At 45.4% G+C, this 72,089-nt stretch overlaps 1 pseudogene; it reads left to right on the top strand.

Annotated features, from left to right (window-relative positions):
* The first annotated feature begins 36,601 nt into the window (after positions 1 to 36,601).
* LOC147976222 (uncharacterized) lies at positions 36,602 to 53,255 on the top strand (annotated as a pseudogene).
* The last annotated feature ends 18,834 nt before the right edge of the window (positions 53,256 to 72,089 follow it).

Raw genomic sequence — 72,089 nt, 5'->3', positions numbered from 1 at the left:
TGGCGTGGAAGACAAGCTAGGCAGTACGGATACGGATATCTCCTCCTTTGTAACTGACCTTGTGTAACCCTAGCCCCCTCCGGTGCCTATATAAACCGGAGGGCTTTAGTCCGTAGGACAACATACAATCATACCATAGGCTAGCTTCTAGGGTTTAGCCTCTCCGATCTCGTGGTAGATCAACTCTTGTAATACTCATATCATCAAGAATAAATCAAGCAGGACGTAGGGTTTTACCTCCATCAAGAGGGCCCGAGCCTGGGTAAAACATCGTGTCCCCTGCCTCTTGTTACCATCCGCCTTAGACGCACAGTTCGGGACCCGCTACCCGAGATCCGTCGGTTTTGACACCAACATTGGTGCTTTCATTGAGAGTTCCTCTGTGTCGTCGCCGTTAGGCTTGATGGCTCCTACGATCATCGATAGCGATGCAGTCCAAGGGGAGATTTTTCTCCCCAGACAGATCTTTGTGTTCGGCGGCTTCGCACTGCAGGCCAACTCGCTTGGCCATCTGGAGCAGATCGAAAGTTACGCCCCTGGCCACCAGGTCAGGTTTGGAAGCTTAAACTACACGGTTGATATCCGCGGAGACTTGATCTTTGACGGATTCGAGCCCGTGCCTTGTGCGCCACGCGGTCACGATGAGTATGATTTAGCTCTACCATCGGACCGTATTCAGGAGATCGCACCGGTAGCCGCTCCGAGCCTCAATTCGGAGCCAGTTGCGCCATCCATGGACGGGTGCATAGACCCCGTCACAGAGGCCGTATCCTCAGCGGGGATCGAGCCGAATATCGACCTTACCCTTCACGAGAGCCGTGTTGCCAAACTGTCGGATCCTTCCCCGGCCACGGACTCCGAACCACCTGCGCCCGTGCCTATCAAATCCGACTGGGCGCCAATCATGGAGTTCACCTCCGCGGATATCTTTCAGCACCCGCCCTTCAGCGACATACTGAATTCATTAAAGTCTCTCTCCTTGTCAGGAGAGTCCTGGCCGAACTATGTCCGGCAGGATTGGGATGCGGATGACGAAGAAATTCGCCGCCCACCCACCACCCACTTAGTCGCCACTGTCGATGACTTAACCGACATGCTCGACTTCGACTCCGAAGACATCAACGGTATGGATGACGATGCAGGAGACGAACAGGAACCACTGCCCATAGGGCACTGGACGCCCACTTCATCACATGACGTATACATGGTGGACACACGAAAAGAAAACGATGACAAGGAACGGAAGGACGCAACGAAGGGTTGTCCCCTCGAGAAGCAGTCAAAGCGACGGCGTAAGCGCCGCTCCAAATCCCGCCTCGGCAGAAACAACGATCATATAGACCCAGCGTTAGAGCAGGGTGAACCATCGCCGGACCACGGCAACATGGAGAATCAAACCAAACAACCCGACTGTGTCAAAGATAATAGTCCAGACGACATCACACCAGACAGACACCCGGAGCAACAGAATACTCATCAAAGGCTTGTTGCCACCGCGAGGAGTCTAAAAAAGCGGAAGCAAAGGCTCAAGGCTGCGCAAGACACACTCAGAATCAGATGGAGTAAAGTACTCAACACAACAGCGAAGTACGGCGGTAATCGCCACACCAAGAGCTACCCGAAGCGGAAGTTGCTACCTGAATTCGATGAGGAGGCCTTAGATCCCCTGCAACCAAAAATTAAAATGGCCATCTGGCCGGATAGTCAACCTCACGGCCAACATAGAGCGGCAAACAACGCCGCACATAAGCCAATACACGATCCACGCGAGGGCTCGCATCAAAAGGACGGCGCAACCAGATCCATCTATGGACCACGCAAGCGCGCTCCAGCATATGATGCAACACAACAAACATCCGAACAACGCGGTACACCCAGATACAGGGGTGCCGCACACCCCATATGTTTCACCGACGAGGTGCTGGACCATGAATTTCCAGAGGGATTCAAACCCGTAAACATAGAGGCATACGACGGAACAACAGACCTGGGGTCTGGATTGAGGCCTATATCCTCCATATCCATATGGCTCGAGGAGATGATCTCCACGCCATTAAGTATTTACCCCTCAAACTCAAAGGGCCAGCTCGGCACTGGCTTAAAAGCCTCCCCGAAAGCTCCATTGCAAACTGGGAAGTGCTCGAAGACGCTTTTTGGGCAAATTTTCAAGGGACTTATGTCCGACCTCCGGATGCGGACGATTTAAGTCATATAACTCAACAGCCCGGAGAGTCATTCCTGAAAGCTTTGGAACAGGTTTCTTACTAAAAAGAACCAAATAGTCGACTGTCCGGACGCCGAAGCCTTGGCAGCTTTTAAACACAGCGTCCGAGACGAATGGCTTGCCAGACACCTTGGCCAAGAAAAGCCGAGAACAATGGCAGCATTAATAAGCCTCATGACCCGCTTTTGCGCGGGCGAGGACAGCTGGCTAGCCCGATGCAGCACCAGCGACCCAAGTACATCCGAAGTTAGAGATGGAAACGAGAAATCACGACGCAGCAAAAATAATAAGCGCCGGAATAAAGAAGACAACCCGAAGAGCACGGCGGTAAATGCCGGATTCAGAATCTCTCGGCCAGGTCAGCAAAAGCCGCCCTCTAAAGGTGCCAGAGATGAACTGTCCAGCCTAAACAAAATTCTGGACCAAATATGTCAGATCCATAGCACCCCCGGGAAGCAAGCAAATCATACCCATAGAGAATGTTGGGTCTTCAAGCAATCCAGCAAACTCAACGCCGAACACAAGGGGCTGGATACACCAAGCGAAGACGAGGATGAGCCTCGCACGCAAAACACTGAGGAACAGAAGAAATTTCCACCAGAAGTCAAAACAGTAAACGTGTTACACGTGATAAAGGGGAGAAGCAAAGCGGCACTCCCAGATAAACATGCCCAAGGGCCTATCACCGCTGAGTTCTGCCACTGGCCGTCTCAACCAATCACCTTCGACCATCAGGATTACTCAGCAAGTATCCAGAGCGCAGGATGGGCTGCCTTGATATTAGATCCAATAATTGATGGATGCCACTTCACACGAGTCCTGATGGACGGTGGCAGCAGCTTAAACCTGATATATCAGGACACAATCCGCAAAATGGGGATAGACCCAACGAAAATTTTTCATAGCAATACTACCTTTAAAGGAGTAACGCCAGGCCCAGGGGCTCATTGCACGGGCTCCCTACTACTAGAGGTTATATTCGGCTTCCCCGATAACTTCCGTATCGAAAATTTAACCTTCCACATTGCGCCATTCCAAAGTGGCTATGAAGCACTACTTGGACGCGAAGCTTTTGCTCGCTTCAATGCAATACCGCATTACACTTCCCTCACTCTTAAGATGCCCGGTCCATGTGGCATCATTACAGTAAATGGAAATATTGAGCAATCCCTGCGCGCCGAAAAGAATGCGGCTGCCATGGCAGCCGCACACTAAAGCGGCCTCACCAACTAAAACATTCGATAGGTCGTCAAGACCACGGACATGGTTAGACGATTCTGGCGCAGCTATATGTAATTCATACAGGTTTGATGACCACACCCCTATTACAAATACAAGGGGCTCAACGCGCGCAGACAAGTGGCAATTTTTACTCATCTTGATCTATACATGGTTTCTTTAAAACCTACCTTTTTGCATGACAACTTTTCACCTAAGTTCCTCTCTTTTACAGATGACCATCGTGCTACACCCGTCCAGGATACGTTACAACAGAGACACAAGCGCAGACGTGCAGCAGGGACCCGTTCTAAGGATTCTTTTTAGATTAAGACCCTGCGTCAACCTTTTTTACTGTCTCTTGTTGATACACATCCCTCAGATTCTCAGTACCATTGAGAAGGATGTTGACGTCTTGGCATGTAGCCACGTCAGAACAATGCACGTACCTGGACACCAGGGGCTTCTTACAAAGGGCACTGTTTAGGCCCGGTTTACACCATAAAGACCGAATACCTTAGGGAGTGTTCGGCGTCGCGAGTTTGGCCTTATATGCATCAGCTTCGAATCATGTCTTTGGTCAAATGTTGGGTTTGCCTGGCTCCTGTGTTTTTCTGCCTTACGATCCGCTCTATCGGCTGAGGCGGCACCGGGAGAACTACTGTGATTGTGCCCTGGTTCATCCGGACGAGCACCTCAGTAGAGAAAGCCGAAAACTGACTGTCATGATATAGCGTGAGACTGGTCAACCACTCGATGACCTATCAGAATCTTAGAATTCCTACGCCTTAACGAAGGGCCGTTTCCCGGCCAGGCATGTACGCACCCCGAATTCGGGTGAGCGCGGAGCCACTAGGGGCTATATAGTAGCCCCACTGTCAAACTCCTATGGTTAAGTGAAAGTGTTAAAGCATTATAGTCCGGTTGCCTAGTTCGCTGCGCTATCACCTCCTTAATAGGACCAAGACGTTGGATTAAGTGTGAAAACGCGTCTTCTACGAACACCCCCGCATTATATGCGTGGGGGCTGAAGCCGACGACTGCAATCTTTCAGGTTATATACATATATATGTAAATGGCCGCATAGGAGGCATCATATTACTTTTGGGCAAAAGTATAAATACAGCCTTGATAAATTCAATAAAACATTGTTTTTACAATGGGAATACATGTCACTCAAACATAATATTCTTCGAGCACTGGGCCTCTATCGAACGAGCGCCTTCAAGAACTTCTTCAAAATAGCGCTCGGCAGCCACTCGGCCTATGGCGGAACCTTGCGCCGCAACAGTGGTGGCATCCATCTCCGCCCAGTATGTCTTGACACGGGCAAGGGCCATTCGCGAGCCTTCTATGCATGCCGATCTCTTCATCGCATTAATGTGCGGCACCGCATCAAGGAACTGCTGCACCAACCTAAAATAACTGTTCGGCTTTGTCCTTTCCGGCCACAGATGATCTACAACAGACCTCATGGCGAGTCCGGACAATCTATTTAGCTTGGCCCATTCGGCAAGCTGATCAGTCAATGGAAGCGGACGCTCTGGAACGTTAAATTGCGACCAGAATAGTTTATCCACTTCACGATCTGTTTGATCTCGGAAGTATTCGGCCGCGTCGACAGTGCTCGCCGCCAAGTCCAGATATGCGTCTGCCGAACTCCAAGCTGATCCAGAGGGGCATACCGCGGATCTCCAAACTTCCTCCACAGCATAAAGGGCTTCCCAGCCACAATATCCCCGGCTTCACGCAGTTCCTCCTTCTTTGCTCTCATTGTAGAGCGGGTGTCTTTAGTCGCCATGGTGGCCTTTTCCAGGTCCATCGCCTTCGCCCGGTTTTCTTCTTGAAGAAGCTGGCAGCGGTTGGCAGTGTCTTTCAACTTTACAGTCATCTTGGCCATTTTTTCTTTGGTCTCGCTATGCGCGGCCTTCTCGGCTCTTAACTCTTCGGCCGCCTTCAATGCGGCCGCATTATTACTCCTTGCTTGCTCCTTGGCTCGGGCAAGCTCCGCCCGAAGGGTCTCCACGGTGGCAGCTCCATCTGCAGTCACAACATATTAAATATACTGGCATCACGCTGCTCTTACTATGTGACATTCACCAGAAAAATCACCTACCCTGTGCCTCGTTGAGCCTCTTGTTAACAAGCTCGATGTCCGCATCCGCCGCATCCAGTTGTCGCTTTAGTTTGGCAAACCCATAAGTTTGGCTAGCCACCGGAGCTTCAACCACCTGCACATGAAGGCGGTCCTGTTATTACCTGGGACTATGATCCTCTGTTTGCCGCCGTTCTCGACGACAACCAGAGTCTCAGGGGCTACTATCTACACAGGGCACACCTAAAATGTGCGGTACTATCACAAATGTATATCATTTCACGTACCTCAAAACCCGTTAGTAGACTCATAAAGGCTTCATGCAAACCGCTTTCGGTGGACGAAATCCTTTCAATCACCGTACCCATCAATGTACGGTGTTCTTCTGAGATAGTTGCTCGCTCTAGCAGATCCCTCAGTGCGTCCGACCGCATACCAGATGGTGCCGGATTCTTTTGGTTGCTCTCTTCAAGAGCCGGATACTGGGGACTTCGGGCGACCATAGGATTATCTTCTGGCCTCACCCGATCCGGCGAGGCCCTCCGTGACGACACTTCAAGGTCGCCCGCTTCTTGAGCGGGGGAGTCCGGGGGAGGCGTTTTGCTCTCCATCATCTCGGGAAGAAGATCCCCCGAAGACGAGCTCTGCTGAGAAGGGCTAAGATCCGAACTGCAAGATAAATGCTTCGGTTATTTTCCTCAGAGGTAAGGTAGTATATCTTCACTATTAAAGTACTTTTTGATTACGTACAGCTCGTTAGATGGCTGATCTCCGCGCGGATTTTGTGCGGCAAGAGCACCCTCCAAGGCAGGACCCTCTGGTGGAGATTTCTTCTCCCGTTTGGAAACCTTGGTTTCCGGATCTTCAGAGGTAGTCCTCTTCCTTTCCCGGGGTGAGAGAATGTCAGATTCCTCCCCTTAGTTATCCTCCCTCATGGAGGTGCTCGTTCCCTCGGTCGGAATAGGTAGCAGTGGAGGCCCGCTTTCGCCCTCTTTATTCCCCCCTTCATCTTCCTTTGAGGGCACCGAGAAAGGTGCTGGCTCGAGCATCTTCTCCAGCACCGGATTGTCCAAGCCTTCAGGAAGGGGGGCCGAACACCGGATCATCTTCGCCTTTGTTATCCAGTCCTAGTCAAAAAGCGGTTTCTCAGAATGACGTCATGATAAATGAAAGACAGTGTGTTCGGCTAGAGAATTACTTACTTGGGACGCGGGGCGGTTGCTGCTCGGGCCCACGTCCTTAGTAGTGTCCGGACACTCTATTTGAGGTCCGAGGAATGATTTATACATCTCCTCGTGCGTCAGGCCGAGGAAATTCTGAATAGTACGTAGTCCTTCTGGGTTGAACTCCCACATGCGGAGGGGCCGGCGTTTGCATGGCTGGACTTGACAAACCAGCATGACTTGCACTACCATAACCAGACTCAAATCTCCTTTGAAGAGATCTTGAATGCGGCTCTGCAATATAGGCACGTCCTTGGCTGGACCCCAGCTCAGCCCTCTGCTAATCCATGACATCAGTTGTGGTGGAGGGCCCGAGCGGAAAGCAGGGGCAGCCACCCACTTGTCACTTCTGGGAGCTGTGATGTAAAACCACTCCCGTTGCCATAATCTGGACACCTCTGGAAAGGAACCCTTTGGCCATGGAGCTCCAGCCATCTTGCTTATTAATGCGCCACCGCACGCTACATGCTGCCCCTCGACCATCTTTGGCTTCACGTCAAAGGTCTTGAGCCATAGGCCGAAGTGAGGGGTAATGCGGAGGAAGGCCTCACATACGACAATAAATGCCGGGATGTGGAGAAAGGAGTCCGGGGCTAGATCATGGAAATCTAGCCCATAATAGAACATCAAACCCCTAACGAAGGGATCCAGAGTGAGGCCTAGACCTCGGAGGAAGTGGGAGATGAACACAACGTTCTCGTTGGGTTCGGGAGTAGGGACGACCTGCCCTCGGGCAGGCAGCCGATGCGAAACCTCGGCGGTCAGGTATCTGGCCTCCCTCAACTTCTTGATATCCTCTTCCGTAACGGAGGAGGGCATCCACCGGCCTTCAAGGCTAGATCCGGACATGATTGAAGGTCCGAAGCACCTGACCTGGACTTTGGGTGTTAGAACTCGAGGCGGGGGACGGATTCGATTGAGCACGGGAGGGAAAAAAGTAAAAACCTTGTCCCTTTATAAAGAGGATGCATATCAAGCGTCCTCCTAGTGGCCGTTTGGGACTTGCCTAAAATCTAGGAGTCCTAGGCACGGTTGGGTTACCCACGACCGTATTGATGAGAATCCCATAATTAGGGGAACACGATCTCTGCTTTGACAAGACGTGTCCAGAAACCGCCTCGCGTTATGTGTGGAGCTGGTTGAAGAAAAACGGTTTGAATAATCACCGAGCCATGGTCTGATATCATGTTGCCAAAGCGTGTCAGCAGATTAAGGTTTGTGGAAATATTATTCTCTCTACGGTGGTATGTGGAATTTATTTTGCAGGGTCAGGCACTATCCTGGTATTCAAACTCTTCTGTGATGTGTTCCGAGGAGGAACCCACCTTGCAATGCCGAAGACAACACCGCACACCGGACTCATCGTCATTGAAGCCTGGTTCAGGGGCTACTGAGGGAGTCCTGGATTAGGGGGTCTCCGGACAGCCGGACTATATCCTTTGGCCGGACTGTTGGACTATGAAGATACAAGATTGAAGACTTTGTCCCGTGTCCGGATAATACTCTACTTGGCGTGGAAGACAAGCTAGGCAGTACGGATATGGATATCTCCTCCTTTGTAACCGACCTTGTGTAACACTAGCCCCCTCCGGTGCCTATATAAACCGGAGGGTTTTAGTCCGTAGGACAACATACAATCATACCATAGGCTAGCTTCTAGGGTTTAGCCTCTCCGATCTCATGGTAGATCCACTCTTGTACTACCCATATCATCAATATTAATCAAGCACGACATAGGGTTTTACCTCCATCAAGAGGGCCCGAACCTGGGTAAAACATCGTGTCCCCTGCCTCCTGTTACCATCCGCCTAGATGCACAGTTCGGGACCCCCTACCCGAGATCCGCTGGTTTTGACACCGACAGCTATTATGGACTGATTTACTTCATCTAACGGCTACATCAATTTTGATGACGTGGCTCAAGGAGAGGATAGAGAATTCCTAGTAGTGGGGGCTAGCTATTACTAGTAGATATAAGTCTTTGTAGAGATTCCACTACATACGGAACAAAATGAATGAATCTACACTTAAAATGCATCTATATACATCCGCATGTGGTTCATGGTGAAATCTCTACAAATACTTATATTTAGGAACGGAGGAAGTACTAATATAGTACGTACTGTAATTTATCAGCGAGATAAATTTGTACAATGCTATGAAGCTTCCAGCTTCTGTTACATGTATCTTGCGTCCAAGTTTGCCCGTTGCAACATTTCATCAAATACAAAGGAGACTAACATGCATGCTATTGCATCTCAATGATTGACAGATCATAGCAAATATGTACTCCCTCCGTTCCAAAATAAGTGTCTCAACTTTGTGCAAACTTTAGTACAAAGTTGTACTACTACTAAAGTTGACACTTATTTTGGAACAGAGGCAGCTAAAGAAAAAAAAGATCCATGCAGTCCCTAGCCCTTGAACCGTGAACCCTGACCAGGCTTCAATTTGCTGGCAACGTTCGAGCTTCCTAATAAATGAAGTTTGCAACCTTTTGACCATCGGATCATTTTGTGCAGTTTCACCAGAATCGAGATGAGCATCCCTGTGGCAAAGAAATTGAACAAGCGTGATTAGAATAAGATTATTGGGACTAGTTGATGAGACATAAACTCATCACAAATACAGTACGTAGAAGCTTGTAGAGGTATGTGCGGGGCAAAGAAGTAGAGAAATATCCACAGGGAGTGATGTGGGCAGCTGGAGTAGTGGTGCAAGCCGGCTGTAAAGGGAGTTGTACCTGAGGGACGTAGCTCAACCTTGAGGAGGGCGGCGGGAGGCAGCAAATTCCCACATCGTGGTAGTGAGCAAGGGACGAAGGCAACCTCACCGGCTTTGTGAGAGAGAACGGCGGGGACCCCTGATCGGGACGTTCCGACAGTGGGTTTTCGCCGTCGGCGACGGCCACCGCATCTACACTAAGTATCCAGCCCTTCCCCAAGCGGACGTGATCCGCCGGGATGTTAGAGATGTGGCCACAGTCGTGTTGTGCGAGAGAGTGTGAGGAGAGCAACCCCAGCAAGCAACCGTGTAGGATGGCCCGTCCTGACTATGTACTCATTTTCTCTCCATATGAACCTATCATATTGCATACATGCCACTGAAGAAAAAAAACTTTATTTATAAATGACGCGGCACCTACTACTCGTTCTCCTATAACCTTGCGCTTGGCATCTCCAAAATATTGACCTTGCGATTGGCTCTTCGCCTCTTCGGGAAGTCGAGCAATAATGGTAGTGCAGTATATATCATTCTGGCTATATGAGACCGAATGAATTGCTGCACGTCCACCACGTGGGCGAGGGAGAGTGCTACATACGGAGCAAAATGAGTGAATCTACACTCTAAAATACGTCTATATACATCAGTGTTTGGAGTGTGTACTAGTAGTTCATATTGAAATCTACTAAAGGACATATATATTCCAAACAATATGATATAATCTCTATAACCAAGGTAGTAGGGACGAGGAGTAAACGGGGGGAGTAGTAAATTTTTCTCCTCGTCCTGCGAGCCACCGTGCGCATGGGCGAGGGAGCGGGCGTAAGGCATAGTAAGCAAGCTTCACCTCATCCTGCGAGCCACCGCGCCCGTGGGTGGGGGAGACGGCGTACTAAGCAAGCTTCTCCTCTTTCTGCGAGTTGACGGGACACATCAAAAGTACTCCAGTGTATAGAGCCTTGCCTCTAAGGTAGGCCCCACATGGTTTGCCTCTTTTTTTAACACAAGACGTCAAGTCGCAATTTATTTGTTCACCCATGGTAGACAATCCTCCATCCACCAAGTGGACAACCAGTACACGTGCCAAATTACCACGTGGGCTGCCTTTTTCGTACAGAAATGAGCTCCACTGTGTACCCGCGTGGGTGTGGTTGGGAAAGAGACGGGAGTACGTGCGCTGTGCATGCACCTCTTCTCTTCGTGCACGTTCCCCACCTATGTGGGTGTGTGTGAGAGATACAAACCGCGTTCGTGAGTGTTTTTTGTTTTGGGGTGGGGGTGGGGTGGGGGTTGATTTCGTGAATTATTTGTGGGAATATGTGTCGATGACATCTCAAACAAAATTTTGCATGCAATGTGTGTGAAATGGAGGCCTATCCATATCATACATAGAGGGTCGGGCAATCCACAAGAAGAGAGGGAGGGGTCATAGCTATCGATAGAGTCGAAGAGAGGATCAAGTGGGTGGGTGCGAGATCGATGAAGAGAGCCATCGAAATTGTGTGTGTGTACAAGTCAAAGATATAGGGTGACTAGCCTACCAGAACGTTAGAGGGCACATGTCAAGTTTGTGTGTGGCAGGGAGACATGACTAGAGCGCTCGATGTATCGGTGTGTGTGGGGGGGAGGGGTGGTGGGAGGGGTAGGCAGAGGCCTAACTATAGAGGTAGAACGACTCGTATATGTGTTGAGAAGGAGAGACCCAGCTATGTCTTAAGGGAGATCGGTCGACATCCATACATAACTGAAGGACGGGAAATATGATGGGAGAGAGATAGAGGAGAGAGAGAGGGGGAGGGAGAGGGAGGGAGAGGGGTAGAGTGCTGGATGGGTGATGGAGTTGCTTCTCGAAGATGGTGGGAGATGCCTACTAGACAAACTGAGGGTGGAACTGCAATGTTATCAATAAGAGTGGGGATGTGTTTCTGTGTGTGCCTGTGCGTGATAGATCTGTCGGGACGCATCCATGGATGATGAAGGGGAACCATGTGTTTGGTAAGCAAACCTAACTAGATCGGTAGATCAATTGTAGTTTGTCGGAGGAAGGGGGAGACACAACTAATGAGGTAGATCGATTGACGTGTGGATAAAAACGAGTTATAAGGACCTAGCTAGCTATATGTATAGCGAGAGATCGGTCGGTGTACGTCCATTTGTTAGCGGCTAATAAGGCCCAGCGAGACGGATAGACAGAGAGAATGGAGCTAGGAGGTGGTGCGAGAGGCCCAACTACTAGCTAGATAGGGGGAGGAGTGTGCAGTTGTGAGAGAGCGATGAAAAGAGGGGCGAGAGTTTACATGTGTGTCTGACCGTATGAGAAACACAAGGCAAGGACACATAAAGGAGGAGATTGAAGGTGTGTTTGTATGTTGTAGGCACGCATCACTGGAGAGGTTTATCGATCGGTGTGTGTCGGAAAGGAGTTGTGGACACTCTGGGAGAACGACCTAAAGAAAAAATGAATGTGCCCGGTGGATAGAATGCCGAGGGAGGGGGAGGGCGAGGAGGGCGTGTGCATGCACGAGAGAAAGTTAGTGGTAGCTACAAAGGTTAGAGGATTGTGTGGGTGTAAGAGACTAACAAAGATCATAATTTGATATGAAAGCAGATTCATATATTTGAATAGGAGATCATAGTGTTTTAAACATTGCATGCATGAATATAGCGGTGATACACGTGCTGTGCACATGTTATACCATAATGTGATAATGCATGGTGTTTGCAACTCACAGCTAAATGCCGAACAATCTAAACCATACTATACATCAAACAATCTCACATTTTATTTGAATTTGTGATAATGTGTGGCAATGTATTTGAATTTGTGTATACATCTAAACAATACTATATATCAAACATTCTCACATTTTATTTGAATTTGTGGTAATGTGTGGTGTTTGCAACTCACATGTAAATACTTGTAGGCGTAGGGGGTGGAGCACCATACATAATGTGATAAACACATTATACATATGAGACATGGTTTAGATTATGAAGATCTAGCTAGAGCTAGAAATGTAATGTGATTTGAAATCAAAATAAAGTGGATTCAAAAAATCTAGTTCGAGTTCATATAGTACACATAGTTCATATGCAACTCGAGACTAATCATGTGGTTTAACTTGACAATAATACACAAACAATCTGTGAAGATAATACACAAACGATGGTTTAACTTGACAATAATGATGATTGTAGATCTTATTAAAATAGAGAAACGAATTCAAATGCTTTGACTTCACAACAATCATTATTGTAGATCTTATTCAAATAGAGAAACGAATTCAAATTTAGTTCATATTGAAGCGGTAGTATATACGTTTGGAATGCACTAAAACGTTCATTTGAGTAGTAGGTTGCATGCATTATACACGTAGCGAAATATTTTAATTAAACATAACATGAATTCAAAGTTTTGAATGACATTTGTAGGGCGCATTGATTTGGTACAGTACATGTTAGGCTTGTCCGGAAATTTCAACCCGCGCATTGTTAGCCCGAAATATTTAAGATATATCCTTGTCTCGTTGTGCTCCGACAACTCCCTCCATCTCAACCCGCGCCTTGCTATTCCGAAATTACAAGGCGTGTGAAAACTCCCACCTCCTGTGAAATCCCGACACGCAAAATGCCCGTGGTACCCTTGAACCGAAAGAACCGCCTCAAATCGGTGGGGGTACTTTCGTAACTTACCCCATATTTCGGACAAGCGCGTCTCTAAGCCATGGTTCCCCACTGCCATCCCATCCGCCCACCCATTCATACACCGAGGCCGGAAAACCCACAACGAAACCCCACACCCTGCTCCGTCCGCCACCCAGCCGTAGCCTCTTCCCCGATGACGTCGTCCACAGCAACACCTCGACGTCCCTCATCCACCATACCGGATGAGGATCCGTCATCTATCTCATCGTCCCACCGGTTCAGCCACCCCGTCCTTCACCTCCAAGGAGCTGCCCCGACGTTCCCCTCGTCTTTCGCGCCACCTCCATTCCCACACCTCTGTCTTCACCTGCACCACCGGAAGAGCATCATCATCACCGTTTCCTCGGATGAAGCTGCAGCCTAATCGGAGCCACCAAAGAGGTTGTACACTAATCGCCACATTTTCTTCTTGATTCGATCTCACGGTGCTGCCAGCACTCGGTCCCGAGCCGACACGGCACGGCTCCATCCACGGCGGCGTCGCCGGCCACTTCCTCCACGGCGTCGCTCCCTCGGCGGCGAGGTCCACATCAGTAGGACCTGCTGCTGCTTTAGCTCTCGCTCGCGTTGCTGCTCTGCTCTTGCTCTCGGTCCCCTGCCTGGTCTGCTCTTGCTATTGCTCTTGCTCGCGCTGCTGCTCTCGCTCTTGCTCTTGCTTGCGACGCTGCTCCGATTTAGCTACACTTCACTCCGATGCCGCCGGGGTGAAGGAAGAACCAGCCGCAGCGGGGAGGGGGGCTCGCCGGAGAGGTACCCCACTATCTATCTTAGGGTTCAGGATGGGGGCAGTGGTCGCCGGCGGTGGCGGGGAATTGGCGGGGCGATGGCGTGGGGATCGCCGGAGAAAAAGCTTGGCACGGGGGGGGGGGGGCTAGAGGGATGGCCGGGGCGGCGGCGGGCCGGCAGTGGGGAGTGTTTTTGGGGCGGGCGAGGCGGCGCACCACGGGCAGCGGGGGGCTGCTGTTTGGCCGGCTTAGGGGGGTGGAGGTTGAAGATGAACCACAGGCCCTCGATTTCGTATCCAACGGCTGCAAAATCGACTGACCAGAGATGAAAAATTCAGTCGACCGACGTGTAGCCTCACCTTGCTAGTGCGTCCAGTTTCGACAGCAAAATTCAGTTTCGACAGCAAAATTCAGTTTCGATAGTTAAGTTCAGTTTCGACAGTTAAGTTCAGTTTCGACAGTTAAATTCAGTTTCGACAGTTAAGTTCAGAGATGAATGGCTGATGTATTTTACATGTAGCACTTTGTGGTTATGTATTTTACGTCATGTATTGGAGATGCTATTAGAATTCCACTCAGGTTAACGTTGTTCGTTGTCTCTCTTGTCCTGCTTCAGCCTCGGTGTCGTACAACTACCCGGAGCTGCTCCAACGACGAAACCCTCCATCACAGTGGAGCAGTACCTCAGGCTCCATCTCCAGACGCCTAAGATCTTCTTCCCCTCCTCCGACAGCCAAGTCAGCCGGAGCATCCTCACCGGCCAACCCAATCACGCTGAGATCGACATGGCTTCGCCAAAGAGGTTGTACACTTGTTGCATCTCTTTTTTACTCTACATGTTATATATATTGTCCACTGAGCACACGAATATGTTCCTTTAGTGTCTCCTTGAAAGAAAAAACGTAGGAATTTTAATTTTCACTTGTCCTCCTTTTCAAATTCCTATTCATGAAGCACAAGACTAAGAGATAGTAGCATAATAGCATTATAACCGTACATTTTCTTGTGGTTTGACTTAATCTCACCATGCTTCTTTGCATCCTGTGATCTTCCAATTGTTGTGAATCAAACACCCAGATTGGCAGAAATCCTGTGTTTTTAAATTCTCTGTTTTGCACGTGCATTCCTATCCTATTCATGTCTATTTCCTATCCCTGCATTGTTGTAATCCTCCAATTCAAACGAGCCCTTACAGAATTACTTCTCTTACAGATAGTTGTCAAAGAAAACCTTGCGTGGTTTGTCCCGCTCCTGCTGCGCTGTCGTCCACCCCAGCTCAGCTGCTCCAACGACAGAAGGGTCTAGCACAGCAGGGATCCGGCCTCCAGACTATCTTTCGCCGCCTCAGATCTTCTTCCCCGCTGCTGGCAGCCATGAAAACTGCACTACCATCATCAACCGAGCAGATGACCTCGGGGACTACACAGGTCCGCAAGAGAGGTCGCACTCTTTCGTGTTTGCTTACGTTATGCATCGCTTAATATTACATGCTACTTTATCGTCCTGTTCACTGATTAGACTCTGAGTCAGCTCCAAACTAATGGTCAAACTTGAGTTTTTAAATGGTTGTGGGGTACATATCGGGGCCGCTATCAATAGTATCTATCTACTATCTGGTTAATCTCCGGTGTCTACTATGAGTTTCATGTTGGGTGGGAAACAAACAGTAAAGAAGCCATTATTTGTATTTTTTAACTGAAGCCATTATCTTCCTGCTATTATTGGTTTTGGGTCTATCCACAGGTTGCTACCATCACTCTGGATTTTTGCATGCACTCCTTACATAATCTCACTATGTTTTATTCCTATGCATGACAGTTATTGTAAACAATGGAACTGAACATGTAGAGCAAAAGAGACGAGCCTTGTGTGGCAATAAAATTTCATGCAGACGTTGCTCCATGGTAGGCGCAAAGGCAGCCCCCCTCCACGCATTTCGGATTGTAATCGAGAGGAAGATATCTGTTCTGAGGGGGATTCAGAAGGAGAAGACAACTCCTATTTACCCCCTGAGGTCTTCGCTCTAACTTGGCATGCTGATGTTGGTTATATCATGCATATGGTATCTTGCATTGCTTACTTCATACATCAAATATGTCATCTGCTTAGTTTAGACATCCTTTGTGCGAATGCCATCTGTTTAGTTTATTCATCGTTTATGTGAATTATGCAACACCATCTTGTTTAGCCAGGCATCATATATGTGAATTTTGCACTGCCATCCTGCTTAGCCGGTCATCTTATATGTAAATTATATCAGGCCATCCTTTTTTTCATTACATATTACATTTGTCAACAATGTTATTACATTCAACTGCTCTTTGTGTGCATCAGCCATTTGACACGGTGATGGCAAATTCTGGAGTGAAAACAAGGTCTTTAGAGCAGACTATGCTATCTGACAAAGCGCATATCTCGCTGGTTACGGATAGCTCCTCAGAGGAGGATTCAGAGACAGATGACCGGTCCTATTCCCCCCCGAGGTGTATGCTCTAACTTGGCAGGGTTATGTTGCTCATATCGTGCGTATGGTGTCTCGCATTGCTATGTCATTTGATTAGTTTAGACATGCTTTGTGTGAATGCCACCTGTTCAGTGTCTAATTACCATATATGTGAATTATGCATTGCCATCTTGTTGCAAGACATTATATATGTGAATTATACAATGCTATCTTGTTGCAAAGGCATTATATATGTGAATTATGCAATGCCATGCTGTTTAGCCAATCATCATGTATGTGAATTATATCATGTTATCATTTTTTGTATTACGTGTTCCATTTGGCGACAATGTTTGTATATTCAACTACTCTTCCTGTGCATCAGCCATTTGAAGCGGTGATGGAAGTATCTGGAGTGAAAACAAGGTATTCAGAGCAGACAATGCTACCTGCTGAAGCAGACATCTTGCTGGTTACAGAGAGCTCCTCAGAGGAGGATTCAGAGACTGATGACCAGTCCTATTTTCCCCCTGAGGTCTATGCTCAAACTTGGCAGGGTTATATTACCCATGTCATGCATGTTGTCTTGCATTGCTTAGTTTTTACATCATATATGGATTGCCATCTGCTTACTTGCTTACTATATAAATCATATATTTGAATTATATCATGCCATCATGTTTACATAGTACATACACATCATCTATCTAAATTATGGCATGGCAACCCATTTAATAAAGACATCATATAGTTATATCATCTCATCCTGTTTAGTGTTTACAGTCATCATATTTTGAATTATGGCATTCTATCCATGAATGTATGTGAATTATGGCATGCCAACCTATTTAATAAACACATTATATAGTTATGTCATGTCATCCTGTTTACAGTCTCATATTTTGAACTATGTCTTTCCATATTTTTTAGTTAGCCATCATAATGTGAAATTGTGTCATGCTATCCTGTTTAGTTAGCCATCATATATGTGAAATTGTGTCATGCTATCATGTTTGGTTAGACAACATAAATATGAATTATTTCATGCCCTCTTTTATTCCCCACTATCCATTGCACTTGTCTATCATACAATGTCTATACTATCAATTACTTTTCTTGTTTATCAGCCATTTGAATTGGAGAGCGTGATGGTAGTATCTAAGGGAGTAACAACACGGTCTTCAAAAAAGATAGTGCTACCAGTTGATGCAGATAGAACCACGGTTGTACTTGCCCAAGGACTAGATCCACCACACATAACCCAGACTCTCGTAGATTGTACCCCTACCCAGTTGGACAGAGAACCAACTACACCCCTTCTAACCCCAACCCCGGCAGATAGTAACCCAGTTCCAGTTGACACAACACCGTCTCCACCACAGAGCACCCAAACACGAGCAGTTAGTAAGGGAACTGCAGTGCCCAAAGCACGAGGACCACCACTTCGAATCCCAACTCAATGCTTAAAGGAGAAGAAGATTTGTTCTCAGGTCAGGTTCTGTAGCTATGGTTCATACTCCTTTGCTCTTGCATGACTGTATTTACTCATACCAACTATTTTCAAATTTGAAGGATGGAATTGAAACTCCAATGGCGCAACAGGTATGTTTTAAACTTGTTTCTTTAACTGGTTTGCTGTTGTAACCTGCTCTATGTTGATTTCAGTTTCAATTGAATAAACAGTTATGTTCTCATGTAATGCATATTACAAGTGTTGTTATTGCTCTATAGTTACCCACACTTATATTCTGTCTATTCTGCTTTGTCTTGAACAAATATTATTTGAACTGCGTCTCTATCTTGATTTGGCAACAAAAACTAGAATGGTATAGACCATAAAGTGACCATGGTACATAGATATATGTTTGTTTCATGCTGTTACCTGTCCACTTTACTACTGAAACCATTTACCAAAATGAGTTTCATATACAACATGGTAAACATGTGATGTGTCTGCTTGTTTCTCTTTTAGAATGCGGACAAAATATTGGAGAACGGTACCGCGTTATCCAATGGTAAAGGAAGTAATGTAGATAAGGTTCAAGATAGTGAGACATCCCTGTTGGTCTCCAAGAAAGCTGATACAAACTATTGACGACAGTGAGGGAACCCAAAAGTCCTGTCTTGATGTAGTGTTCGAGTTACTGGCCACTACTGCTGGCACAAGCTCTTCGAACTCGCTGCCTGAATCAGTTCGTCTTTTTGAGTCTCAACTTCAAGTTGAAAGACATCGATCAGATGTGCTGTGATAGGAAGCTGAAGGAATGAGGAAGTCCCTGCAGAATTCAGATGCATATTTTCTGGTGCAATAGCAAGCGCTGGAGGATTTAAGCGCCAAACAAGAGAAAGTTAATAAGCTTGCTAAGCATCTTGCCAGCATTATGGGTACCCAGGATATTGTTTCTTGAGATCTTCTGAAGTGGTTTCAGTTTTGGATTTGTTTTGCTGCGGCATTTATTTGCGCTGGTCGCCAACTTTGACAACCAGTGTATATGATATGCTGCTTTGTTCCCTATATTTGCACTGGTGGCGAACTTTGATGCCCAGTGGATGTAATATGTGTAATAGTCGTGATAGCCTAGCGTTAGTTGCTTGCTTATTTATTTCCTTGTTGTCTTGTTTATTTGTTTGCTTGTAGTCATTGCAGTTCTTTTTCCGCGGTTAGCTAGTGGCTGCAATAACCTATTTTTTAAAACTAGGCCACAATAACCATGGGTAATATTTACTGTAGTGACACTGGGCCTCCTACTGGCCGTAGAAACAGTGGGCCTTCTACGGGCCGTAGAAACAATGGGCCTTCTACGGGTCGTAGAAACAATGGGCCTTCTGCGGGCCGTATTATCAATCGGCCTTATACGGGCCGTATAATCGATTGGCCAAACATGGGCCAAACAGACCGCATTATGGCCGTAAATGGGCTAGAGTTGGAATCGTCCGTTCATGGGCCGACCATAATGGGCCATCGTTAATAGGTCGTATTTGATGATGCTATGAAATCGGCCCAACGTATTAACGGACCACAAACGGGCCGACTGTAACCACGGGCTGAATTTGACCCACAAGCAGAAAATGACAGTAACGGGCCGTAAGTAAACGAATGCTGGAAATGAGCCCAAGAATAAATGGGCTCTGAGAAGGCCGAAAGATAACATGGGCTGGAAACGGCCCAATGGAATAACGGGCCGTTAATGGGTATAATGTGATACACTGTTCATTACGGGCCAGTTTCACCACGGGCTAGTTTCACCACGGGTCGTTAATGGGTGTAAAGTGATACACTGTTCATTACGGCCCAGTTTCTCCATGGGCCGTTAGTAGGCCAAGAGATACATAGGGCCTCATATGGGTCGAAAGACGTCATGGGCCATACATGGCCCAGAAGTGAAAACGGGCTGGAATCATATTGGATGGCCCAGATGACGCTACTGGGCCTAATTCGGATAGGGTGTAACGGGCCTTGGGTTAGCGGGCTGTAAATGGGCTATATTCGAATAGGCCGTTAACAGGCTTTCCATGGGCCAGCCCACCAGCTTTTGACCAAGTCAAACGGTCCGTCCTTTTCACAGGAATGGGCCTCTGTTGGGCCGTGCCACGTGTCGACGTATCATAGGCGCCTTCCGTCCAATGAGTGGTTGACATCTGTCCCAACGATGAGCCGACACGTGTTTCCTCCAGCCAATGATGATTTTACACGTGGAAAATCCCCATTGGTCGGGGCTGTTAACGGGTTATCGGATCCAAAAGCTGACCCGATAGCTTAACGGCGTTCCGTTACGGTGGATGCCACGTGTCTATCACCCTTGACGAAAGCACTTCTGTGACGCACGATTTATCGTCATGGAAGTGGACACTTCCGTGATGATAATTTTGGTAATGTCATGGAACACTTCTACGACAGCACAGGTATGACTATCTTGATTCTGTCATAAATTTGTCATGGATGTACATGCATGACAAAAAAGCGACCTACTGTGACAAACACGTATCATCACGGAAGTGTATTTTTTTGGTAGTGTATGATGCAGCCCGAGGCTTAGTGCAGGGGCATCTCTCCGAACTGTTATCGATGTCCCATGCGGAGTTATCCGCGAGGGAGCCCTTCCCCTTCTTGGGCGCCTCCGCCTCCAGAATTGTGGAGGCTGCCCTCTTTTTCCTCCCCCCGTCAGGGGGAGAGTCGCTTTCCTCCTCCTCATCCTCGTCGTCTTCGACGGCGGAGGAGCGGGTCTTGTCTTCGGACGTCACGTCCGAAGCGCCCTTGCGGCGGGGGCCACTCCGAACCCCTTGGCCTTTCCTATGGCCTTCTTCTCTGGTGCCTTATAGGGCGCCGGCTCCAGCATCTTCGCTAAACGCGGGATGACTGGTTCTTCATGCAGGGGAGCCAGACACCGGATCTCCTTCGCCCTCTTCAACCAGTTCTGAAGAAGCAAAAGCTTAGATATCGTCCTTGAAACGAGCAAGTAGGGGATGTGTTGAAAATAATCTACCTCTTTGGGGAGGTGGTTAATGTCGTGACCGCGGTCCGAATCTGTGGCCGGCGGTATCTTGTTGCCCTTGAAGAGCAACTTCCAGGCATCTTCGTGAGTTATTTCGAAGAGCCTCTCCAGGGTTGGTGTTTCTTCGGGTTGAAATCCCATAGAGGGCGTCTTCGGCTCTGGCAGGGGAGGATCCGGCGCACTAGCATCACTTGGATTACGTCAAAGAGCTTGATGTCTTTATCCATCATGCTTTGAATGCGCGTTTGCAGCACAGTTAGCTCGTCTGACGAACACCAGTTCGGGTCTTCTCGACCCAAGAGGTGAGTTGCACGGGGCGCCGGAGTTGAATTTGGCAGCTGCGGCCCAGGTGGCATCACGGGGTTCTGTGATGTAGAACCAATGCTTCTGCCACTCTTTTACAGTCTCCACAAAAGTGCCTTTTGGCCAAGAGATATTGGCGAGCTTTCTCACCATGGCGCCTCCGCACTTTGCGTGCTGGCCATCCACCACCTTTGGCTTCACATTGAAGATTTTGAGACATAGCCCAAAGTGGGGTTGGATGCGGAGGAAGGCCTCGCACACGACGATGAATGCCGAGATATTGAGGATGGAGTTCGGGGATAGGTCGTGGAAGTCTATCCCGTACTAGAACATTAGCCCTTGAATGAAGGGGTGGAGTGGAAACCCTAGCCCGCGGAGGAAATGAGGGATGAATACTACCCTCTCGTTGGGCTTCGGCATGGGGACGATTTCTTAGGCTGGAAGACGGTGGGCGATTTCCTTCGCCAGGTACCCGGCCGCCCGAAGCTCGGCGATGTCCTCCTCCTTGACAGAGGAAGCCATCCACTTGCCTTGACCTCCGGATCCGGACATGGTTGAGTGCTTTCTCGAGTGGGAAACAGATGAAAACCTGGGCGCTGGAGCTCAAGAGTGGAAAGGCAGAAGAAGAGAGAAGGCGTGGGAGAAGAAAGGGGAATCTTATCTCCTTATAAGGGCAGTGAATATCGAATGCCTCCCCACTCGCCTTAAAATTCGCCAACTCCCAAGGGCTGTGTAAACGGCATGGTTGGGTTACCCATACCCGTATTGATGAGAATCCCGCAATAAGGGGACACAATCTCTGCTTCGACAGGATGTGCCAATGGAAACCGCGTCTCGAAACGTGGAACGGCAGACACAAAATGGTTCAAAATTATGACCGGGTGGACGTGATGTCATGTTGTAAAAATCTGTCAGCGAATTGGACTCGTGGAGTATTATATTCTCTCTGCGGTTGTGTATGGTGTGTGTGACAGGTCCAGATACAATCATCGTGTTAAGAGACTATCTTGGAGTTTGGAAAGAAGGGAACCCGCCTTGCAATGCCGAAGACAAATCTGCGCGCCGGACTCCTCGTCATTGAAGCCAGGTTCAGGGGCTACTGAGGGAGTCCTGAACTAAGGGGTCCTCGGACGTCTGGCCTGTTAGCCATGGGCCAAACTGATGGGTTGTGAAGATACGAAGACTGAAGACTGCACCCGTGTCCGGATGGGACTCTCCTTGGTGTGGAAGGCAAGCTTGGCGACTGAATATGTAGATTCCTTTCTTTGTAACCGACCTTGTGTAACCCTAGATCCTCCCGGTGTCTATATAAACCGAAGGGCTTAGTCCGGATAGGACGAATACTCATTACCATAGTCATACAGGCTAGACTTCTAGGGTTTAGCCATTACGATCTCGTGGTAGATCAACTCTTGTAATACTCATATTCATCAAGATCAATCAAGCAGGAAGTAGGGTATTACCTCCGTAGAGAGGGCCCGGACCTGGGTAAACATCATGTCCCCTATCTCCTGTTACCATCGACCTTAGACGCACAGTTCTGGACCCCCTACCCGAGATCCGTCGGGTCTAACACCGACAAGGGGAAAACACCATATGATCCGACTAAATTAACAAAGACCGCGATACATCAAGACCATGACATCTCAAGAACACGAGAGAGAGAGAGAGAGAGATTAAACACATAGCAACTGGTACAAACTCTCAGCCCCGAGGGTGGAGTACTCCCTCCTCATCGTGGTGGCTGCCGGGATGATGAAGATGGCCACCGGAGATGATTCCCCCCTCCGGCAGGGTGCCGGAACGGGTCTAGATTGGTTTTCAGTGGCTACGGAGCCCTGTGGCGGCGGAACTTCTGATCTAGGTTAACCCCCAAGGGTTTCGTAATATTTGGGAATTTATAGTGCAAAGAAGGGGTACAGGAGGCCACCGACGTGGGCACAACCCACCTGGGCACGCCAGGGGGCCCTGGCGCACCCTCGTGGGTTGTGACCCCCTCGGGGCACCCCCAGGTGCTGCTTTGTCCCATCGGGAGTCTTCTGGCCCATAAAAAATCCACAAAAAGTTTCGCGGTGTTTGGACTCCGTTTAATATTGATTTTCTGTGATGTAAAAAATAAGCTGATGAGGACATCAATACCATTGTTACACCCACAGCCCCTGCTGCTATACATACCGGACCAATTACTAGAGCTCGCGCACGCCAATTAAATTACCAGGTACTTTCGTTTCTTGGTAATGATTCTAATGTTCATGAGAATATGATGTTGCCTAAATTGGATACATTTGTTTTGCTTACAAATGAAGGGCCTGGCATGGATAAGAGGGATAAACACTGGAGCAAGACCAAGCATGGAGATGATGGCATGCGCAAGGGGAACAAGAACGGACTTACAAGTGATGATTCCAGGACTTTGAAGCCACCATAATGAGTGCATGAAGCCTTGGACGAAATATACAAGATGCCACTTCATAAATTTCGTCCAGAAGCTATCCTAGGTGCTGCGTCACCTTATTTTTGGGCCAGGCCCATGTAATTTCGAAATACTTGATTATAGGCTGTTTTTAGAGTCCATATGTGTGGGGAAACAAGAGATAGGGTTGGTTTTGGACCCCTCCTCCAAGGGCCACGAACCCCCCCCCCCTTTCCTCCATATATACAACCCTTAGGGCATCGTTTAGACTTTGGGTTTTGTTTAGATTAAAGTTCGCCGTAGCTGCAACTTTGCGTACTTCGTTTGTGTTCAACGACCAGACAAAGGCATCACAGAACCCCACCTTTGATCAATAAAGCTTTCCTCTTATATTCGCAATATCCAGATTGCAATCTCGGTTTCTTGCTTGTTCTTTGTTTGCCTACAGGAAACAGACCTTCGTGGTCAGGTTGATCATGCTCCAGCGTGGTCAATAACCTCTCGGAGTTGGTTTAGCAATTGCTAAGGCGCGACGTCCTCGCATGTTCGTAGTCGGATCATCAAAGTCGACTTCCTCCAAAAAGATGGCCACCATCTCATTGAAAGACGAGACACCTTTTCCTCTATCAAGTGGTATCAGATTTCCAGGTTGCTCGATGAGATTTTACAGTTTTTCGTAGTTTAGGTCGAGTCTGTTCTTCATACATATAGTCCACGAAAAAGCCAAAAAAATAGGGTTAGTTCACCATATCCGAACCAATCTGAAACTTTGCATAGTCTTTTTAGAGTTTTGTGTTGTTGAATTTGCGGTTGCATCGTCATGTCGAGTTGCTGGTCTTAGTCCCTTAGAGTTTCGAGTTCTATTCACAGGTTGTCACGCCGCCGCCGCACCATCGTCATCATCATTGCCATATACCGCCACCCCACCATCGCCGCTGCCATATACAACCACCAATGCGAGTCCACATATACCATCGCCATATACAACCACCAATCCGAGTCCACATATACCATTGCCATATACCACCACCAATCCGAGTCCAGATATACCATCGCCATATACAACCACCAGTCCGAGTTCCACCAGATTCATCTCCGCCACCACTCCTAGTCCAAGTCCAGTATTTCTTGCTTTGTTTTCGAGTTCCAGATCACACGATACTTTGAGTCATGACCAAGTCGGACTCCCAAACTTTCATGCTATCTGCAGAAGAAAAATAGTTCCAAACTAAAAAAACTAAGTCTGGAAAATTCTGGCTAGGCAATTTTTAGACCATTTGTAGACTTCTTCGGGAAAAAATTGTTGCGGGGCAAAAAATGGGAAAAATGCAAAAAAAAGTGCAATAAAGTGAAAAAAGGGAAAAATTCAGAGAGTGCTCCTCCCTTGTTTACGTGCCGCGCCGTGATTTTGTTCGTGTTCTAGGTTCGTGTTCTAGGACCAGCACAGTACCGTCGTTGAGTGTTTATTCAACTTTGCATCTCTAAATTGATCATTGCTGACCCTTTTTGCTACCATATTATAAGCCTTCCCAACTCCACATACATCTACGTCATGCGTTTGACTCTCCCTGGTAATCGCTCTGTCCAAGCTTTGAGCGTTTTGACTACGACGGTTGCCGATCACCGCCTGCTGCTGGGTAAGAACTGGTAAGAATTTGAGATTTGCTTGACGGATTTGTGACACCCACCACCACCTCTTGTTAGTAGTCTGTAGGATCATATTCTTGTGTGTTTCTATTGCTGCTAACCATGGCAGGATCACAAGCTGACGAGACTGACTGGGAGAACATGACGAATAAGGAGTTGCATGATAAATTTCAGCAAATGATGAGTGGACAGGTGCAAGATGTGCTAAACAGATTTGAAGAGGCCATGGAGAAGATAGATGGCATGGAGAAGACGTTTGAAACAAAGCTCGATAACAAGTTTAATGAATTGCTTGCACGTCTTCCACCACCACCATCGGCTGCACCTACAACAACAACAACGACAATGACTACGACTACCTCCACGTCGTGAAACAGCCCTCCGCCGAGCGAGCCGTGTCCCTCTTGCGCCTGGCCAACCTGTTGGCGCTGCTGTTAATACTTTTGTTGCTCCTGCTGCTGATGCGGAGCAGAATGATTATGCGGGAGATTACGAGGATGAGGTTGATCAAAATCAGAACTACGTGCAACCACCAGCACCACAACCACCAGGTCGTCCACATGCAAATAATGGCAATGGTAGGGCTCCTGAGGGAGTCCTGTATTAGGGGGTCTCCGGACAGCCGGACTATATCCTTTGGCTGGACTGTTGGACTATGAAGATACAAGATTGAAGACTTCGTCCCGTGTCCGGGTGGGACTCTCCTTGGCGTGGAAGGCAAGCTAGGCAATACGGATATGTATATCTCCTCCTTTGTAACCGACCTTGTGTAACCCTAGCCCCCTCCGGTGTCTATATAAACCGGAGGGTTGTAGTCCGTAGGACAACATACAATCATACCATAGGCTAGCTTTTAGGGTTTAGCCTCTCCGATCTCGTGGTAGATCAACTCCTGTACTACTCATATTATCAAGAATAATCAAGCAGGACGTAGGGTTTTACCTCCATCAAGAGGGCCCGGACCTGGGTAAAACATCGTGTCCCCTGCCTCCTGTTACCATCCACCTTAGACGCATAGTTCGGGACCCCCTACCCAAGATCCGCCAGTTTTGACACCGACATTGGTGCTTTCATTGAGAGTTCCACTGTGCCGTCGCCGTAAGGAAGGATGCCTCGTCTCGTTGTTAAAAACAACATTACCGCCGGGGGAGCCCTGGCTGTCGGCCAAACTCTCCGGCTAGGCAGTTTCATCATGACCGCCCGTTCGGCTGCTGCACCGACGATGACTTCTTGGGTCATCGAAAACAACCTCCACGTCGGCTCGGAATTCGCAGAGCATATGAATCCAATGGAGCTCTCTTTCCTAAACGAGCTCTTGGATCGCATCACCGCCTTGGGAGTCACTACGGACTATGATTAGATTGGGCTTAAACCCGATCAAAGGGAGATTAACTCTCCACCGGTCACCCATCATATTGCGGTGGTGGAGGAACAATGCGGCGGTTCTTCCTCTATCTTGAGGACTAACTATGTCCGGATTCCTGAGCTCTCCGAGCCGGATACCCTCGTTTACAGGAGGACATCACCCAAGCCCTGAACCTAGAGTCAGGCAGCGGGCCAGACTCATCGGGCAACATCCTGGAATCCAAACTTCCAAGATTGGAAACACCTCGGCGCCTGGGTCTCGGATCGGGTAAGGGTTCGGACTCAAAAACACCCACCCACCCATACATAAACGATCTTTCCCACATTAGGCAAGCATGAAACAGTACATCATTATTGGGCCAGATTCCTCCTTGTGATGAACAAGGTTAAGGACTGCTGCGAGGAAGACGCAGTCTCACTTTTCTGCAAAAACTGCACGGACAAGGGAATCCTTAACACCATAAGTCGCCGTGACATATCACGCTTCGCCGACTTGGCATCCATAGTACGAAAGTACTGTGCGATGGAAAGTGCCTGGAAAACCGAAATGAAATTTGGGATAATCCGACTCCGAATATACACCCAGTCCGAAGTAAAAGGGTGCACTATTATAAGACACCCGAGTTAATTACAAAAAAGCAAAAACCCTCTACAGGGCGTGGAACCGTATTGGAGGGATGGCTCAACGGACCCTGCAAAATTCATAGTATAACGGATACCATACCAATACACAGCCTTCGAGCATGTTGGATACTCCGGCATGTGGCCAAAAGCAGCGAGGATCTTCTCATCCCAAATGCCACAGAGCACCATCCCAGGGATACCAATACGGTATTAACAGTCTTTGAGACCTTCGCATCAAATAATAGGCGCAAGCGAACACTCCGCAGCATTGCCTAAATCTGCCACGTGGCATCAATAAATCCATGGAGTGACACGGCTATTACCTTCAATGCCAGTGACGAACCTAAATTTCGAACAACCCGAGCACCAGCTGCACTGGTCCTCGGTCCAATTGTGGACGGCTTTCGACTCACCAAAGTACTCATGGACGGCGGCAGTGGATTAAACCTCATCTATGAGGAAACTCTTCAAAAAATGGAAATAGACTGGAACTGCATTGAGCAAAGCAGCACAACCTTCAGAGGAGTCATCCCCAGTCGGGAAGCACGCTGTGCTGGGAAAATCACACTAGATGTGGTATTCGGCACGCGGAGAACTATAGGTCCGAAGAAATTACATTCCAAGTGGCCCCGTTCAGTAGTGGATACCACGCCCTTTTAGGACGGGAGGCGTTCACGATCTTCCAAGCCATACCCCATTATGGGTACATGAAGCTCAAAATGCCCGGGCCCAACGGAATCATCACTCTCGCTAGTGATCCGGACACAGCACTCCGCGCCGAAAACAAAACAGCCGCATTGGCCCTCGAGGCATTATCCGAAGCCCTTTCGGCCGAGGAATTAACTGCGCTACGCTCCACAATGGACATGGACGACGTGATACTTGAAAAGAGATCCAAGTCCACCTCTTTTAAACCAGCGGATGAAATAGTCAAATTCCAAGTCCACCCAACGGACCCTACAAAAACATCCTCCATCGGGGCATAGTTAAACCCCGCCGTGGATGCCGCACTATGAGAGTTCCTGCGCGAGAATTGGGAATATTCGCCTGGCACCCCTCAGACATGCGAGGAATCCCACGCAGGCTGGCCGAGCACAGCCTCAATATCCTAAAGCGATTCAAGCCGGTCAAGCAGGCTCTTCGGTGTTTCTCTGAACCTAAGAGACAAGCTATGGGAGAGGAACTAGCCAAGTTATTGGAGGCCGGATTCATTAGAGAAATAAAATGCCCGGACTGGCTAGCAAACCTGGTGATGGTACCAAAGAAGGAAAAATCCTGGCGCCTATGTGTCGACTTCAAGGACCTCAACAAGGCTTGCCCAAAGGATCCCTCCCCCCTCCCCCGCATTGTTCAAATTATCAATGCTACCGCAGGACACGAGTCATTGTGTTTTCTCGAAGCATACTCCGGCTACCACCAAATCAAGATGGCGGAGTCCGACCAAGCCGCAACGGCATTTATCACACCATACGGCCCCTTCTGTTTCAACACAATGCCTTTTGGGATCAAAAACGCCGGCGTAACATATCAGCGCATGATCCAAACATGTCTGGAGAAACAGATCGACAAAACAGTAGAGGTATACGTAGATGATGTGGTCGTTAAAACCAAACACGTCGACTCTCTAATAGACGACTTGAGGCTCACATTCAACAACCTCCGAACATACGACATCAAGCTCAATCCGGAAAAATGCGTTTTCGGCATACCAGCCGGAAAGCTCTTGGGCTTCATTGTCTCCAGTAGAGGAATTGAAGCTAATCCGGCCAAAATCCGAGCTCTGTCACAGTTGGCTATCCCAACAGACCTCAAAAAATCCAAAAATTAACTGGATGTGTGGCCGCTCTAAGCCGCTTTATCTCCCGCTTGGGAGAAAAGGCATCGCTCTTTTATCACCTCCTTCGGCGCACCAAACACTTCGAGTGGACGAACGCTGCCACAGCCGGATTGGAAGAAATAAAAGCCATACTGGCAACCAACCCAATCCTGGCCGCGCCAAACATCGGCGAACGAATGTTGTTGTACATTGCGGCAACTCATTAGGTTGTAAGCGCAGTGCTCGTCGTCGAACGAGAAGCGGACGGACATAAATTCCCTCTTCAAAAGCCGGTATATTGTGTATCCAGTGTCCTCACTCCATGCAAATCACGGTGCCCACATTATCAAAAGATAGCCTATGCGGTATTCATGGCATCCCGGAAGCTGCGACACTACTTTCAAGAGTGTTCGATTACAGTAGCCTCGGAAGTGCCACTTAATGATATTATAAACAACCGCGACGCCACGGGCCAGATTGCAAAATGGGCCATTGAGCTCCTCCTGTTCGACATAACATACAAACCTCGGCGAGCCATTAACTCGCAAGTATTGGCCGACTTTGTCGCCGAATGGACGGAAGCCGAACTCCCTAAAGAGTATGGCGCATACTCCAATTGGATCATGCACTTCGATGGCTCCAAAATGCTGGCTGGTCTGGGGGCTGGCGTCATCCTGACATCCCCAACCGGAAATACAGTGCAATACGTACTGCAGATACTGTATACAGACTCCAACAATGCAGCCGAATACGAAGCCCTGTTACATGGTCTTCGGATGGCAGTTTCCATGGGCATTCAACGCCTGGAGGTGCGTGGGGATTCAAACCTCGCAATATCCCAAATAAATGGAGACTTCGATGCCAAGGATTCGAAGATGGCGGCCTATCGAAACTTCGTCCTAAAGATGTCAGCTCGGTTCGAGCGGCTCGAATTTCACCATGTGACTCGGGAAAACAATCAGGCGGCGGATATCCTCGCCCGCATCGGCGCAAAATGCGATGCGGTCCCCCCCAACATCTTTTTGGAGAGGTTGTTTTAGCCATCCGTGGTATGGGAAGGGGACACCGGTAACAATAGTCCGAACCCGGCCAAAATACTCGATACCGAACACTCTGACATAATCGGAGGCTCTGCCACCGAAATAACACCTTCAGCCCACGTCATAATGGCCATCATTGCCCCATGGATAGAACCATTCTTGGCCTACCTAACTAGGCAGGAACTTCCCGAGGACCAAAATGAGGCACGCTGCATAGTACGGCAATCTAAAGCCTACAGTGTCCACGAGGGAGAGCTGTATAAAAAAAAAGCACTACCGAAGTCCTTCAAAGGTGCATCTCCGAAGAGGAAGGGCGGAAGCTTTTGGCAGAAATTCACGCCGGACTCGGTGGCCACCACGCTGCAGCCCGGGCCCTTGTAAGCAAGGCCTTCCGTACAAGTTTTTATTAGTTGACGGCCCGGGCAGACGCACAGGACTTGGTCCAACGCTGCGCCGGTTGCCAGCTTTTTGCAAACCAAAGCCACATGCCACCCACCGCCCTCCAAACAATCCCCATTACCTGGCCCTTCACGGTCTGGGGGCTTGACATGGTTGGACCCCTTAAAGGGGGAACCCATAAGAAAAAAATACTTACTGGTCATGGTGGATAAATTCACCAAATGGATAGAAGCCAAACCTATTAAAACAGCCGAATCCGGACCGGTGATAGACTTCATATCCGGGGTTGTACACTATTATGGCGTCCCCCACAGCATCATCACTGACAACAGCACGAACTTCATGGCCGATGAGGTAAAACTCTGGTGCAGCAACATGGGCATCAAGCTTGATTATGCTTCCGTCTATCACCCACAAACCAACGGCCAAGTTGAGCGAGCAAATGGTCTTATCATGAGCGACATTAAACCCAGATTAGTGCGGTCCTTAAAGGAGTCTAACACGCACTGGGTAGAGGAGCTCGACTCCGTACTCTGGGGGCTGCGGACCACTCCGAAGCGTACTACCGGATATACACCCTTCTTTATGGTGTATGGCGCAGAGGCAGTTCTGCCCTGCGACATAATTCATGACTCACCTCTAGTGCGCATGTACGAAGAAAGAGAAGCCGAGCTCGATCGGTAGGACAGTATGGACACCCTGGAGGAGGAGCGCAACGTGGCAAAAGCCCGTTCCGCATTCTATCAGCAATAGGCTCGCAGATACCAACGCAGAGAAGTACGGGCCAAAACTTATAACGTTGGCGAGTTAGTTCTACGCCTGCCGGAGAAGAAAAAGACCAAGCTCGAGCCCAAATGGGAAGGTCCCTTCATTATTGACCAAGTTCTGACCGGTGGAGCGTACCGTCTGCGGGATGCATCGAATAATCGACTTGAGTCGAACCCATGGAACGCAGCCAGGCTCCGAAGATTCTACGCCTAGCGCCGAACTCCGTGTTCATCTCCCTCCTCTGTCCATTTTTTGCATATACATTATCTGTCTTTTTTCTCTTTCTTTCTTTTATTCTTTCTCAAGGCCTTCAAGGGCCAACTTGTGCCTCGCTTGCACACTATAGATTCGCTAACCGCGCTCATTATACTTGGGGGCTTCTTACACAGAAGCTTAACTATCTATCTGGGCTTCATGCCCCGCACATGTGTTATTCTTCCGCATGTACCTTTTCTTCGCCATTATATGCATCGATATGACTTAATTTTCGGCCAAGCTAGGTTGCCTGGCTCTTGTATTTATGCCCTACGTTCCCATTAATTCGGCTAGGGCATAAGGGGAGCACCTCTGCGATTGTCACTGCCGGGTTAGCCGGATGTGTACCTCAGACTGGGTGAAGCCGAAGCTAGCGTTCTTAAGGGAATATTTTGTCGGCGAACAAAAGATGATTTTTATTTATTTTCCATATATGCGCCCAGATGTTTTTGCCTGCGTCTCCGCTCGCAGTCCGGACATGCACTTTAGGGCATGCGTACCCAGGGAAAGGAACCCCTAACGGAACTATTCTCCCTGGAAGATGTTTCTTACTACCCATGTAATATAACATAACTAGTTGGGTACTTGTCTGTTCAAGCACTAATGACTCCTACGCCTGGTTTCCACCAATACCCCGGTTCTTATATAACTGAGCGGGTATTCGGACACACTCCGGACTATCGGGTCCCGAGGTTGAAGCGAAAAGGTCCGCCATGACAAATGATTTACAATCCGGCTAGAAGGCATTATACATGTCACTTTAATTACATAGTCATATAGACTGACTAAATTCCTCTTCTATACCGTCCAACAGGCGGTCTAGCCTACAATCCTGTTGGGAATACTTTGCGGCTAATTCTACTTGCCCATAGACTAAGCTAACGGGGATCTCTTTCCCGTCGGGCCCCACAGGTCCGACCTCGGCCATGTGGTTTGGGTCAGCCTTGGTATACCGCGTCTTCACCATGGCCCAGGCTTCCCTGGCACCTTGACGGCAGGCCGATATCTTCCATAATCGCAAGCGCCGCCGTGCTCCCTTGAGCTTCTCCGCAAGCTGTCCAATGCCTTCTGGCAGGGAGACTGATGGCCACAAGGCCTGGGCAACACCTTGCATCACCTGCCGAACTTGTTTGTGTAGTTGTGAGAGCTCGGATAGAAGACCACCCGCAGACCCAGGCATCTCCTCCGCGGGACGACCCGTCAGCATACCTGCAGACATAACTCTGTTAGCCGGCTTATCCGCCGTCCCCTTTTTAAGGGTTCGTTCAAGCACTTATTGAAAATGCCGCGTCGAAACCGCTTATTCTCCTTCTCGGAGTCCGCAAGCTGGGCTCAAACATCTTTCAGTTCCATGCTCAGCTTGGTATTGGTGTTTTGGAGATTGTTTTTCTCCCGCCTGACCTCAGTCAGCATGCGTTCGCCAGCCTTTAGCTGTCGTACGGCATGCTGGTCCTCCGGATTCATCTGCAATATCTATTGTGAGATCTGCAGACACGCCGCACGCTATATGGTACCTATCATTCTTTGAAACAAATGTTACCAGCTGGGGACTTTTTAGGTTCCTTCAATGCGGCAACGGCGGCCTGAAGTTGGGTCTTGCATTCCTCCAGCTCCTATGACAGTCGAGTATTCTTCTCTATAAGAACCTGCACAATAGATGATCCTTAAATCAGTTCTGCTAACTGTTTCAAGTCTCAAGGGCTACTGATACATATAATCGTCAGATTTTCTTACCTGTACATCCCTTACATACTGGTTCGTGGCTCTGGCTAGACCATTTTGAGTAGCACGGAGGTACGCGTCTCCAGAATTGAAGGCATCAAATGCCTCTGGGGAGAAGCAAGCGTCATGGAGTACGGCTCAGCGACGCCTATGATTCATGGCGCTCTACACTTCTGAATTTGTAGCGGATAGTCTATCCGCATCCTCTGTAGGAGGAGTATCCGGCGTCCGCTCCATGTCGGCTTCCGCCTCTATGTCCGGTCCTGGAGCCCGACTAGTGGAAGCATGATCGGCAGCCTCACCGGACATATTCCGGCGAGCGTTTTTTCTGTTAAAGAAACATGGACGTCATTACATTTTGAGAAACACGACAACCACGGAGCGGGGTTTTTGTCATACCTCTGCGCCGGCGTCTCCGCCCTGAACGCTTTCCTTTTTGGCCTGCCTGGCCTCGGTGCCTCTTGTTGGCGAGTTGCTGCGGGATCGGCACGGCGTCCCGAAGGCCTTCCCTGTAAAACACCATATGTATATGGTAGGTGAAGTGTCTAAAAGGGGATCCTAGTTTTTGGAGTTGGGATTTTTGGTTTTTCTTACGTGCGACGCAGGAAGCAGTCCGGGATAGTCGACCGTAATGGCCACCATGGCTTTACCATAGCCTAATTGATAGAACTGCCGGTCTATCAGCTCCACGAATATGGCCGGATCATCTTCGAGTCCGGGACCGAGGGCCCGGTCAGGGTCCTCTGGTTGTGGGGATGGGCCGTTGACCTCCCTTATGGCTTTTCGCAGTTCCTGCCGCACAATGGCAAGTTTAATACCTATGACAAAGAATGCGGGAAGAATGGGAGTAGGGAGATATAACTCACCCAGCTTGGAGGGTTGTAATGGAGAATCCATCCCGTGGCTTGATGCGGATGAACTCCTCTTCCTCTCCCTTGAACAATTCGGACAGAATCTTTGCTAAAGCGGCAGCGTTGTCCGGACCCTTGCGCCCGCAACGGGTGGCATCATCTTCCCCGTTAAAATACCATAGGGGGTGCCCTCGATATTGAAGTGGCTGCACTCCCCGCATTATGCATATTGACATAACCTCGATTACTGTCAATCCTGATTGAGCCAGCACTTTAATCCGGTTCATCAGGTAAAGAACTTCTCCGTTGTCTTCCTCCTGGGGGCTCCGTGGGCACCAACTTCGGCGTTTCTTCAGAGGAGCATTGTTGAACTTAGGAAGACCCCGCCGAACAGGGTCCGGAAGGGGGACGTCCTCCATATAAAACCATTCCGAAGGCCAGTCTTCGGACGTCTTCTTCGGAGTACCGGACAGGTATCCGGTTTCAGCGATGCGCCATATTTCGGCTCCACCCACTTGATAAAGTGACCCCTTCTGTGTGCGGGGGACGATGCAAAATAACCTTTTCCACAGCTCGAAATGAGCCTCGCAGCCCAGGAATAACTCGCAAAGGGCAACATAGCCGGCAATGTGTAATATGGAAGCAGGGGTGAAATTATGCAATTTGAGGCCGTAAAACTCCAGGAGCCCGCGGAGGAATGGATGAATTGGAAATCCGAGTCCCCTTAATAAGTAAGGATCAAGGCATACCCGCTCCCCCGTAGAGGGACTGGGGAAGCTCTCCGCTTGCTCCCCGCCATTATAGGTGGCAAGCCCGGCTCGGACGGGAACCATATACGCTGGAGGGAGAAATCCCTTAGTCTGCAGTTTGACTAATCGACTGTGTGGGACAGAACACCTCTCCCAATCACCGGGCTTGGGGCTACGGGGGCGGGAGGAGGAGCTGCGGTTGTCGGCCATGCTGGAGTGGATTTTTTCTGAAGCGCGCTCCGATGGATTCTCGCTGGGGGAGGATGATATGGATTGGATCTAAGAATCCCCATCCCTTTAATAGAAAATTTATTTATCTGGCTAGGGGGCGAATGTAAAAATGCCCTGGCTCCTCGTATTCATTCAACGCGTGGAAGATAGCCCTTATTGGGCACAAAAGCCAAGAGGTCCCACATTTATGGGGCCGGACACTGCTTAACAAACATTCGAAATTTGGAGAAGAACCCGCCTTGCAATGCCGAAGACAATACTGCGTGTCAGACTTGACGTCATTGAAGCCTAGTTCGGGGGCTATTGAGGGAGTCCTGGATTAGGGGGTCTCCGGACAGCCGGACTGTTGGACTATGAAGATACAAAATTGAAGACTTCGTCCCGTGTCCGGGTGGGACTCTCCTTGGCGTGGAAGGCAAGCTAGGCAATACGGATATGTATATCTCCTCCTTTGTAACCGACCTTGTGTAACCCTAGCCCCCTCTGGTGTCTATATAAGCTGGAGGGTTGTAGTCCGTAGGACAACATACAATCATACCATAGGCTAGCTTTTAGGGTTTAGCCTCTCCGATCTCATGGTAGATCAACTCTTGTACTACTCATATTATCAAGAATAATCAAGCAGGACGTAGGGTTTTACCTCCATCAAGAGGGCCCGAAACTGGGTAAAACATCGTGTCCCCTGCCTCCTGTTACCATCCGCCTTAGACGCACAGTTCGGGACCCCCTACCCGAGATCCGCCGGTTTTGACACCGACAGCTCCCCTCAGGTATGAGATCATGACCATCTCCCTAAACTGAAATTGAATATTCCACCATTTTAGGGTAGATATGTTCCTGACATATATCTTACTTAGGAGTTAGAAACTGAACAATGTTTTACATGTTTACAATATCCTGAGGAGAGACGTGTTCCTGCTGTTGTTTGTGCTTTCACTAGTTTTGCATGTGTTTGGTGGTCTGAACATTGTAGATTATATCCTATTCCAGCTACTTGGGCTGCTTTGAAAACTGTTATGCGTACTCGTTGGGTTCCACCATATTATCAACATGAATTACTTCAAAAATGCAGTGTTTAAGACAAGGAAAAAAATATGTAGAAGAATATTATCAGGAATTACAAACTGGCATGATTAGATGTGGTATTGTTAAGGAGAATGAAGCTATGCTTGCACATTTTATGGGTGGATTAAATAGAGAGATTCATACCATTCTAGAGTATAAGGAGTATAGTAATATCACTCGTTCATTCCATCTTGCTTGTAAAGCTGAACGTGAAGTGCAGGATCGACAGGCATTGGCGTGACCTAACTTTTCCGCAGGTCGATCTTCATCATGGACACCACGTGCATCCTCTACTTCCACTGCACCAGCACCTCCATCAGGTGCCACCTCTAGCCGTGATACAAGAAAGAAGGCACAACCACCACTATCTGCCAAGAGCACACCCGCCGGGCCTGTGCAGAGCTCTTGCAACAAGTTCATTCTTAACGATGGATTTATGTTTCGTGCTAACAAGCTATGCATTCCAGCTAGCTCCGTTCGTCTTTTGTTGTTGCAGGAGGCACATGGAGAGGATTAATGGGACACTTTGGTGTCAAGAAGACGGGGGATATACTTGCTACACATTTATTTTGGCCAAAGATGAGACGGGATGTTGAGCGTTTTGTTGCTCCCTGCACTACATGTCAAAAAGCTAAGTCACGACTCAATCCTCACGGTTTATATATGCCTTTGCCTATACCTAGTGTTCCTTGGGAGGATATATCTATGGACTTTGTTTTAGGTTTACCTCGAACAAATAAGGGGAGGGATAGCATATTTGTTGTCGTGGATAGATTTTCAAAAATGGCACACTTTCTACCATGTCATAAAAGCGATGATGTTGTTAATGTTGCTGATTTGTTATTTTGTGAAATTATTCGCTTGCATGGTGTGCCGAATACTATTGTTTCAGATCGTGATACTAAATTTCTTAGCCACTTTTGGAGATGTTTATGGGCTAAGTTGGGGACTAAACTGCTTTTTAGTACTACTTGTCACCCCCAAACTGATGGACAAACTGAAGTAGTCAATAGAACATTGTCTACTATGCTTAGGGCTGTTTTGAAGAATAATAAGAAAATGTGGAAAGAATGCTTGCCTCATATTGAATTTTCTTATAATCGTTCATTTCATTCTACTACTAAGATGTGCCCTTTTGAAATTGTGTATGGTTTCCTACCTCGTGCACCTATTGATTTGTTGCCTCTTCCATCTTCGGAGAAGGTTAATTTTGATGCTAAAGAATGTGCTGAATTGATTTTAAAAATGAAAACATTGAGCGTATGAATGCTAAATATAAACTTGCTGGAGATAAGGGTAGAAAATATGTTGTGTTTGCACCTGGAGATCTTGTTTGGTTACATTTGCGTAAGGATAGATTTCCTAATTTGCGCAAATCAAAGCTAATGCCACGTATTGATGGTCCTTTTAAGGTGTTAGAAAAAATAAATGATAATGCATTTAAACTTGAGCTGCCAGCAGATTTTGGGGTTAGTCCCACTTTTAACATTGCATATTTGAAGCCTTATTTGGGTGAGGAAGATGAGCTTCCGTCGAGGACGACTTCATTTCAAGAAGGGGAGGATGATGAGGACATCAATACCATTGTTACACCCACAGCCCCTGCTGCTATACATACTGGACCAATTACTAGAGCTCGCGCACGCCAATTAAATTATCAGGTACTTTCGTTTCTTGGTAATGATTCTAATGTTCATGAGAATATGATGCTGCCTAAATTGGATACATTTGTTTTGCTTACAAATGAAGGGCCTAGCATGGATAAGAGGGATAAACACTGGAGCAAGACCAAGCATGGAGATGATGGCATGCGCAAGGGGAACAAGAACGGAGTTACGAGTGATGATTCCAGGACTTTGAAGCCACCATGATGAGTGCATGAAGCCTTGGATGAAATATACAAGATGCCACTTCATAAATTTCATCTAGAGGCCTAGGTGCTGCGTCACCTTATTTTTGGGCCAGGCCCATGTAATTTTGAAATACTTGATTATAGGTTGTTTTTAGAGTCCATATGTGTGGGGAAACAAGAGTTAGGATTGGTTTCGGACCCCTCCTCCAAGGGCCACGAAATCCCCCCCCCCTCTCCTCCATATATACAACCCTTAGGGCATCGTTTAGACTTTGGGTTTTGTTTAGATTAAAGTTCGCCATAGCTGCAACTTTGCGTACTTCGTTTGTGTTCAACGACCAGACAAAGGCGTCACAGAACCCCACCTTTGATCAATAAAGCTTTCCTCTTATATTCGCAATATCCAGATTGCAATCTCAGTTTCTTGCTTGTTCTTCATTTGCCTGCAGGAAACAGACCTTCGTGGTCAGGTTGATCGTGCTCCGGCGTGGTCAATAACCTCTCGGAGTTGGTTTAGCGATTGGTAAGGCGCGACGTCCTCACACGTTCGTAGTCGGATCATCAAAGTCGACCTCCTCCAAAACGGTAGCCACCATCTCATCGAAAGACGGGACACCTTTGCCTCTATCACAAGCAAAAAATAGCAACTGGCACTGGGCACTGGGTCAATAGATTAGTCCCAAAAATGATATAAAGTTGCTAAAAATGATTGTAAAACACCCAAGAATGATAAAATAACAGCATGAATACTTCATAAATTATAGATACGTTGGAGACATATCAGTGACCAACACTCAAAGGGTTTACTAGAGTCAATAATCTAGTTCACATCTCTATATGATTAACACCCAAAGAGTACTAAGGTGTGATCATATTTTGCTTGTGAGAGAAGTTTTATTCAACGGGTCTGCCACATTCAGATCCATATGTATTTTGCAAATTTCTATGTCTACAATGCTCTGCATGGAGCTACTCTAGCTAATTGCTCCCACGTTCAATATGTATCTAGATTGAGACTTAGAGTCATCTAGATCAGCATCAAAGCTTGCATCGACGTAACTCTTTACGATGAACTCTTTATCACCTCCATAACCGAGAAACATTTCCTTAGTCCTCTGAGGTAACTAAGGATAATTTTGACCGCTGTTCAGTGATCTACTACTGGATCACTATTGTACCCCTTGCCAAACTCTTGGTAAGGTACACAATATGCCTGGTACACAGCATGGCATACTTTATAAAACCTATGGCTGAGGCATAGGAAATGACTTTCATTCTCTCTCTATCTTCTGCCGTGGTCGGGTTTTGAGTCTTACTCAACTTCACACCTTGCAACACAGGCAAGAACCCTTTCTTTGACTGATTCATTTTGAACTTCTTCAAAATCTTGTAAAGGTATGTGCTTTTGAAAGTCCTATTAAGCATCTCAATCTATCTCTACAGATCTTGATGCCCAAAATATTAGTAGCTTCACCGAGGTCTTTTATTGAAAAACTCTTATTCAAGTATCCTTTTATGCTATCTAGAAATTCTACATCATTTCCAATCAACAATATGTCATCCACATATAATGTTAGAAGTGCTACAGAGCTCCCACTCACTTTCCTGTAAATACAGGCTTCACCATAAGTCTGTATAGAACCATATGCTATGATCACCACATCAAAGCGTATATTCCAACTCTGAGATGCTTGCACCAGTCCATAGATAAATCGCTGGAGTTTGCACACTTTGTTAGCACCTTTAGGATCTACAAAACCTTCTGGTTGCATCATATACAACTCTTCTTTGAGACATCCATTAAGGAATGCAGTTTTGACATCCATTTGTCAGATTTCATAAAATGCGGCAATTGCTAACATGATTCGGACAGACTTAAGCATCGCTACGGGTGAGAAAGTCTCATCGTAGTCAAATCCTTGAACTTGTCAAAAAACCTTTTTGCAACAAGTCAAGCTTTGTAGATAGTAACCCTACCATCAGCGTTCGTCTTCCTCTTGAAGATCCATTTATTCTCAATGGCTTGCCGATCATCGGGCAAGTCCACCAAAGTCCACACTTTGTTATCATACATGGATCCTATCTCAGATTTCATGGCCTCAAGCCATTTATCGAAATCTGGGCTCATCATCACTTCCTCATAGTTCGTAGGTTTGTCATGGTCTAGTAACATGACTTCCAGAACAGGATTACCGTACCACTCTGGTGCGGAACATGCTCTGATTGACCTACGAGGTTCAGTAGTAACTTGATCTGAAGTTTTCATGATCATTATAATTAGTTTTTCTCTAGTTGGTGTAGGCATCACTGGAACTGATTTCTGTGATGGACTACATTCCAATTCGAGACAAGGTACAATTTCCACATCAAGTTCTACTTTCCTCCCACTCACTTCTTTCGAGAGAAACTCCTTTTCTAGAAAGGATCCATTCTTAGCAACAAAGATCTTGCCTTCGGATCTATGATAGAAGGTATACCCAACAGTTTCTTTTGGGTATCCTATGAAGACGCACTTCTCCAATTTGGGTTCGAGCTTATCAGGCTGAACCTTTTTCACATAAGCATCGCAAACCCAAACTTTAAGAAACGACAGCTTAGGTTTCTTGCCAACCCATAGTTCGTACGGTGTCGTCTCAATAGATTTAATTAGATGGTGCCCTCTTTAACATGAATGCAGCTGTCTCTAATGCATAACCCCAAAACAATATTGGTAAATCGGTAAGAGACATCATAGATCGCACCATATATCTAATAAAGTACGGTTATGATGTTCGGACACACCATTACACTGTGGTGTTCCAGGTGGCGTGAGTTGTGAAATGATTCCACGTTGTTTTAAATGAAGGCCAAACACATAACTCAAATATTCGCCTCTGCGATAAGGTCGTAGAAACTTTATTTTCTTGTTACGATGATTCTCCACTTCACTCTAAAATTCTTTGAACTTTTTCAAATGTTTCAGACTTGTGTTTCATTAAGTAGATATACCCATATCTGCTCAAATCATCTGTGAAGGTTAGAAAATAACGATACCTGCCACGAGCCTCAACACTCATCGGACCGCATACATCGCTATGTATTATTTCCAATAAGTCAGTGGCTCGCTCCATTGTTCCGTAGAACGGAGTCTTAGTCATCTTGCCCACGAGGCATGGTTCACAAGCATCAAATGATTCATAATCAAGTGATTCCAAAAGTCCATCCGCATGGAGTTTCTTCATGCGCTTTACACCAATATGACCTAAACGGCAGTGCCACAAGTATGTTGCACTATCATTATCAACTTTGCATCTTTTGGCATCAATATTATGAATATGTGTATCACTACGATCGAGATTCAATAAACCATTTATAGTAAGTGTATGACCATAGAAGGTTTTATTCAAGTAAACAGAACAACAATTATTCTTTGACTTAAATGAATAACGGTATTGCAATAAAAATGGTGCAATCATATTCATGCTCAACACAAACACCAGATAACATTTATTTTAGGTTCAACACTAATCCCGAAGGTAAAAGGAGTGTGCGATGGTGATCTTATCAACCTTGGAATCATTTCCAACACACATCGTCACCTTGCCCTTAACTAGTCTCTGTTCATTTTGCAACTCCTGTTTCGAGTTACTAATCTTAGCAACTGAACCGGTATCAAATACCCTGGGGTTACTATGAACACTAGTAAAGTACACATCAATAACATGTATATCAAATATACTTTTGTTCACTTTGCCATCCTTCTTATCTGCCAAGTATTTGGGGTAGTTCCGCTTTCAGTGACCATTCCCTTTGCAGTAGAGCACTCAGTTTTAGGCTTAGGTATAGCTTTGTGCTTCTTCACGGGAGTGGCAACTTGCTTGCCATTCTTCTTGAATTTCCCTTTCTTTCCCTTGCCCTTTTACTTGAAACTAGTGGTCTTGTCAACCATCAACACTTGATGCTTTTTCTTGATTTCTACCTTCGCTGATTTCAGCATCGCGAAGAGCTTGGGAATTGTTTCCGTTATCCCTTGCATATTATAGTTCATCACGAAGTTCTAGTAACTTGGTGATAGTGACTAGAGAACTCTGTCAATCACTATATTATCTAGAAGATTAACTACCACTTGATTCAAGTGATTGTAGTACTCAGACATTCTGAGCACATGCTCACTAGCTGAGCTATTCTCCTCCATCTTGTAGGCAAAGTAATTGTCAGAGGTCTCATACCTCTTAACACGGGCATGAGTCTGAAATACCAATTTCAGCTCTTGGAACATCTCATATGCTCTATGGCGTTCAAAACATTTTTGAAGTCCCGGTTCTAAGCCGTAAAGTATGGCGCACTAAACTATCAAGTAGTCATCATTCCTGAAGGAAATATGCCCTAGAGGCAATAATAAAGTTGTTATTTATATTTCCTTATATCATGATAATTGTTTATTATTCATGCTAGAATTGTATTAACCGGAAACTTAGTACATGTGTGAATACATAGACAAACAAATTGTCCCTAGTATGCCTCTACTTGACTAGCTCGTTAATCAAAGATGGTTAAGTTTCCTAGCCATAGACATGTGTTGTCATTTGTTGAACGGGATCACATCATTAGAGAATGATGTGATGGACTAAACCCATCTGTTAGCTTAGCACTATGATCGTTTAGTTTATTGCTATTGCTTTCTTCATAGCTTATACATGTTTCTATGACTATGAGATTATCCAACTCCCGAATACCGGAGGAACACCTTGTGTGCTATCAAACGTCACAACGTAACTGGGTGATTATAAAGATGCTCTACAGGTGTCTCCGTTGGTATTTGTTGAGTTGGCATAGATCGAGATTAGGATTTGTCACTCCGTGTATCGGAGAGGTATCTCTGGGCCCTCTCGGTAATGCACATCACTATGAGCCTTGCAAGCAATGTGACTAATGAGTTAGTCCCGGGATGATGCATTACAGAACGAGTAAAGAGACTTGCCGGTAACGAGATTTGACTAGGTATGATGATACCGACGATCGAATCTCAGGCAAGTAACATACCGATGACAAAGGGAACAACGTATGTTGTTGTGCAGTTTGACCGATAAAGATCTTCATAGAATATGTAGGAACCAATATAAGCATCTAGGTTCCGCTATTGGTTATTGACCGGAGATGTGTCTCGATCATTTCTACATAGTTCTCGAACCCGTAAGGTCCGCACGCTTAACGTTCGATGATGATATGTATTATGAGTTATGCGATTTGATGTACCGAAGGTTGTTCCGAGTCCCGGATGTGATCACGGACATGAAGATGAGTCTCAAAATGGTCGAGACATAAAGATTGATATATTGGACCATGTTATTCGGACACCGGAAGTGTTCTCGATAGTTTCGGGTAAAAACTGGAGTGCCGGAGGGGTTACCGGAACCCCGGGGGAACTAATGGGCCACCATGGGCCTTATTGGAGAGAGAGGAGGGGAACCAGGGCAGGCCGTGCCCCGCTTGCAGTCCGAATTGAACAAGGGAAGGGGCGGGCGGCCCCCTTTCCTTCTCCCTCTCTCACTCTCCTTCCTTCCCCCTCTCTCCCTATTGGTGGAATCCTACTAGGACTTGGAGTCCTAGTAGGACTCCCCTCTTTGGGCGCGCCCCTAAGGCCGGCCGGCCTCCTCCTCTCCCCTTTACATACAGGGGAGGGGGCACCCCATAGACACACAAGTTGATCTTTAGCCGTGTGCGGTGCCCCCCTCCACAGTTGTCCACCTCGGTCATATTGTCGTAGTGCTTAGGCGAAGCCCTGCGTCGGTAACTTCATCATCACCGTCAACACGCTGCCGTGCTGACGCAACTCACCCTTCGCCTCAACTGGATCAAGAGTACGAGGGACGTCACCGAGCTAAACGTGTGCAGATCGTGGAGGTGTCGTGCGTTCGGTACTTGATCGGTTGGATCGCGAAGACGTTCGACTACATCAACCGCGTTACTAAACGCTTCCGCTTTCGGTATACAAGGGTACGTAGACACACTCTCCCCCTATCGTCGCTATGCATCTCCTAGATAGATCTTGCATGATCGTAGGAAATTTTTTGAAATACTGTGTTCCCCAATAGTGGCATCCGAGCCAAGTCATGCGTAGATGTTATATGCACAAGTAGAACACAAAGAGTTGTGGGCGATAATAGTCATACTGCTTACCAGCATGTCATACTTTGATTCAGCGGTATTGTTGGATGAAGCGGCCTAGACCGACATTACATGACCGCGTTCATGAGACTGGTTCTACCGACGTGCTTCGCACACAGGTGGCTAGTGGGTTTCTGTTTCTCAAGCTTTAGTTGAATCAAGTGTGACTACACCCGGTCCTTGTTGAAGGTTAAAACAGCACACTTGATGAAAAATCATTGTGGTTTTTGATGCATAGGTTAGAATAGTTCTTGCTAAGCCCGTAGCAGCCACGTAAAACTTGCAACAACAAAGTAGAGGACGTCTAACTTGTTTTTGCAGGGCATGTTGTGATGTGATATGGTCAAGACGTGATTATATAAATTGTTGTATGAGATGATCATGTTTTGCAAGAGAATTATCGACAACTGGCAGGAGCCATATGGTTGTCGCTTTATTGTATGAAATGCAATCACCATATAATTGATTTACTTTATCACTAAGCGGTAGCGATAGTCGTGGAAGCAATAGTTGGCGAGACGACAACGATGCTACGATGGAGATCAAGGTGTCAAGCCGGTGACGATGGTAATCATGACGCTGCTTTGGAGATGGAGATCAAAGGCACGAGATGATGATGGCCATATCATATCACTTATATTGATTGCATGTGATGTTTATCCTTTATGCATCTTATTTTGCTTAGTACGGCGGTAGCATTATAAGATGATTGATAACCCACAAGTATAGGGGATCGCAACAGTTTTTGAGGGTAGAGTATTCAACCCAAATTTATTGATTTGGCACAAGGGGAGCCAAAGAATATTCTCAAGTTTTAGCAGTTGAGGTGTCAATTCAACCACACCTGAAAGACTTAATATCTGTAGCAAAATATTTAGTAGCAAAGTAGTATGGAATTAACGATAACGGTGGCAAAAGTAACAATAGTAGTTTTTGTAGCAATCATAACAATGGCAACGGAAAAGTAACTAAGCAAAGATCAATATGTGAAAAGCTCGTAGGCAATGGATCAATGATGGATAATTATGTCGGATGCGATTCCTCATGCAACAGTTATAACATAGGGTGACACCGAACTAGCTCAAGTTCATCAATGTAATGTAGGCATGTATTCCAAATTATAGTCATACGTGCTTATGGAAAAGAACTTGCATGACATCTTTTGTCCTACCCTCCCGTGGCAGCGTGGTCCTATTGGAAACTAAGGGATATTAAGGCCTCCTTTTAGTAGAGTACTAGACCAAAGCATTAGCACTTAGTGAATACATGAACTCCTCAAACTATGGTCATCACCGGGAGTGGTCCCGATTATTGTCACTTCGGGGTTGCCGGATCATAACACATAGTAGGTGACTATTGACTTGCAAGATAGGATCAAGCACTCACATATATTCATGAAAACATAATAGGTTCATATTTGTAATCATGGCACTCGGGCCCTAGTGACAAGCATTAAGCATAGCAAAGTCATAGCAACATCAATCTTAGAACATAATGGATACTAGGGATCAAACCCTAACAAAACTAACTCGATTACATGGTAAATCTCATCCAACCCATCACCGTCCAGCAAGCCTATGATGAGATTACTCTTGCACGGCGGTGAGCATCATGAAATTGGTGATAGAGGATGGTTGATGATGACGATGGCAACAGATTCCCCTCTCCGGAGCCCTGAACGGACTCCAGATCAGCCCTCCCGAGGAAGATTAGGGCTTGGCGGCGGCTCCGTATCGTAAAACATGATGAATCCTTCTCTCTGGTTTTTTTTACCCGAAAGTGAATATATGGAGTTGGGTTGAGGTCGGTGGAGTCCCAAGGGGGGCCCACAAGGCAGGGGCGCGCCCTGCACCCTTGTGGACAGGGTGTGGGCCCCCTGATGCTGATTCTTTCGCCAATATTTTTCATTAATTCCAAAACGTGTCTCCGTGGATTTTCAGGTCATTCCGAGAACTTGTATTTCTACACAAAATTAACACCATGGCAGTTCTACTGAAACCAGCGTCAGTCCGGGTTAGTTCCATTCAAAATCATGCAAGTTAGAGTCCAAAACAAGGGCAAAAGTGTTTGGAAAAGTAGATATGTTGGAGACGTATCAACTCCCCCAAGCTTAAACCTTTGCCTGTCCTCAAGCAATTCAGTTGAAAAACTGAAAGTGATAAAGAAAAAAAATACAAACTCTGTTTGATCTTGTTGCAAATATGTAAAAGCCAACATTCAAGTTTTCAGCAAAGTTTATGAACTAACCATATTCACAATAACATTTAGGTCTCATGTTTACTCATATCAATGGCATAATCAACTGGTGAGCAATAATAATAAATCTTGGATGACAACACTTTCTCAAAATAATCATAACATGATATAACAAGATGGTATCTCGCTAGCCCTTTCTGAGACCATAAAACATAAATGCAAAGCACCCTAAAGATCAAGGACTGACTAGACATTGTGATGAGGACATCCCAACCATGGGCACCACACTGCCAACCATCAAAGGTCCAATTACAAGAAGTCGCGCAATGCAAATACATGATCAGGTGAACGCTAACTTAAGTCTATCATTTGACCTTGAAAACATGGCTGTGTCTTCACCTCCTTTGTTGTTGGTTGAACTCAGGTGCGATATCGAAGATGGCCAAACACATTTCAGTCCGTGCAAAATAGTGTTTTATGGTGAGGAAACAAAGTTAGGAATTCATGAAGAATTAGTTGTCTGCTAAAGAAACATTGTTCCAATTCTGACAAAACAATGTTTTGCACGAGTTTGGATATCCCAACTTGCGAAAGATTTCCAGAACTCGAGTCTTCTGCTGAAGGAAACATTGTTCGACCCCACTGAACAATGTTTGGTCAGGAACTGCCAACCACCTCCAACGAGAATTTTCCAGAAGCTACCTCATTAAGTCTTGAAGCCATTTAGTCAAACAAAGCTGGTTCACTTTCACACCTAAGCTGGATCCAGAAGCTAGTTCTCTTTCACACCTATCCAGGGGGTTGTCCGGATTATAAATAGGCTAGCTCTACCCTTCGTTGGGGACTTTTGCCATTTCTATCAAAGACCAAAGACATAGACTCCTCCCGAGATTGGAGAGCTCTTGTTATCCTTATTCTCGTGATTCCTTGAGAAATTGCTCCTAATTCGTGCTCCATGACTAGATCGTGTTGTGTGGGTTAGTATTCGTGGTTTCCCTTGCGGATTGCACCTATCCCGTGCTCCACGACTTGAGAGTGGTTGTGCGGGGTAGTATTGTGGGTTGTGGATCAGCGAATGTTCGGATTGCAAGCTTCAATGAGCATCCTCCTCGTCGGGTCATAATCTCTTATTTTCCATTTTTTGGCTACTTGCACCTAGTTACCCCCATCCATTTATCGATCCTACACCGTGAAGATCGGACCTTCCCTTGAACTCCCTCTGCTTCGAAGATGGGGTCGCATCATCTGGTATTCAGAGCAAGGTTTACACGGTAGGATCTGTATCTTTGTTGCTAGATCTATCCTTTTTTAGTTTGGTTTTCTCTGTCCTAGAGTCCAAAGCCAAAAAAGCCACAAAAAAATCCAAGCCTTTGTTGCTAAGATCTAGTTGTTTGCTTTCCTCTTTGTGTCCGCACCAAGTTCTATCCAAAGTTCCTGTTATTTTTCTTTGATTCTTGTTGTTGGATCTATTGTGCTGCAAAAAGAGAGAAAAAAAAGAATGAAAAAAGAGCAAAAAAAAGAGGAGAGAAAGTGTTGTGCAACTGTGCAATCATATTCAGTTTGGTGAGAAATTTCAGAAGTTGAAGTGGCAAGTGTTGCAGCTCAAACGTGGTGCAAGGATCTAAATTTTTTTTCTTGTTCATTTGGTTTGCATCGATTGGATCTCAGCACTAGCCCTTCCTTTTTACCCCACCCAGATCCACCTAAAACCGTTAGCTTCCTTCCTTTCATTCGCCCGTCCACTCCTGATTTGCTACTTCCGCACAACCGCCAAGGAATCATTAGAATTTGGGTAAGCAAGAAGGTGACTTGAGTGTTTTCCACATATATTTTTCTTTTTCCACTTGTTTCCAAGAGTTAACATGACAGGATCCAACTCAAGTGTACATGGACATCAACATGTGGAAGATGATCTCCCAAAAACTCGCGCAACACTTGGTGATATGATTGAGGAGAGTATACTTGCAGCTATGCGAAGGATGTTCAGTGGTCGTCTTCCTATCACGGGTAATGGGGATCAACATCAACACAACTCCGCTGCCTCGCTGGCCGCTGACAACCGGCAACGTCAAGGAAACAACGATCGCCATGTTGGTCGTGGAAGAGCGGCAGGAGCTGCTGCCCATGGCGCCCCTGCTGTTGGTGCTGAACGGAGGCATGACGACTTTTCTGCCCCCCCCCCCCTGTGAGGGTGGGCTGCATGGAGGAGAAGCTCACGGGCGAGGCCGTGATCCCCGCGGGTTTGCTGCTGATCACCGGCGACGAGCGGCACATGATGATGATGCCATCTTCTGTGAAGATCTCTCCGAGAGTGGTGACGAGGATGAAGGCATGGGGGACTATGAACCCTACTCCCCGCCTCGCCGTGGTGCTGTTTTTGGTCGCAATGGTCATCATTATGACCGTCGTGATCAGGATGACCGTGACAACCAAGCATGATGAAGCTAAGTGTGCCATCATTTACGGGAAAAGAGGGCCCGGATGCATATATTGAGTGGGAAGAGAAGTGTGACCAAATCTTTCGCATCCATGGTTTTTCTGATGCCAAGAGAGTTGATCTTGCTGTTATGGAGTTCTCTGGTTATGCTCTTACAAGGTGGAGTCAGCTGCAAGACGATTAGTTGATGTCAGGCAATAATCATATCCGCGGCTGGACTTTGATGAAGGAAGTCATGAGGCGCCGTTTTGTTCCATCATACTATGAGAGGCAATTGTACAAGCGGTTGCAGGGGCTCACTCAAGGTTCCCGCACTGTTGAGGAGTACTATAAAGAGATGGAGGTGTTGTTAATTCATACAAGGACCCGTGAAAGTGATGATGCGAATATGGCGAGATTTTTACATGGGAAAAATGATGAAATATCAGATTTTGTGGAGATGTTTCCTTATGATACATTACAAGATGTGGTACATCAAGATATAAGAGTTGAGAAGAAGAATATGTGTAATGGTCGTACTCGTGCTTTCCAAGGCCGCACCACCACACACTCATGGCAGCGAGCACAACAGCCATATGGTTCTCAGTTTGAGGATGCACCACCTAGACACCCACATGCCTCGACGGCTTCCTCACCTGCAATTTGCAATCAAGATAAGAGGTCATCAACTACAGCAGGAGTATCCTCTGCTCCACCTCCATAAAAGAGTTCTACACGCAGCAGTGACATTCAATGCCACAAGTGCAAAGGAAGAGGTCATATTTCTTCGGAATGTCCAAGCAAAAGAACTATGATCATCAATGAACGAGGTGAATGGGAGTCTGAAAGTGACCCTGAAGGTGGCAATGATGAAGTGGAAGAGGAGCAAGGTTGGGAAGTAGGAGGAACTATTTTGTCTCATGAGGAACTTGATGGAGAAGCTTTGGTTGTATGTCGCTCACTTAACACCCAGGTTGTGGAGGAAGAAAAGGGGCAGCGGCATAATCTTTTCCACACCCGTTGCCTTATCAACTCAAAGATATGTCGAGTGATTGTTGATAGTGGTAGCTACAACAATATTGCAAGTACGGAGATGGTCAAGAAGCTTCAATTGCAAAAAAAACGTCACCCACACCCATACTACATGCAATGGCTGAATGATTGAGGCGCAATTAAGGTGATTAGTAGCATGCAAATACCATTTTTAGTAGGGACATATCAGGATGATGTTGAGTGTGATGTGGTGTCGATGCACGCTTGTCACTTGCTTCTTGGGCGACCGTGGTTGCATGACCGTGATGTGCAAATCAGCGGGCGTGCAAATCGCTTATGTTTTGTCCATAGAGGAGAATAGTTCACTTGGCTACCCATGACACCCGAGGAAGTCTATCTTGATGAGATGAAAAGAAAGGGAAAGAAAAAGGGAGAGAGTGATCATACACAACGAGCGAGCCACCAACATAGTGAGGGAGTGTTTCCACAGCCAAAAGCTCCACAATCAAATATGACCAAGCCCCGGGAAAAATAGGGATTAGTTATGATGGCTAGGAAAAGGGATCTGTGGGAATTGAGAGAACCTAATACTCCATTCTGTGTACTCCTGTACAAGGAAACTTTATTGGCTGCTAATGATTTACCCTCAACTCTTCCTAGTGTTGTTTTTGATCTTTTGCAGGAGTATGAGGATGTGTTTCCCAAGGAGGTACCACCTGGTTTACCACCGAAGCGGGGCATTGAGCACCAAATCGACTTGGTTCCGGGTGCCCCACTACCAAACCGACCACCGTACCAAGCAAACCCAGAGGAGACGAAGGAAATTCATAGGCAAGTAGAAGATCTTCTTAACAGAGGGTATGTAAGGGAAAGTCTTTCTCATTGTGTTGTTCCCATTCTTTTAGTTCCAAAGAAAGATGGTACCATGCGCATGTGCACTGATTGTAGATCCGTTAACAACATAACTGTGAGATATCGCCACCCTATTCCTAGGCTCGATGACATGCTTGATGAACTTTGTGGCTCTACCATATTTTCCAAAATTGATTTGTGAAGTGGTTACCACCAAATAAGAATGAAAGAGGGTGACGAATGGAAAATTGCGTTTAAGACAAAATTTTGCTTGTATGAATGGTTGGTTATGCCTTTTGGATTAATAAATGCACCTAGTACTTTCATGAGATTGATGAATCATGTGCTTAGATCCTTCATTGGCAAGTTTGTAGTGGTTTACTTTGATGATATATTGATTTATAGCAAGACTTTGGGGGATCATGTTGGACATATAAAATGTGTGCTTGATGTCCTACGGGAGGAAAAGTTGTATGCTAATGTGGAAAAGTGCACATTTTGTACAAACAAGGTTGTGTTTCTTGGCTTTGTTGTTTCAGCAAAAGGCGTGGAGGTCGATGAAGAGAAGATCAAGGCTATTCGTGAGTGGATGCCGCCACAAAATGTGAGCCAAGTACGTAGCTTCCTCGGACTTGCAGGTTTCTACCGACGGTTCATGAAGGATTTCAGCACCATTGCTGCATCCATGAATGAGTTAACAAAGAAAGACACTCCATTCCAATAGGGTGCTGCCCAAGACAAGTCCTTCCAAGAACTGAAGATGAGATTGACATCAGCCCCATTGCTTTCACTTCCTGATTTTGGTAAGATATTTGAGATTGAATGTGATGCAAGTGGTGTTGGAAATGGTGGAGTTCTAATGCAAGAAGGTAAACCCATTGCCTATTTTAGTGAGAAGCTTAATGGTCCAACTCTTAATTATTCCGTCTATGATAAATAATTGTATGCACTTGTTCGATCTTTGGAAACATGGCAACACTACTTGTGGCCAAAAGAGTTTGTAATACATTCTGACCATGAATCTTTAAAACATCTTAAGGGCCAACTTAAACTGAACTGTAGATATGCAAAATGGAGTGAGTTCATAGATTATTTTCCTTATATTATCAAGTACAAGAAAGGGAAGGATAATGTTGTTGTTGACGCATTGTCTAGGCGTCACATTTTACTTTCCCAACTTGATGTTAAAATACTTGGTTTAGAAAGCATCAAAGAATTGTATGCTAACGACTCATACTTTGCTGAACCATTTTCAAAGTGTAACAAGGGAAAGGGATGGGAGAAGTTTCACTTGCATGATGGATTTCTATTTTGAGCTAACAAATTGTGCATCCCAGATTGTTCTATTCGTTTGTTGCTCTTGCGGGAGGCTCACGTTGGTGGTCTCATGGGACATTTTGGAGCCAAGAAAACTGAAAGTGTGCTTGTTGATCACTTCTTTTGGCTGCGAATGAGACGTGACATGGAACGCCACGTGATGAGATGCGAGATTTGTCACAAAGCTAAGTCCTGCTTGAATCCTCATGGTTTATATACTCGTCTATCTATCCCGAATACTCTATGGGAAGATATTTCTATGGATTTTGTTCTTGATTTACCACGGACTAAGAGGGGGAGTGACTCGGTGTTTGTGGTAGTTGATCGTTTTAGCAAAATGGCATATTTTATCCCATGTCATAAGAGAGATGATGCTTCACACATTGCTGATCTATTTTTCAGGAAAATTGTGCGGCTACATGGAGTACCACGCACGATTGTGTCAGACCGTGACACCAAATTTCTGAGCTACTTTTGGAAGACCTTGTGGGGAAAACTTGGCACCAAGCTCCTATTTTCCACGACATGCCACCCATAAACTGATGGACAGACTGGACTTGTCAACCGGACGTTGTCCATGATGCTACGAGAAGTCCTCAAGAAGAATTTGAAGATGTGGGAAGAGTGCCTACCTCATGTGGAGTTCGCTTATAACAGGGCGGTACATTCGACCACTAAATTTTGCCCATTTGAACTTGTTTATGGCTTCAAACCTATTGCTCCCATTGATCTTTTGCCTTTGCCACTGCAGGAACGAACTAGCCTTGATGCAAGTAAGCGTGCTGATTTCGTCAAGAAACTTCATGCCCAGGCAAAGGAGAACATTGAGAAAATGACTGAACAATATGTGAAGCGGGTAAACAAGACCAGGAAGAAGCTGGTGTTCGAGCAAGGCGATTTGGTATGGGTACACCTTCGAAAGGACCGTTTTCCTGAGTAACGCAAGTGCAAGTTGCAGCCACGCGGCGATGGACCATTTGCGGTGCTCGAGGGAATCAACGACAATGCTTACAAGATCGATCATCTAGAAAAATATGGTGTTAGCCCAACCTTCAATGTCTCCGATCTTTCCCCATACTTTGGGCCTTTAGAGTCAAGGACGACTCCTTCTCAAGAGGGGGAGGATGATGAGGACATCCCAACCATGGGCACCACACCACCAACCATCAACGGTCCAATTACAAGAAGTCGCGCAATGCAAATACATGATCAGGTGAACGCTAACTTAAGTCTATCATTGGACCTTGAAAACATGGTTGTGCCTTCACCTCCTTTGTTGTTGGTTGAACTCAGGTGCGATATCGAAGATGGACAAACACATTTCAGTCTGTGCAAAATAGTGTTTTATGGCGAGGAAACACTGTTAGGAATTCATGAAGAATGAGTTGTCTACTAAAGAAACATTGTTCCGATTCTGACAAAACAATGTTTTGCACGAGTTTGGATATCCCAACTTGTGAAAGATTTCCAGAACTCAAGTCTTTTGCTGAAGGAAACATTTTTCGACCCCAATGAACAATGTTTGGTCGGGAACTGCCAACCACCTCCAATGAGAGTTTTCCAGAAGCTACCTCATTAAGTCTTGAAGCCATTTAGTCAAACAAAGCTGGTTCACTTTCACACCTAAGCTGGAGCCAGTAGCTAGTTCTCTTTCACACCTATCCAGGGGGGTTGTCCCGGTTATAAATAGGCTAGCTCTACCCTTCGTTGGGGACTTTTGCCATTTCTATCAAAGACCAAAGACATAGACTCCTCCTGAGACTGGAGAGCTCTTGTTATCCTTATTCTTGTGATTCCTTGAGAAATTGCTCCTAATTCGTGCTCCACGACTAGATCGTGTTGTGTGGGTTAGAATTTGTGGTTTCCCTTGCGGATTGCACCTATCCCATGCTCCATGACTTGAGTGTGGTTGTGTGGGGTAGTATTGCGGGTTGTGGATTAGCGAATGTTCGAATTGCAAGCTCCGTTGAGCATCCTCCTTGTCGGGTCATAATCTCTTATTTTCCATTTTTCGGTTTCTTGCAGCTAGTTACCCCCATCCATTTATCGATCCTACGCCATGAAGATCGGACCTCCCCTTGAACTCCCTCTTCTTCGAAGACGGGGTCACATCACATTGTAATTCATGATAAAAGAGATCCAGTCATAGTCATACTCAATGTAAATTAATAACAATGCATGCGAATGACGGCGGTGCTCTCCAACTGGTGCTTTTTAATAAGAGGATGATGACTCAACATAAAAGTAAATAGAAAGGCCCTTCGCAGAGGGAAGCAAGGATTTGCAGAGGTGCCAGAGCTCGAGTTTTGAAATAGAGATAAATAATATTTTGAGTGGCATACTTTCATTGTCAACATAACAACCAAGAGATCTTGATATCTTCCATGCTACACACATTATAGGCGGTTCCCAAACAGAATGGTAAAGTTTATACTCCCTCACCACCAAAAAACATCAATCCATGGCTTGTCCGAAACAATGGGTGTCATCCAACTAACAACAATCCTGGGGGAGTTTTGTTTACAATTATTTTGATTTGATTTGAGCATGGGACTAGGCATCCCGGTTACCGGCCATTTTCTCGTGAATGATGAGCGGAGTCCACTCATCGTGAGAAACCCACCTAGCATGGAAGATATAGACATCCCTAGTTGATACATGAGCTATTCGAGCATACAAAACAGAATTTCATTTGAAGGTTTAGAGTTTGGCACATACAAATTTACTTGGAACGGCAGGTAAATACCGCATATAGGAAGGTATGGTGGACTCATATGGAATAACTTTGGGGTTTATGGAAGTGGATGCACAAGCAGTATTCCCGCTTAGTACAAGTGAAGGCTAGAAAGAGACTGGGAAGCGACCAACTAGAGAGCGACAACAGTCATGAACATGCATTAAGATTAATCAACAATGAGTGCAAGCATGAGTAGGATATAAATCACCATGAACATAAATATTGTGGTGGCTATGTTGACTTTGTTTCAACTACATGCGTGAACATGTGCCAAGTCAAGCCACTCGAATTGTTCAAAGGAGGATACCACCCTATCATACCACATCACAACCATTTTAATAGCATGTTGGCACGCAAGGTAAACCATTATAAACTCCTTGATAATTAAGCATGGCATGAGCAACTATAATCTCTAATTGTCATTGCAAACATGTTTCATTCATAATAGGCTGAATGAGGAATGATGAACTAATCATATTTAGAAAAACAAGATAGGCCGAGTTTATACCAGCTTCTCTCATCTCACTCAGTCCATCATATCTCGTCATTATTGCCTTTCACTCACATGACCGACCGGTGTGGATAATAATAATAGTGCACCTGCATTGGACTAAGCTAGAATCTGCAAGAATTTAATACAAGGGATAAGACAAGGTAATATGGGCTCTTGGTTAAAGCAACAATAATTCATATGAGAGCTACTCAACATTTTCATCATGGTCTTCTCCTCTCGGACCCCAAAGAATAAGAAAAGAAATAAAACTATTTACACGGGAAAGCTCCCAACAAGCAAAAGAAGAGTGAGAAATCTTTTTGGGTTTTCTTTTAATTACTACCACTACAGGCATGGAAAGTAAACTAGCTAAAAGCTACAACTAATTTTTTTGGTTTTTCTTAAGGTTTTTCAAACACACAAGTAGAAGGCTTAGAAAAGAAAATAAACTAGAATGGATAGTACAATGAAAAAGTATGAGCACCGACAACTAGAATGATTGTGCGAACATGAATGTAATGCCGGTGAGAAATATGTACTCCCTCAAGCTTAGGCTTTTGGCCTAAGTTGGTCTATGGCCACTGCTGGCCTGGCGGATATCCAAAGTCATAGCTGGGGTTGTACTGAGATGCAGCAGCTATTTCCTAAAGAGCTACATCTTGGAGGCGAGCTGCCTCTGTCCTCCTCTCATACTTGTTCGCCTCCTCCCTAGTTATAACATATCTCCTTTTTTCCTGAAAGTTAAAGAAAGTAGGAGCAGGGAGGGTAACATGGACAGTGCGCTGTCAGTCAAAGATTAGTCGATACTGGAGGAACTGTTCATTCTTCTCAAGAAACTGATGGCGAACCATAGCACTATAATCTAGATAAGCAGGAGGCAACTCCATATCATTTCCATGTATGATAATTAGCTACACGAGTTGCATATATTCCACCAAACAAATCTCCACTTGTACCATTAAGATGCAACCTTCGTGCAACAATGGCCCCCAAGTTATATTGTTTATCACCTAATACTGCACTCTTGAGGACACTAAGATCTGGAACGCACAAGTGACAAGCCTCATCTTTACTGTTAATGCATCTACCTATAAAGAGAGCAAAATAATGTATGGAAGGGAAATGAATGCTCCCTATGGTAGCTTGTGTGATTTCCCTAGATTCCCCCACAGTGATACTAGCAAGAAAGTCTTTATATTCAAATTTGCGAGGTTCACTAACATTGCCCCACTGCGGGAGTTTATAAGCGGTATTAAAATCTTCTAGGTCCATGGTATAAGATTTATCATAAAGATCAAATAAAATAGTGTGAGAATTGCGCGAGGATGTAAATTTAAACCTCCTAAAAAAGGAATCAGTTAGGTTGTGGTACTATAGGCACTTATCTGACACGAAGTCCTCAAGATCAGCATTACGCACATACGCGTCAAATTCATCCTTGATGCCTGCCTGGACCATAACTCCTCTGACGGCCACTCACAAGGCCGCACTCGAGCTTCCCTCGGTGGTTCATCGTCCGGCTCACGTATCGCGAGCCTTGGTCCTTGCTTCCTAGAGGAACCACCTTGGTACATTTTCCTATGCATTTTTCTTTCTCTGAAAAATTTCTGAAATTTTAGTGACTCAAAATAAAAGTGAACGAAACTCAACAAGGTTGATAGAAACTACTCCCACAGGTGCCTAGAGGCTATATCATGCATTAAGACTACTTTGGACCATATAAATTTGACATGCAAGCTCAAGAACAGGGTCACCTTAGCAGCAAAAATTTGCAATAAATAAAGCACTAGAACAAAGACTAATTGGACCTTTGGAGGAGTCACATACCGAAGAACAATCCCCCAAAACAGTTTTGTGAATGGAGCTTTGAGCAAAGAGATCGAAAATGGCAGCAAGATGAGCTAGAACACGGGTTTGAGCTATGGGAGGATTTTTTCTGGAGGAAGATGAAGTGAGTGGGTGCTGGAATAAGTGGAGGGGGCCCATGAGGCAGGGGCTCGCCCCAGGGGGTGGGCGCGCCCTGTGCCCTCGTGGCTAAATGGTGCCCCCTGGTGTGTTCTTAGTGCCAGAAATTCCTAAATATTCTACAAAAAAACATATTTCATTTTCAGGACATTTGGAGAACTTTTATTTTCGGTGTATTTTTATTGCAAGGATAATTCAGAAAATAGACAGAAAATACTATTTTTGCTTTATTTAATCTAAATAACAGAAAGTAAAAGGAGGGTACAAAGAGTTGTGCTTTCTAACTTCATCCATCTCGTGCTCATCAAAAGGAATCCACTAACAAGGTTGATCAAGTCTTGTTAACAAACTCTTTCCGAATAACATGAAATCAGAGAATTTTCGAATAACACTAGGTTACCTCAACGGGGATATGCATGTCCCCAATAATAAGAATATTATATTTCTTCTTGAAAGTAGGAAGAGTGAATTCAAAACCTCCAATAGTAATCGTTGAAAATTTTCCAATAGAATTGATACTGTGGACTTGAGGTTGTCTCCTCGGAAAGTGTACCGTATGCTCATTACCATTAACATGAAAAGTGACACTACCTTTGTTGCAATCAATAACAGCCCCTGCAATATTCAAAAAGGGTCTACCAAGGATAATCGACATACTATCGTCCTCGGGAATATCAAGAATAACAAAGTCCGTTAAAATAGTAACGTTTGCAACCACAACAGGCACATCCTCACAAATACCGACATGTATAGCAGTTGATTTATCGGCCATTTGCAAAGATATTTCAGTAGGTGTCAACTTATTCAAATCAAGTCTATGGTATAGAGAGAGAGGGGGGTCATAACACTAACACCGGCTCCAAGATCACATAAAGTAGTTTTAACATAGTTTCTTTTAATGGAGCATGGTATAGTTGGTACTCCTGGATCTCCTAGTTTCTTTGGTATTCCACCTTTAAAAGTATAATTGGCAAGCATGGTGGAAATTTCAGCTTCCAGTATCTTTCTTTTATTTGTAACAATATCTTTCATATACTTAGCATAAGGATTCATTTTAAGCATATCAGTCAAACGCATACGCAAAAAGATAGGTCTAATTATTTCAGCAAAGCGCTCAAAATCCTCATCATCCTTTTTCTTGGATGGTTTAAGAGGAAAAGGCATGGGTTTCTAAACCCATGGTTCTCTTTCTTTACCGTGCTTCCTAGCAACGAAGTCTCTCTTATCATAATGTTGATTCTTTGATTGTGGGTTATCAAGACCAACAACAGGTTCAATCTCTACATCATTGTTATTGCTAGGTTGAGCATCAACATGAACATCATCATTATCACTAGGTTCATGTTCATTACCAGATCGTGTTTCAGCATCAGAAATAGAAATATCATTGGGATTCTCGGGTGTGTCAACAATAGGTTCACTAGAAGCATGCAAAGTCCAATCATTTTTCTTTTTCTTCTTCTTAGAAGGACTAAGTGCATCAACATTAGTTCTCTGAGAATCTTGCTCAACTCTCTTAGGGTGGCCCTCAAGATACAAAGGTTCCTGAGTCATTCTAGCCCCTCTAGTCATAACTCTAACAACATTATCATGTTTCTTATTATTTAATTCATTGAGCAAATCATCTTGTGCTTTAAGCACTTGCTCTACCTGAGTGGTAACCATAGAAGCATGTTTACTAATAAGTTGAAGGTCACCTTTAACTCTAGACATATAATCACTCAAGTGTTCAATTATATAAGCATTACATTTCAATTGTCTACCAACATAAGCATTGAAGTTTTCTTGTTTAACAATAAAATTATCAAACTCATCCAAGCATTGGCTAGAAGACTTATTACGAGGAATATCACCTTCATCAAATCTATAGAGAGAATTTACCTTACTACCTGTGTCGGGTTATTAAGACCATGTATTTCTTCAATAGGTGGTAAATTATTAACATCTTCAGCTTTAATACCCTTTTCTTTCATAGTTTTATTTGCCTCTTGCATATCTTTAGGACTGAGAAATAGAATACCCCTTCTCTTAGGAGTTGGCTTCGGAGTTGGTTCAAGAAGTGTCTGATAATCCCCAAGTGCAGGGAATCATCGTAACAATTTCCAAAGGTAGAAGTGATAAGTATGGAGTGTCGAACCCACAAGGAGCTAAAGGTAAGATCAATATTCTCTCAAGCCCTATCTGCCACTGATACGACTCTACGTACACCGAATGTTTGCTTCCAACTAGAAACGATAAATAGAACTACGTTGTGGGTATGAAGTGGATAACTTTGTATGATATCGGAGAGCTAAAATATAAAATTAGGTGATGTTATCATAAATTTAGAATATATTACTAAATATTATAAATAGCGAGTGTGGAATAATGGTGGATCGGTGTGCGGAATTGTCCTAGGCAATTGTTAACAAGACCAGTAATCACTATTGCAGTTTCATATGAGGGAGAGGCATAAGCTAACATACTTTCTCTACTTGGATCACATGCACTTATGATTGGAACTCTAGCAAGCATCCGCAACTACTAAAGATCATTGAGGTAAAACCCAACCATAGCATTAAATCATCAAGTCCTCTTTATCCCATATGCAACAACCCCTTACTCGGGTTTGTGTTTCAGTCACTCACGCAACCCACTATAAGTGAATCATAAACGTATTGCAACACCCTACAGCGGGAATCCCTCACGCTTGCACGACACGGAGGGCACCATAGGACAGCACCAAAGTAAAACATACAACTCATACCAATCTAGATCATCAATCAACCCAAAGACAAAGGATATCTACTCAAAACATCATAGGATGGCAACACATCATTGGATCATAATATGTGGCATAAAGCACCATGTTCAAGTAGGGATTATAGCGGAGTGCGGGAGAGTGGACCGCGTAAAAGAGATGAGGATGGTGATGTTGATGAAGACGATCACCGCGGCGATGATTCCCCTCTCGATGGCACTCTGGTGCCACCAAGAGAGAGGAGGAGAGGTTCTCCCCCTTGTGCTTCCTCCTCCATGGCCTCCCCCTGGATGGGGAGAGGTTCCCCCTCTAGTCCTTGGCCTTCATGGTGATGATGGCCCCTCCGGGATCCTCCTCCATGCCCTCCGGTGATGATGGCCCCATCCGGCAGGGTGCCGGGGAGGGCCTAGATTGGTTTTCGGTGGCTACGGAGGCTTCTGGCGGCGGAACTCCCGATCTAGGTTAATTTTCTGAGGTTTCTGTATTTATAGGAATTTTTGGTGTCGGTCTCACGTCAAGGTGCCCGAGGCGTCCACGAGGTAGGCCCACGCGCCTGGGGGGTGGGCGCGCCCCCCACCCTTGTGGATGCCCCAGGACTCTCCTAGCCCAACTCTTTTACTCCGGGGTCTTCTTTTGGTTCATAAAAAATCGTCAAAAATTGGCACATCAATTGGACTCCGTTTGATATTCCTTTTCTGTAAAACTCAAAATCAAGGAAAAAACAGAAACTCGCTCTGGGCTCTAGGTTAATAGGTTAGTCCCAAAAACCATATAAAATAGCATACAAATGCATATAAAACATCCAAGGTCGATAATATAATAGCATGAATACTTCATAAATTATAGATATGTTGGACACGTATCAGTGTCCAATCATTATCATTACTCAATATATTATTCAATAGCAATTCAGCTTGCTCAACAGTTCTTTCCCTGAAAACACAACCAGCACAACTATCCAGGTGGTCTCTGGAAGCATCGGTTAGTCCATGATAAAAGATATCAAGTATTTCCTTTTTCTTGAGAGGATGATCAGGCAAAGCATTAAGTAATCGGAGAAGCCTCCCCCAAGCTTGTGGGAGACTCTCTTCTTCAATTTGCACAAAATTATATATTTCCCTTAAGGCAGCTTGTTTCTTATGAGCGGGGAAATATTTAGCAGAGAGGTAATAAATCATATCCTAGGGACTACGCACACAACCAGGAGCAAGATAATTAAACCATGTTTTAGCATCACCCTTCAATGAGAACGGAAATAACTTAAGGATATAGTAGTAACGAATTGTTTCCTCATTAGTGAATACGGTGGCTATATCATTCAATTTAGTAAGATGTGCCACAACAGTTTCAGATTCATAGCCATAAAAAGGATCATATTCAACCAAAGTAATTAACTCAGGATCGATAGAGAAATCATAATCCTTATCAGAAATACAGATAGGTGAAGTAGCAAAAGCAGGGTCATATTTCATTCTAGCATTCAAAGACTTTTCTTTCAGCTTAGCTAACAGTTTCTTAAGATCATTTCTATCTTTGCAAGCAAAAAGGTCTCTAGCAGTTTCTTCATCCGTAACATAACCCTCAGGCACATCAGGCAATTCATATCTAGGGGAGAATCTTCATCATCACTTTCATCAATATTATCTGTTTAAATAATTTCATTCTCTCTAACCCTAGCAAGTTGTTCATCAAGAAATTCACCTAATGGCACGGTATTATCAAGCATAGAAGTAGTTTCATCATAAGCATCATGCATAGCAAAAGTGGCATCATCAATAACATGCGACATGTCAGAATCAATAACAGGTGTAGGTGTCACAAATTTACTCATAACAGAAGCTGAATCAAGTGTAGATCTAGATGGCAGTTCCTTACCTCCCCTCGTAGTTGAGGGGAAAATCTTGGTTCTTCCATCTTTCAAGTTCCTCATAGTGATCAACAGATATAAATCCCAAGTGACTCAAAGAGTAGAGCTATGCTCCCCGGCAACGGCGCCAAAAAATAGTCTTGATAACCCACAAGTATAGGGGATCGCAACAGTTTTCGAGGGTAGAGTATTCAACCCAAATTTCTTGATTCGACCCAAGGGGAGCCAAAGAATATTCCCAAGTATTAGCAGTTGAGCTGTCAATTCAACCACACCTGAAAGACTTAATATCTGCATCGAAATATTTAGTAGCAAAGTAGTATGGAAGTAACGGTAACGGTGGCAAAAGTAACAATAGTAGTTTTTGTAGCAATCTTAGCAGTGGCAACGGAAAAGTAACTAAGCAAAGATCAATATGTGAAAATCTCGTAGGCATGGATCGAGGATGGATAATTATGTCGGGTGTGATTCCTCATGCAACAATTATAACATAGGGTGACACAGAACTAGCTCAAGTTCATCAATGTAATGTAGGCATGTATTCCGAATATAGTCATACGTGCTTATGGAAAAGAACTTGCATGACATCTTTTGTCCTACCCGCCCGTGGCAGTGGGGTCCTATTGGAAACTAAGGGATGTTAAGGCCTCCTTTTAATAGAGTATTGGACCAAAGCATTAACACTTAATGAATACATGAACTCCTCAAACTATGGTCATCACCGGGAGTGGTCCCAATTATTGTCACTTCGGGGTTAATGGATCATAACACATAGTAGGTGACTATTGACTTGCAAGATAGGATCAAGAACTCACATATATTCATGAAAACATAATAGGTTCATATCTGAAATCATGGCACTCGGCCCATAGTGACAAGCATTAAGCATAGCAAAGTCATAGAACATCAATCTTAGAACATAATGGATACTAGGGATCAAACCCTAACAAAACTAACTCGATTACATGGTAAATCTCATCCAACCCATCACCGTCCAGCAAGCCTACGATGAGATTACTCACGCACGGCGGTGAGCATCATGAAATTGGTGATGGACAATGGTTTATGATGACGATGGTGACGGATTCCCCTCTCCGGTGCCCCGAACGGACTCCAGACCAGCCCTCCTGAAGAAGATTAGGGCTTGGCGGCGGCTCTGTATCGTAAAACATGATGAATCCTTCTCTTTGATTTTTTCTCCCTGAAAGTGAATATATGAAGTTGGGGTTGAGGTCAGTGGAGTCCCAGGGGGGCCATGAGGCAGGGGGCCGCGCCCTGCACCCTCGTGGACAGGGTGTGGGCCCCCTGATGCCGATTCTTTCGCCAATATTTTTCATTAATTCCAAAACGTGTCTCCGTGGATTTTTAGGTCATTCCGGGAACTTTTATTTCTGCACAAAAATAACACCATGGCAGTTCTGCTGAAAACAGCATCAGTCCAGGTTAGTTCCATTCAAATCATGCAAGTTAGAGTCCAAAACAAGGGCAAAAGTGTTTGGAAAAGTAGATACGTTGGAGACGTATCAATGATCTCTCACTAAATTTCAAGGTATAAGTGTTCTCCCTGAGTATGCACTGTTGCTACAGTTCGTCATGCCGAGACACCACGTGATGATCGGGTGTGATAAGCTCTACGTTCACATACAACGGGTGCAAGCCAGTTTTGCACAAGCAGAATACTCGGGTTAAACTTTACGAGCCTAGCATGTACATACATGGCCTCGGAACACTAAGACCGAAAGGTCGAACGTGAATCATATAGTAGATATGATCAACATAGTGATGTTTACCATTGAAAACTACTCCATCTCACGTCATGATCGGACATGGTTTAGTTGATATGGATCACGTGATCACTTAGATGATTAGAGGGATGTCTATCTAAGTGGGAATCCTTAAGTAATATGATTAATTGAACTTTAATTTATCATGAACTTAGTACCTGATGGTATTTTGCATGTCTATGTTGTTGTAGATAAATGGCCCGTTCTACTGTTCCTTTGAATTTTAATGCGTTCCTAGAGAAAGCTAAGTTGAAAGATGATGGTAGCAACTACACGGATTGGGTCCATAACTTGAGGATTATCCTCATTGCTGCACAGAAGAATTACGTCCTGGAAGCACCGCAAGGTGCAAAGCCCGCTACAGGAGCAACACCAGATGTTATGAACGTCTGGCAGAGCAAAGCTGATGACTACTCGATAGTTCAGTGTGCCATGCTTTACGGCTTAGAATCGGGACTTCAACGACATTTTGGACGTCATGGAGCATATGAGATGTTCCAGGAGTTGAAGTTAATATTTCAAGCAAATGCCCGGATTGAGAGATATGAAGTCCCCAATAAGTTCTACAGCTGCAAGATGGAGGAGAATAGTTCTGTCAGTGAACATATACTCAGAATGTCTGGGTACCACAACCACTTGACTCAACTGGGAGTTAATCTTCCTGATGATAGTGTCATTGAGATAGTTCTTCAATCACTGCCACCAAGCTACAAAAGCTTCGTGATGAACTATAATATGCAAGGGATGGATAAGACATTCCTGAGCTCTTCGCGATGCTAAAAGTTGCGGAGGTAGAAATCAAGAAGGATCATCAAGTGTTGATGGTCAACAAGACCACTAGTTTCAAGAAAAAGGGCAATGGGAAGAAGGGGAACATCAAGAAGAACAACAAGCAAGTTGCTGCTCAAGTGAAGAAGCCCAAGTCTAGACCTAAGCCTGAGACTGAGTGCTTCTACTACAAAGGGACTGGTCACTGGAAGCGGAACTGCCCCAAGTATTTGGTGGATAAGAAGGATGGCAAAGTGAAAGGTATATTTGATATACATGTTATTGATGTGTACCTTACTAATGCTCACAGTAGCGCCTGGGTATTTGATACTGGTTCTGTTGCTAATGTTTGCAACTCGAAATAGGGCTAAGGATTAAGCGAAGATTGGCTAAGGACGAGGTGACGATGCGTGTGGGAAATGGTTCCAAAGTCGATGTGATCGCGTTCGACACGCTACCTCTACATCTACCTTCGGGATTAGTATTAGACCTGAATAATTGTTATTTGGTGCCGGTGTTAAGCATGAACATTATATCTGGATCTTGTTTGATGCGAGATGGTTATTCATTTAAATTAGAGAATAATGGTTGTTTTATTTATATGAGTAATATCTTTTATGGTCATGGACCCTTGATGAGTGGTCTATTTTTATTAAATCTCGATAGTAGTGATACACATATTCATAGTATTGAAGCCAAAAGATATAAGTTTAATAATGATAGTGCAACTTATTTGTGGCAGTGTCGTTTAGGTCATATTGGTGTAAAGAGCATGAAGAAACTCCATGCTGATGGGCTTTTGGAATCACTTGATTATGAATCACTTGATGCTAGCAAACCATGCCTCATGGGCAAGATGACTAAGACTCCGTTCTCCGGACCAATGGAACGAGCAACAGACTTATTGGAAATAATACGTACTGATGTATGCGGTCCGATGAGTGTTGATACTTGTGGCGGGTATCGTTATTTTCTGACCTTCACAGATGATTTGAGCAAATATGGGTATATCTACTTGATGAAACATAAGTATGAAACATTTGAAAAGTTCAAAGAATTTCAGAGTGAAGTGGAAAATCATCGTAACAAGAAAATTAAGTTTCTACGATCTGAAAGTGGAGGTGAATATTTGAGTTATGAGTTTGGTATTCATTTGAAACAATGCAGAATAGTTTCGCAACTCAAGCCACCTGGAACACCACAGCGTAATGGTGTGTCCGAACGTCGTAACTGCACTTTATTAGATATGGTGCGATCTATGATGTCTCTTACTGATTTACCGCTATCATTTTGGGGTTATGCTTTAGAGACGGCTGCATTCACGTTAAGGGACCATCGAAATCCGTTGAGATGACGCCATATGAACTGTGGTTTGGCAAGAAACCCAAGTTGTCATTTCTTAAAGTTTGGGGCTAGTTGTGATGCTTATGTGAAAAAGCTTCAACCTGACAAGCTCGAACCCAAATCGGACAAATGTGTCTTCATAGGATACCCAAAGGAGACTGATGGGTACACCTTCTACCATAGATCCGAAGGCAAGATATTTGTTTCTAAGAATGGATCCTTCCTAGAGAAGGAGTTTCTCTCGAAAGAAGTGAGTCGGAGGAAAGTAGAACTTGATGAGGTAACTGTACCTTCTCCCTTATCGGAAATCAGTTCCAGTGATTCCTACACCAATTAGTGAGGAAGCTAATGATGATGATCATGAAACTTCTGATCAAGTTACTACCGAATCTCATAGGTCAACCAGAGTAAGACCCACACCACAGTGGTATGGTAATCCTGTTCTGGAAGTCATGTTACTTGACCACGATGAACCTACGAACTATGAGGAAGCGATGATGAGCCTAGATTCCGCAAAATGACTTGAAGCCATGAAATCTGAGATGGGATCCATGTATGAGAACAAAGTGTGGACTTTGGTTGACTTGCCCGATGATCGGCAAGCCATAGAGAATAAATGGATCTTCAAGAAGAAGACTAACGCTGACGGTAATGTTACTGTCTACAAAGCTCTACTTGTTACAAAAGGTTTTCGACAAGTTCAAGGAGTTGACTACGATGAGACCTTCTCACCCGTAGCGATGCTTAAGTCCGTCCGAATCATGTTAGCAATTGCCGCATTTTATGATTATGAAAATTGGCAAATGGATGTCAAAACTGCATTCCTTAATGGATATCTTAAAGAAGAGTTGTATATGATGCAACCGGAAGGTTTTGTCGATCCAAAAGGTGCTAACAAAGTGTGTAAGCTCCAGCATAAATGGACTGGTGCAAGCATCTCAGGGTTGGAATATACACTTTGATAGTGTGATTAAAGCATATGGTTTTATACAGACTTTTGGAGAAGCCTATATTTACAAGTAAGTGAGTGGGAGCTCCGTAGCATTTTTGGTATTATATGTGGATGACATATTGTTGATCGGAAATGATACTGAATTTCTGAATAGCATAAAAGGATACTTGAATAAGAATTTTTCAATGAAAGACCTCAGTGAAGCTGCTTATATATATTGGGCATCAAGATCTATAGAGATAGATCAAGACGCTTAATTGGACTTTCACAAAGCACATACCTTGATAAAATTTTGAAGAAGTTCAAAATGGATCAAGCAAAGAAAGGGTTCTTGCATGTGTTACAAGGTGAAAGTTGAGTCAGACTCAATGCCCGACCACTACAGAAGATAGAGAGAAAATGAAAGTCATTCCCTATGCCTCAGCCATAGGTTCTATCATGTATGCAATGCTGTGTACCAGACCTGATGTGTGCCTTTCTATTAGTTTAGCAGGGAGGTACCAAAGTAATCCAGGAGTGGATCACTGGACAGTGGTCAAGAACATCCTGAAATACCTGAAAAGGACTAAGGATATGTTTTTCGTTTATGGAGGTGACAAAGAGCTCGTCGTAAATGGTTACGTCGATGCAAGCTTTGACACTGATCCGGATGACTCTAAGTCACAAACCGGATAAATATTTTTATTGAATGGTGGAGCTGCCAGTTGGTGCAGTTCTAAGCAGAGCATCCTGGCGGGATCTACGTGTGAAGCAGAATACATAGCTGCTTCAGAAGCAGCAAATGAAGGAGTCTGGATGAAGGAGTTCATATCCGATCTAGGTGTAATACCTAGTGCATCAGGTGCAATGAAAATCTTTTGTGACAATACTGGTGCAATTTCCTTGGAAAAGGAATCCAGATTTCAGAAGAGAACCAAGCACATCAAGAGACGCTTCAATTCCATCGGCGATCAAGTCATGGAGGGAGACATGGCGATTTGCAAGATACATACGAATCTGAATGTTGCAGACCCATTGACTAAGTCTCTCTCACGAGCAAAACATGATCAGCACCAAGACTCCATGGGTGTTAGAATCATTACTGTGTAATCTAGATTATTGACTCCAGTGAGTGGGAGACTGAAGGAATTATGCCCTAGAGGCAATAATAAAGTTGTTATTTACATTTCCTTATATCATGATAAATGTTTATTATTCATGCTAGAATTGTATTAACCAAAAACTTAGTACATGTGTGAATACATAGACAAACAGATTGTCCCTAGTATGCCTCTACTTGACTAGCTCATTAATCAAAGATGGTTAAGTTTCCTAGCCATAGACATGTGTTGTCATTTGATGAACGGGATCACATCATTAGAGAATGATGTGATGGACTAGACCCATCCGTTAGCTTAGCACTATGATCGTTTAGTTTATTGCTATTGCTTTCTTCATAACTTATACATGTTCCTATGACTATGAGATTATGCAACTCCGTAATACCGGAGGAACACCTTGTGTGCTATCAAACATCACAACGTAACTGGATGATTATAAAGATGCTCTATAGGTGTCTCCGATGGTATTCTTTGAGTTGGCATAGATCGAGATTAGGATTTGTCACTCCGTGTATCGGAGAGGTATCTCTGGGCCCTCTCGGTAATGCACACCACTATGAGCCTTGTAAGCAATGTGACTAATGAGTTAGTCATGGGATGATGCATTATAGAAAGAGTAAACAGACTTGCCAGTAACGAGATTGAACTAGGTATGATGATACCGACGATCGAATCTCGGGCAAGTAACATATCGATGACAAAGGGAACAACGTATGTTGTTGTGCGGTTTGACCGATAAAGATCTTCGTAGAATATGCAGGAACCAATATGAGCATCCAGGTTCCGCTATTGGTTATTGACCAGAGATGTGTCTCGATCATGTCTACATAGTTCTCGAACCCGTAGGGTCCTCACGCTTAATGTTCGATGACGATATGTATGATGAGTTATGCGATTTGATGTACCGAAGGTTGTTTGGAGTCCTGGATGTGATCACGGACATGAAGAGGAGTCTCGAAATGGTCGAGACATAAAGATTGATATATTGGACCATGTTATTCGGACACCGGAAGTGTTCCGGATGGTTTTGGGTAAAAACCGGAGTGCCGGAGGGGTTACCGGAACCCCGGGGGAACTAATGGGCCACCATGGGCCTTATTGGAGAGATAGGAGGGGAACCAAGGCAGGCAGCCCCCCCATGCAGTCCGAATTGGACAAGGGAAGGGGGCGGCGCCCCCCCCCCCCTTTCCTTCTCCCTCTCTTCCTCTCCTTCCTTCCCCATCTCTCCCTCTTGGTGGAATCCTACTAGGACTTGGAGTCCTAGTAGGACTCCCCTCTTTGGGCACGCCCCTAGGGCCGGCCGACCTCCTCCTCCCCCTTTTTATATACGGGGGAGGGGGCACCCCATAGACACACAAGTTGATCTTTAGCCGTGTGCGGTGACCCCCTCCACAGTTTTCCACCTCGGTCATATTGTCGTAGTGCTTAGGCGAAGCCCTGCGTCGGTAACTTCATCATCACCATCAACACACTGTCGTGCTGACGCAACTCACCCTCAGCCTCAACTGGATCAAGAGTACAAGGTACATCACCAAACTAAACGTGTGCAGATCGCGGAGGTGCCGTCCGTTCTGTACTTGATTGTTTGGATCGCGAAGACGTTCTACTACTTCAATCGTGTTACTAAACGCTTCCGCTTTCGGTCTACGAGGGTACATAGACACACCCTCCCCCTCTCCTTGCTATGCATCTCCTAGATAGATCTTGCGTGATCGTAGGAAATTTTTCGAAATACTGCATTCCCCAACAATACCAAGCTTGTCAAACATTCATAACGTGTGCATCAGCTCCTGCAACAAGTCTGTTACTAGCGGTGCATCAAGGACATAATTCTTCTATGCAACAATGAGGATAATCCTCAGATCATGGACCCAGTCTGCATCATTGCTACTATCATATTTCAAGTTAGTTTTCTCTAGGAACATATCAAAAATAAAACAGGGGAGCTATACGTGAGCTATTGATCTACAACATAGATATGCAAATACTATCAGGACTAAGTTCATGATAAATTAAGTTCAGTTAATCATATTACTTAAGAACTACCACTTAGATAGACATCCCTCGAGTCATCTAAATGATGACGTGATCCAAATCAACTAAACCATGTCTGATCATCACGCGAGATGGAGTAGTCTTCAATGGTGAACATCTCTATGTTGATCATATCTAATATATGATTCATGTTCGACCTTTCGGTCGCCAGTTTTCCGAGGCCATGTCTGTACATGCTAGTCTCGTCAAGTTTAACCTGAGTATTCCACGCGTGCAAAACTGTCTTGCACCCATTGTATGTGAACGTAGAGCTTATCACACCCGATCATCACGTGGTGTCTCGACACGATGAACTGTCGCAATGGTGCATACTCAGGGAGAACACTTATACCTTGAAATTTTAGTGAGGGATCATCTTATAGCGCTACCGCCATGCTAAGCAAAATAATATGCATAAAAGATAAACATCACATGCAATCAAAATATGTGAGATGATATGGCCATCATCATCTTGTGCCTTTGATCTCCATCTCCAAAGCACCGTCATGATTTCCGTCATCACCGGCTTGACACCTTGATCTCCATCGTAGCGTCATTGTCGTCTCGCCAACTATTGCTTCTACAACTATCGCTAAACATAGTGATAAAGTAAATCAATTACATGGCGATTGCATTTCATACAATAAAGAGACAACCATAAGGCTCCTACCAGTTGTCGATAACTTTTAAAAAACATGATCATCTCATACAATAATGTATATCGCATCATGTATTGACCATATCACATCACAACATGCCCTGCAAAAACAAGTTAGACGTCCTCTACTTTGTTGTGGAAAGTTTTACGTGGCTGCTACGGGCTTCTAGTAAGAACCGTTCTTACCTACGCATCAAAACCACAACAATGTTTCGTCAAGTTTGATGTTTTAACCTTCAACAAGGACCGGCCGTAGTCAAATTCGATTCAACTAAAGTTGGAGAAACAGACACCGCCAGCCACCTTTATGCAAAACAAGTTGCATGTCTGTCGGTGGAACCGGTCTCATGAACATGGTCATGTAAGGTTGGTCCGAGCCGCTTCATCCAACAATACCGCCGAATCAAAATAAGACGTTGGTGGTAAGCAGTATGACTATTATCACCCACAACTCTTTGTGTTCTACTCGTGCATATCATCTACGCATAGACCAGGCTCGGATGCCACTGTTGGGGAACGAAGCATGCAATTTCAAAAAAATTCCTACGCTCACGCAAGATCTATCTAGGATAAGCATAGCAACGAGAGGGGGAGAGTGTGTCCATGTACCCTCGTAGACCGAAAGCGAAAGCGTTAGGTTAACGCGGTTGATGTAGTCGAACGTCTTCACGATCCAACCGATCAATGTAACACCCTCGATGCGGCTATATCTCCCACGTGTCGAGGCACGACTTAGAGGCATAATCGCATTGAAGGCATATGTCGCAAGTTAGGCAATCTTCACAACATCCCATGTAATATAAATCATAAAGGGGAGATACATAGTTGGCTTACACTCGCCACGTCAATCAAGTACATAAATAACATTACATCATCCAAACACTCATGGCCCGACTATGGCGCCAAAATAAAAGATAACCCAACATGCGACACGGTCCTAATCACCCCCAACTGGGCACCACTACTGATCATCAGGAAAAGAAACATAGTAACATTGAGAGTCCTCGTCGAACTCCCACTTGAGCTCAAGCGTGTCTCCTGGAGCGGAATCATCAGGCCCTACATCTGGTGTAATAGTAATCTGTGAGCCACAGGGACTCAGCAATCTCGCACCCTCGCGATCAAGACTATTTAAGCTTATAGGTAAGGCAGGGTAAATATGTGGAGCTGCAGCAAGCGACTAGCAAATATGGTGGCTAACTTATTCGCAAAAGAGAGCGAGAAGAGGAGGCAAAGCGCGAGCAAGAAACTAGAGAGCAACCTGCGCAAACATTACTCCAACACCGTGTCCACTTCCCGGACTCCGCCGAGAAGAGGCCATCACGGTAACACACTCAGTTGATTCATTTTAATTAAGTTAAGGTTCAAGTTATCTACAACCGGACATTAACAAATTCCCATCTGGCCATAACAGCGGGCACGGCTTTCGAAAGTTCAAATCCCTGCAGGGGAGTCCCAACTTAGCCCATGACAAGCTCTCACGGTCAACGAAGGAATAGACCTCCTCCCAAGACGTTCCGATCAGACTCGGTATCTCGGTTCTTCAAGACACTTTGACAGGTTAAAACAAGACCAGCAACACCGCCCGAATGTGCCGACAAATCCCGATAGGAGCTGCACATATCTCTTTCTTAGGGCACACTCAGATTGTCCTAGGTACGGGTAGGCCAGCCCAGAGTTGCCCCTGGTGGCCACCGGTAGCTGACAGGTGGACCAACGCTCAGAGGAGCACTGGCCTGGGGGGGTTAAAATAAGATGACCCTTGAGTCTGCAGAA

This window comes from Triticum urartu, chromosome 4A (genome assembly GCF_056163025.1).
Source record: "Triticum urartu cultivar PI428250 chromosome 4A, HENAU_Tu73, whole genome shotgun sequence".
Lineage (NCBI taxonomy): Eukaryota > Viridiplantae > Streptophyta > Magnoliopsida > Poales > Poaceae > Triticum > Triticum urartu.
Note: the sequence above shows the minus strand (reverse complement) of the source record. Positions and strands in the feature narration are given on the sequence as shown.